The 72,089-nt window shown below is 42.0% G+C and overlaps 1 long non-coding RNA gene across 2 annotated transcripts; it reads left to right on the top strand.

The window, feature by feature from the left end:
• Positions 1–22,369: 22,369 nt before the first annotated feature.
• On the top strand, positions 22,370–71,853 carry LOC123572830 (uncharacterized). Of its 2 annotated transcripts, none has more exons than XR_010586124.1 (3): positions 22,370–23,682; positions 66,932–67,091; positions 71,284–71,853. It is a non-coding gene; the product is annotated as an uncharacterized lncRNA (long non-coding RNA). The 2 variants fall into 2 exon arrangements; XR_006697379.1 differs by lacking the exon at positions 22,370–23,682 and adding an exon at positions 61,045–61,167.
• The last annotated feature ends 236 nt before the right edge of the window (positions 71,854–72,089 follow it).

Below are 72,089 nucleotides of genomic sequence, written 5' to 3'. Positions count from 1 at the left end.
GGACAGCTTTCTCTCTTTACACTGATAGCCCAGGTAAGCTTTGATCTCTGAACTCCAGAAACCAGAGAACTCTAGGTGGAATGTGGTGACTTTTGCCAGGGCAGAGGGAACACCTGTTAATGGGTACTTCATTTGCACCACCAGAGATTGGAGTCTTTTTTGATGGGTCCACTGGCTTCGATACTCCCTGTATTCCTGCAAAACACAGCTTGGATGTTGGACTAACCTAGAGCTCCTTCAGGAGAACTCTTGCTGACATTAAGAAAGAGCAACATTTTGTCTTTCCAGGTGAAAATCCAAGGCCCTAAAAGGGAGGTGACTGATCTAAAATCACAGAAGGAACTGTAGCATCTCTGGAGCCTGAACACTTAACTTAAGCATGACTGTTTCAGCCAGAGGGCCCCTGGAGGTCTGCAGAAACAGATGCCCAGGCAAACCTTGCTAGAAGGCTCTGGATACCAAAGGCAAAAATCAGTCTTTATGAAAGCTTTGCCTCCCAGCCTTGTAGACAATCCTTAGCACACCCATCCCCTCAAGAGGAAAGAGAAAAAGAGAAGAAATGTAGGGGAAGAATAAAGGACTAGAAGGAGGCTGACTATCTCATGGCATCGGTAAGTAAATGTCTATAGGATAAAATAGAATATAACTAAGAACTTTTAATTATTATTTTTAGACTTTACTCACCAAAGAATCTATCTGAGTGAAGGGGGAATTCTCTTGGTCAGGTCTTTTTCTTTTTCTTTCTTTTTTTTTCTTTGAGATGGAGTTTTGCTCTTGTTGCCCAGGCTGGAGTGCAATGGTGCAATCTCAGCTCACTGCAACCTCCACCTCCCGGGTTCAAGCGATTCTCCTGCCTCAGCCTCCTGAGTAGCTGGAATTACAGGCATGCACCACCATGCCCGGTTAATTTTGTATTTTTAGTAGAGACGAGGCTTCTCCATGTTGGTCAGGCTGGTCTCGAACTCCTGGCCTCAGGTGATCTGCCCACCTTGGCCTCCCAAAGTCTTGGGATTACAGGAGTGAACCATCACGCCTGGCCCGGTCAGTTCTCTTTTGCTCTACAATGCAAGGCAGTGGTCTGGTGTTTTGTTTTGTTTTGTTTTGTTTTGTTTTGTTTTTTCCTCTGTGTCTAAGGTCTTGAAAATACCTGCTTTCAAATTTAAGTTCTCAATGTGTAAAACACTGCTTTCAAGCCCATGTTCTTAATGGAGTCCCTTCTGCCTTGGCTTTCTCTCACCTTTATTATACTCACAGTTCCTGGGAACCTTGGGTCTGGAGCTCAGAATTTATCTATTGCAAGTGAATATTACACATTTCACAGTAACCTCTTATCTTTGTAGAGAATTTGGTTTCTTGTAGCTTTTCACATCCCTTCTTTCCTTCGACCCCTACCCTCACACAACAATCCTTTTGGGAAATTGGGATCACATCACGTATCCATCTGACAGCCAAGGAAAGAGACATATCGAAAGGGTGAGTGACTCATCCAGAGTCCAACATCAGGCAAATAGCAATACTGGAACCCAGGACCCCTGATCCTTTCTTCTTAAACTCCTCCAGAGCCAAGGGGATACACTGGACCTGCAGGTTTTTGGCTAAGATAGATTATTTCCAGCTTGTGAGTGGAAAGAACTTGTTCTTATTCTCTCAGGAAGATCAAAGCTCCGTATGTACCCTGAGCCCTAGTTTTGAATGTCTCTGTCGTATGATTTTTTGTTTACTGAGTCATTCTTTTTATGACAATGCATGGTTGGCAGAAAACTTGCTAGCATTTACAAAGTTTGCCTCAAATCTGGTGATGAAGCCATGACAACTTCACTGACAACTACTGGCCATCGAGCCAATACATTGGAGGAAACAGTGATGAATGTGATGGCAGCAGCCATCAAATTTCCTCAAATCTTGGGCAGTAATCAGAGAGATCTAGGGCTAGTGCCACTGGCTAGTAAAAAGAGAAGGGCTTAGGCCTTGGAGACAATGGATGATGGAAATGATGGGTCCTAGGGATGACAAGCTGCCCACAGCTCAGAAACGCATCACATCAGGAGTCTGGCATGAAGTTTTGCCCATTTAGAGTCTTCCGAGTTTCGGCACCCTATTCTTATTTTTCACATTCCGAGTCATTCCAGTTCCCTTCTGTGGAAGTTGCTGTGGAAGTATCCAGGGATAATAATCACAATATGAAGCTACCATTGACATGGCATGGGCACTGACCAGTTAGAAAAGGCCGGGACAGAGCTGTGGGGCAGGGGCTCCTGGTGGACTCTGCCTGGGACAGGTGTTCAATCTCCTGATGTTGGCTTGTAGGGGACCTTGTGATCTGGGGCAGGAGCGAGCAGTCAGGGTGGAATTTCCAAGCTTCTTGTTGCTAGGGCTATTTACTAACCAGGGTGAAATCATTTCAGTGTTTTACAAACTGGAGTAGTCTCACTGGGATGTGCTCCTGTGTTTCAGATTTAAAAGTATTGAAACCATTCTCTGCTTGATAAATTATTCTCTTTACAGCTTCGCTGAGTGAGATGACATTATCTTCATGCCCGTGGAGATTTGGCACCAAATCTTTCTGCCCATGCACCTTTGGTGTCCCGCTGCACTGTCATCTCTGGTCAATGCCCCTCTCTCTATATGTTCCCTTCCCTCATGCTCTGGTGCCCTTTGGGAGAAGGAAAAAGACCTTAAGTGTCTTTTATTGAAATAGAAAACGTGTAAAATAAAAAATATTTTACTTTAAATTTTTTTTTATTTTACACGTTTTCTATTTCAATAGCTTTAGTGGTACAAGTGGATTTTAGTTACACGGATGAATTGTACAGTGGTGAAGTCTAGGATTTTAGCACATCTCTTACTCAAGTAGTGTACATTGTACCCAGTAGGTGGTTTTTCAGCCCTTACCCCCTACTATCCTCCCCAACTTCTGGGTCTCCAGTGTTCATTATACCACTCTGTATGCCTTTGTGTACCCATAGCTTAGCTCCTACTTATAAGTGAGAACATGTTGTATTTGATTTTCAACTCCTGAGTTACTTCACTAAGAATAATGACCTCCAGTTCCATCCAAGTTGCTGCAAAAGACATCATTTAGCTCTTTTTTAATGGCTGAAGAGTATTCCATGGTGTATATATACACTACATTTTCTTGGCCTACTCATCAGTTGATGAGCACTTAGGCTGATTCCATATCTTCACAATTGTGAATTGTGCTGTGATAAACACACTCATGCAGGTGTCTTTTTGATGCATTGACTTCTTTTCCTTTGTGTAAATTCCTAGTAGTGGAATCGCTGGATAGAATGGTAGATCTGTTTTTTAGTTCTTTGAGAACTCTCCATACTGTTTTCCACAGAGGGTGTATGAATTTACTTTCTTCTTGGAGATTTTTAGCAGGGCAATTTTATGGTTGCCAAAGTCAAGATCTGCCTTAGACCAGGGGTTCCTAGGGCCCTAGATCTGGAATAGGAAGGAACAAGAGGGATGAGTTGCCTGTAAGATTAAATCTTGCCCTCTTAGATAAATTTGGGACTAGGAAAGGGTGGCCCTATAATTTATTATTTAAACTGGGACATATTTGACAGTACTTGGTGACACTCTTAACAGTTCTCATGGAGCTACACACTGGACTGTTGTGGACAAACTTGGACATATGGTCACCTTAGATCAAAATAAGCCTTGAATCAGTTCAGAACTTCAGAACCACCCCAGCTTCTTGGAAATGCTGGAGCTTGGCACTGTGTAAGCACACTCAATATCTCTATACCTTTAGCTGTGGACCAGGCTGCAGCACAGCACCTCCCCCTTTTCTAGTGCCTACAGCCTCAAGCTCAGAGCTTGGGGCATGATATATCATTCAATAAATGCTTATTCAATGAATGAATAAACACAGAGGTGAGTTCCAGTGTTCAGTAAGAGTGGGGTGAAGGTGATACTCTTCTAGCCAGAATGCGACTAGACAACAGAAGATTTATAAGACCCATTTCCAGGGCTGCCTTTGCAGAATTGATATAGCTGAAATCTTATTTTATTGAGGCTCCACGCTAGTGGTAAATTATTTGACACAATGGGGTATCCTTTCAACTTCTTTCTACTCCAACCCATCCTGCATTTCACCATGATAATAATAACAATAATCTTCTCCAAATGCTTTAGTTATAATTTCAATAAATACAGAGCTAGAAGGAAGTTAAAAATAATTTTTGCTATTACTCCCATCTCAAAAATCTTCCATTGCTACTCTGCCTATACAATAAAAATATGCTATCTACTGAGACAGGCACCAGACTAGGAAGAAAGGTTGGGAAATGTTACAATTTCAGTATTGAGCGTATTAAGTTTTAAATTTGTCACCATGGTGTGAAAGTTGTCAGAATCAAAATGAAATCATCTGTGTTAAAAACTCTGACAAATGGAGCCAGGAACGGTCACAAAAGGAGAATTCTCACGCACAAATGCCTGATAACCAAAGCTATCACAGAATACTTTGCAAAAACCACAATCTTGCACAAAGGCCATCACAACCTTACACAAAAAATACTTCAGTGAAGATATCTGCCCAGCAACTGCTTGTATAGCCTGGGACTGGTGTCACCCTTGTTATTGATCATTGTAGCCAAGGATAATGATCTCAAAACAATGATGTTATCATCCTCATTTTTCCTTTAACGATCTTTGTTTAGCCTTACCTGCTTGAATATGCACATAGTTTACTATGGCATGTGTATTTTCATTGCAATGTCCATCCCTGAATAAATAAAGTTTTATTTTCATTTAGTGATGTATTTGTTTTTTGAAACTGGGTCTGCCTCTGTCACCCAGGCTGGAGTGCAACAGCACAATCACAGCTCACTGTAGCCTTGACCTCCCAGGCTCAAGTGACCCTCCCACCTCAGCCTCCTAAGTAGCTGGGACCACAGGTGTGCAGCACCATGCCCTGCTAATTAAAAAACATTTTTGTAGAGATAGGGTCTCCCTATGTTGCCCAGGCTGGTTTTGAACTCCTGGGCTCGAAAAATCTCGCCTTGGCCTCCCAAAGTGCTGGGATTTCTGGAGCTATTGTGCCCAGCTCAATTTCTTTTAGGGAGTCTCTCTCTGTTATCTAGGTTGACAGTGGTTATCTTCAAATACATCCAACATTTGAGAGAATAGTGTAATAAAGCCAATATACCTAGCATATAGTTTATATAGTTGTTGAGATACGATGGCTGTTGTTTTATCTCTACCTGCATCCTGCCCTCCTTCCTTAAATTACTTTGAAGCCAATCCCAGCTATCATTATTATCTTACCTGTAAATATTTCAGTGTAGACGTAATGAACTTGATATGCTTTGTTCGATCAGGTAAAACGTGAAATAGTCAACTAGATATGTGGGCTAGAGCTTATAGTAGATGAAGAATTCACAATAACAAACGCCTCATGGAACTCACAATAACAGAAGAGACGGTGCATGTTGATAGCTTGTGTTTATGTGGTGCTTACTAATATCCCAGACAGTCTTTTGAGAACTTCCCATGCATCAGCTCCTTTCATTCTTACTAAAACCCAATGAGGTATTTATCCTATGTTGTAGATGAGGAAACTTGAAGACAGAAATTCAGTAGTAACTCATGCAAGGTCAGGCAGCTAGTGAAGAGGTAGGAACCAGGTAACCTCATTCACTATGCTTTTTTGATTAAGAAGAATCCAAAGTGATAAAGGTTACACTATGGGATAATCAAGTCCTATGATGGTATCAAAGTGACAGTGATCAACTCTGCCTGGGGGCAGGGAGGGGAAGTGGTGGTTTCAGGGAAGGTTTCATGTAAAGAAACAGTGAGAAATCAGCCTTGAATTCCTAAGCAGGATACCATTCGAGAAATTTAAAGCTGAATCAAAGGTGTGAAGAAGTCTCAGTAAAATGCTTTGTCGATAGATGACTTGATAAAAAGAACATAACCTAACATGCTCATGTGACTGACTCATAAGAAAAGTGGACAGGTATCTAGACCATTAAAAGATGATTTATCTTGCCATAATTCAATGATGTCGAAAATCTTAAAGCAACACACCAACAATAAGACAGAAATCTCTAATTTTCAAGTGGCAGTGATTGAATTGAAATTTTGGGGTATAACTTTAAAAATAGAAAGAAAGCAACTCTAACAGATTTTGACTGAATTTTCAGAAGTTAACTACATTTGTTAACATTATAATACAATGAAATAATTACACTAAAAATCACAGTACTTACTGAATGTAAGCTTATTTTATAGTTCAAATGTCCTATTGACCTCCTACTCTTTAATGCATGGTCACAAAATTCCTCTCACCATGTCAAGAATTCCCTCTTGATACATGGTTAAGAATAACTTAGGTGTCTTCCTTGTGTTTGAACAACTTGTTCTTTCCATATAACCTCATCGTTTTGCCCTGATCAGTGGCCACAGTACCCCTTGGTTTGGTGAAAGACAAAATGCCCTAGACAATTAAGGAGATGATCTTATTCAGGCTATTAGAATAAGGAAAATGTTCATTAATGAAGACTGTCTCAAGGAAAGGAAGGAAACCTGGGGTTTTATAAAGACAGTAAATGAGGGAGCCACTCTGAATCGCCTGGTAGTCATGAGAGGGATGGAGATGGTCTTTTCTTAACCATGAAGAAAGGTTGGAAAGGAAGAGGTGAGAGCAGGGTGTTTCCTTGCAGTTAGCCATGTCTCAGGACACAAAGAAAGAGGAGATTTGTTGAGGGACACAGGACTCAGATGAAGTTCAACAATACTTGGATACATATTTGACTAAAACAACAGTAAAAAATTTAAAAAGTAAATATAAGAGGTAACATGATTGTAAAGAAGCTTAACTCTTTCCTAAGAAACTCTGTTTTCTTTAATCGACGACATTGTTGTGGTTTGAATGTTTGTATCCCCCAAAAATTCATATGCTGAAATCTAATCACCAAAGTAATGGTATCTGCAGGTGGAGCCTTTGGGAAGTGATTAGGTGATGAGGGCAGAGCCCTCATGAATGGGATTAGTGCCCTTGGAAAAGAGGCCCAAGACAGCTTTCCTGCCCCTTCTACCATGTGAGGACATAGCGAGAAGACATCATGTACGAACCAGGAAGGGGCCCTCATCAGACACTGAATCTCCCAGCGCCTTGGTCTTGGATTTCCCATTTTCCAGAACTGTGGGAAATAAATTTCTATTGTTTGTTAGCCCCCTGGTTTACAGTATTTTGTTACAGTATCCCAAACAGACTAAGACATAAAGTCAGCATAAACCAGGTTATTCTAGTAAGACACAGATACTTTGTTTTCTAGGTAGATTGCACAGAAGATAAAGAATAACCATTTATAATCTTTTATCAAAAGCAAACCAATAATACAAGAAAAAATTCATTTAACAGAAAGAAAACAAAATTTTAGCTTTCTAAAGCTGGTTTTTTTTTTTTTGTTTGTTTGTTTTTTAGACAGAGTCTCACTCTGTTGCCCAGGTTGGAGTGCAGTGGTGTGATCTCAGCTCATTGTCACTGCAACCTCCACCTTCCAGGTTCAAGCGATTCTCATGCCTCAGCCTCCCAAGTAGCTGGGACTACAGGCATCCCCCTCCACACCTGGCTAATTTTTGTAGTTTCAGTAGAGATGGAGTTTCACCATGTTGGCCAGGCTGGTCTCGAACTCCTGACCTCAGGTGATCCACCCACCTCAGCCTCTCAAAATGCTGGGATTACAGGCTTGAGCCACTGTGCCTGGCCTCTAAAGCTGTTTTTGAAAATTTTGTCTGTATATCCATTAAACTTTACCTAACTTTGGCCATGACAAATAAAATTCCTTTTCTGAGACGCTTCTACAGTTTTCTGTGTTCATATGCATCTCTACTAGTGTAACTTCTCAAAGTGCCAGAAATTCATTAATAGATATATACAGATTTTTACCACATAAAATAAGAGACAAATTATATAAACTTAAAGTGATGTTTAGCAATTAATGTTCAGTATTCTACTTTTCTCAGAAATGATCTAGGCAGCTACTGGATATCCATTCATTAACTCAATTTATTATTGGCCCAAGGTTTTATGTTTCCTAAAGACTTTGCAAATTATCTTCAAGCTGACACATTGTATAACTTAATTATTGCTGAAATAAAATTTGTCAAAATAAGTCTTCAAAATTACTTAAACACAAATTTACATTTTTTTCATTTAAACATTTAATAAAAGTGATGCTAGCTTACTCAGTAAATCTGTATAAGTATAACAAAATCTATGCTTATGCAGTATTTAACACTGATAAATTAGAGAAAACTTGGCTGTATTGATTAAATCAAAATATTAAACTAGACTAATTTGCCAAAAACATACCGAAATTACATAAAATTAAATTTCTAAATTCTGAGTTAATTTCTATAAAAATACTTTTGATAGTCTCCACACTAAAAGCATTGGAGGTTCAATTTTCTTAATTTTTCTTAATAAAGGAATATTTAATCTATATAAATGCTGATTCATCTCTAAGTAAGTCAGACTAGAGATTCTTTAAGAGATTTCATAATCTAGCTTATTAATATTATCAGGAGGCAGAAAAATATTACACAATGAGAAGTAAAGGTCTTTCTAAATACAGACATTCTCACAGAGAAAGCTTATAGTTTCATTTCTAAAATTTCAGTCAGATGTCAGACATAAGCCCACAAATACAAAACTTACCAGTCCAGATATTAAATTCCTGGTTGGCATAATATTCTTAATAGATTTGAACTAAAAATAGACAGAAGCAATTCTAGCTAAATTCTGTCACCTTTCACCCAAGAGAGACAATATCTTTACAAACCATCAGCTGCTTACAGAGATCATCAAATGTTTGGACCATGAAACTAAAAGTTGTCACTAGAAATTGAGTAAATGCTCAGGAAAAGTAACAATCAAACCTACTGTGCTACTGATGAATGCAAGTCATATAAGCTGGACTCACCACTGGGTCCCCGAATCTGTAGTCCGGAACACAAAGAGCTCCAGCTGCCTAGATACCCCTGTGGAGTAACAGAGGTCTGAAGTGAGGCCCAATCTATCCAAGTTATTGTACCCAACAGAGGGAGTCCTTGCAAGGAGAATGGGGTAAGAAAGGCAGCCTGCTCAGCACAAATGTATCAGGAAAGTGGCTCAAGTGCAGTAAAATGACTAAGAGTACGGTCATTGTATTCAGATACCCCTGGATTTAAATCATGGGTCCACAGCTTACAAGCCCCTTGGGAAGCTATTTTACCTTCCCAAGTCTTCATCTATTCATCTATAATATGGAGATAATAATACCTACCACACAGTGTGACTGCAGATTACCATTCCATAGGAAACTCTGGAGACCAGCCTTTTATTCATCATACAAACCCTTCGCCATATGACTGTAACTTACTTTTCCTGTTTTTTGTTTGTTTGTTTGAGACAGGGTCCCTCTCTGTTGCCCAGGCTGGACTGCTGTGGCATGAACACAGCTCACTACAGCCTCGACCTTTTGGGCTCAAGCAATCCTCCCACCTCAGCCTCCTGAGTAGCTGGGACTACAGGTGCCCACCACCATGCCCAGCTAATTTTTTTATTTTTTGTAGAGATGGGTCTCACTTTGTTACCCAGGCTGGTCTCAAACTCCTGGCCTCAAATACTCCTTCCGCTTCAGCCTCCCAAAGTGCTGGGATTACAGGTGAGAGTCACCACGCCCAGCCTTCCTGTTTTATCTTCCCCCTACCTGGGCACTGCCGTAGGGGAACATTTCTCAAATTTTGTGTGCAACATAGTTAACCTGAAAAGATTGGCAAAATGAAGATTCCCAGGTCACGAACCCCAGAAATTATGATCCAGTAAATGATAGAACCTAGAAATCTTTGTTTCAGCAAGAACTCGGGTGGTTCAGGTATAGGTGTCTTTAAATTATGTTTCATTTTAAAAATATACCATGTTAGTAGCTGGGCACAGTGGCTCACGCCTGTAATCCCAGCACTTTGGGAGGCTGAGGTAGGTGGATCACAAGGTCAGGAGATAGAGATCATTCTGGCCAAATGTAAAACAATTTTTTTTTTCCAGTAATGAAATGAGCTGCATGTGGAAACCTGAGTTACCAGGCACCATTTTTCTGATTTATTATAATGATGTGTTAGCACCATTTCTTAGAAACTGATATTCCAGAGAGGTGCCCAGTCTTTTATCATGTTTTCATGATGAAACTCCGTCGCTACTAAATATACAAAAATTAGTTGGGCGTGGCAGCGTGCACCTGTAGTCTCAGCTACTCAGGAGGCTGAGGCAGGAGAATCTCTTGAACCAGGGAGATGGAAGTTGCAGAGCCGAGATCGCCCTACTGTACTCCAGCCTGGTGCCAGAGTGAGACTCCATCTCAAATATAGATATATATATACACACATATATATACACATCTATCTATAGATATATATGTATATATAATGTTAGCTGTTCCTCACCCTGGCTGTGAACTTTCTCTCCACCTGGGCTTTTGAAATGCTACTTTCTCAGAGAAGAATGGCTTTTCTTCAAGGTTCTGCTGGTGAACTTTTTTAAAAAATGTGTTTTCTTCTGTGAGGCTTTCTTGGACTTCTCAAGGCAAAAAGGCTGTGTGGTCTCTACTGCGGTGTTTGTTCACAAGTCTGATTCCCCACCTGACAGAGAGTTCTTGTAGGGGAGGAACAGCATCTTTTTTTTTTTTTATCTCTGTGTTCTCAGCATCCAGAGAAGGCACGCTTTGAATGTCTGTTAATTGAAATGACAATCCCAATCCTATATTGCAGGGAGAATGATTGGAATCTCTTCCATACTTGGCTTTAAAGTCATCTACAAGCCTGAACTGAGAGTCTTAGAGAGTTTCAGGCCAGAAGGTACTAAGGGGTTTGTCAAGTCACAGACTGAAGAAAGTATTTGCAATACATATATCTGATAAAAGACTGGGCACCTCTCTGGAATGTCAGTTTCTAAGAAATGGTGCTAACACATCATTATAATAAATCAGAAAAATGGTGCCTGGTAACTCAGACACCTGCTAACTCAGGTTTCCACATGCAACTCCTTTCATTATGGAAAAAAAAAAATTGTTTTACTTTGACCAAAGTAGATGATGCCTTCCAGTATTAAAAAGACATTCCTTCCCAGCATCAACCTATCTCTGTTATTTTTGTACATAAATATGTTACTAGCAGCAACGACAGGCGGCTACCATCTGAGTCCAGCCACTCGACAATCATTTGAAGTCAGCAGGAACAGACGTGCTGAAATCAAAAAAGTCAAGATGAATTGCTCTACCTAGGGAACAACACTTTGCATTACATACGTGTCACCGACCTCTACTTAGGAATATGAGTAAAAATTGTCCTCTGGCTATGGGCAATAACATAAGCCATGAAATCAAAGAGCTCCAAATAAATTAAAATGATAAATTTAGCGATTTAGTGTGAACATAAAGAACTTTACAACTTCATGAACTAAAAAACAGTTTCAATGTTAGAAGTCAAGAGAGCAGCTCCCTTTAGGGGGTTGGGTGGTAGTGGGTAGAGGAGAGCCTGGGGGACTTCTGATCTTCCGTTTCTTGGTCTGAGTGCTAAGAACATGGGTGTGTTCGTTTTGGAGGAATGCTCCATGCTGCACATCATGATATATGCTCTTTCCCATATGTGTTATGCTTCAAAAAAGCTTACCCCCTCCTCCTCTCAAAAAGCATTTTTTCCTTTGTTGTTTTATGTCTTCTTTTTTTTTTTAAACTAAATACACACTGAACAAACAAAATATGCAAAGAATAATAGCTTGAAGGGGTGCCAGCATGCTAGCGTGCCTCCGGGAGGATACATGCCTTGGTCTGGACTGGGCATCAGATGTGCATTTTCACTGGATGCAATTCATTTCCTTGTTCCATGACCCAGCTTTCCTCTTTGGGGTAAAGGCCTCTCCAGCATTTTTCTTGGACAAGGTCGCCACCTTTGCTGCATCCAGGGAAACTCCTTCAGTGCCACGGTCCTGCCTCAGGTTAGTTTCCTTGTACGTGTTGCCTCTCTTTGTCAGGTCTTAATGCCATCCTGAAGCTGGTAAAATGAGCCAAGTGACTTCATCTTTCATGGCACACCTTAAGGACATTACTTGGGCATGAGCCAATTTACTGCTAACAGCTCGAGAGACATTTTTTTCCCACGAGCTAGCTCCTCTCCTCCTCTCTCACAAATAACTTCCTCTATGGGAAAGGACACATCAGAGAACACGGAGCATTGTAAGGAGTGAGAAATATGCTTGACATGGGGAAGGAGATGCCGTCCTCACTCCCTCCTTCACCCTCCCACACTGATGTGTCAACTGTAATTTCTCACTAACGCTTGGGTTTCACTCTAAGCTCCCTTTGCTTGCTCATGCCCATCAACAGAAACATCCAGGAAAAGAAAGAGCATCAGGAATGACTGGCCTGTGTGCAAGCAATCCCTCGTTACTGCTGACTGCCTTCTGCAGCTTGGCGAATTTGACTCTTGGAATGCACAGACAGAAGTAGTATTTTTCTCTCCACCAGAAGTCTGACACTGACTGTGTCAATGAGCGTCAATTGGCTGTACCTGTGTGTTGGTTGACCCTTGACATCAAGACGAAGCTAAGCATTTGCTTTCCTTTGATCAGTTCCACTGTTCCTTCCATTTGGTTGATCCCATCACTCTCTGACCCAGGGCCAGAGGAACATAGTATTTCTCCTAACTTGGACAACATTGCAACACCAAAAAGGCTTGTACTGAAGTACGGAGGAGGTAGTTGTGAAGAGCCATTCTTCTGCCAGATTGCAAAGGTGTTGCAGCCCATTAGTTTCAGGATGTTTTTATTTTGTTCCCTTCCAGTAAATGTTTTCAGAGATTTTGCCTCGGGTTTTTCAAGAGGTTTTATAAGTTATGGGTCTCTTTAAAATTGAGAATCATCTTAATGAGGTATAATTTATATACAATAAAATGCCTAGAAAATGATCCCATTTGATGGATTTTACAATTATATATACTCATCCAAACCAAGATATAAAACATCTCCTTCACCCAGAAAAACCCTCATTTCCTTTTCTAGTCAATTCTCACACACACTCACTCCTGCCCTGCCCCCAGCCCCACTAGCGCCTAGAGGAAGTCACTGTTCTGATTTCTTTCATCATAAATTAGTTTTGCTTCTATAAAATGTAGTACCTCAGTATATATTCTTTTAGGTCTTGCTAATTTTGCTCAACATAATGTTTTTGAGATTTGTTCATGTGATTGCCTTTGTCAGCAATTTGTTCTACTTTATTGCTGAGTAATATTCCATTGTACGAATATATCATATTATATTTATCAGTTCTCCTGTATGAGTACAATGCAATTGTTTCTGTTTGGAGTTGTTACTAAGACTGCTATGAGCACTCTTGTAAAAGTCTTTTTTATGTTCTTTTTTTCCATTTCTTTTGCATAAATACCCTAGAGTAGAATTGCAGGACCATAAGTAGGTTTGTGGTTAACTTTATATGAAAGTTCCAGAATTTTTCCAAAGTGGTTATACCAGTCTTATAGTCTCACCAGCGGTGCCTGGGATATCCAATTGCTTCATGCTTGGTATTGTTAATATTTTTATTTTACCTAGTCCAACATTTGGTATTATCACATTTTATTTACTTCAGCCGTGATGATTTGTGTGAAATGCCATTTCACTGTGACGTTAGTTGACATTTCCCTGATGATCTATGGTGTTGAGCTTACTGGCCATTCATTCTTCCTATGTGATAGGCACATTCATGTATTTTGCCTGTTTTTACAAATTAACTTGTTTGTGTTTTTATTGTTGGTTTTTAAGAGTTCTCTATACATCCTGGATATGAGTCCTTTATTAGACATATGCATTGCATATGTATTTTCCAGTTTGTGACTTGAGAATTCATTTTTTAATGATGAACAGAAATTGTTAATATTTATGAAGTCTTACATCAATTTTTTAGGAAATTACTCCTTTTAATGTCCTGTTTAAGACATCTTGTCTTCCCAAAGGTTGTGCTGTATTCTCAAGGTTCCTCTTAGAGACTTTAGGTTTGCAGTCTTTGTGTTTTGGTCTATGAGCCATATCAAATTAATTTTTGTGCATGGTATAAGGTGGGAGGTGGTCAAGACTCATTTTTTCCCCAAATATCCAGGTGTTCTAGCACTATTTGTCTAAGTCTTTCATTTCCCCGTTGGAATGAGTTGGTGCTTTTGTTAAAAAGCCATTAGTACATATGTGTGTGTGTCTATTTCTGGGTTCTCTATTTTGTTCCATTGATCTATTTCTGGACCCCTTTCATTTCAATAGATTACTATCACAATATCTGTAGCTGTAGAGTATGTTTTCAAATTGATTAGTGTAAGATCTCTAACTTTGTTTTTTTTATCAAGATTGTTTGGCTATTTTAGGCCCTCTGGGTTTCTATATTTATTTTAGAAATGACTTGGCACTTGCTTTAAAAAATTATGCTTGAATTTTGATCGAATTTGGTTAAATTTATCCTCAATTTAGGAAGGATGGATATCTTAATAACATTCAGTCTTATAAAAACAGTATGCCTTTTTGCCAGGCACAGCGGCTCATGCCTGCAATCCCAACACTTTGGGAGGTTGAGGTGGACAGAACACAAGAGGCCAGCAGTTTGAGACCAGCCTGGTCAACATGGTGAAACCCCATCTCTACCAAAAATACAAAAATTAACCAGATGTGATGGTGCATGCCTGTAATCCCAGCTACTTGGGAGGCTGAGGCATGAGAATCGCTAGCACCAGCGGGGTGGAGGTTGCAGTGAGCCAAGATCATGCCACTGCACTCCAGCCTGGGTGACAGAGCAAGACCCTGTTTCAAAATAAATAAATAAGTAAATAAATAAAATTAGATTAAATAAAAGAAACCAGTATGGCTTTTTATTTAGTTAGGTCTTCAGTGTCTTTTAACAATGTTTTGTAGTTTCAGTGTAGAGATCTTGCATATTTCATTATATGTATTCCTAGCCTTTTAATTATGTGGTCATATTTTAAAAATTTTATTTGCCAGTTTTTATTGTTAGTAGAATGTATACTGACTTTTACCCTGAAGCTTCACTGCACTCTTTTATTACTTTTAATAATATTTGTGCGCATTCCATGGAGTTTTCTATGTCACATATTCTTTGAATAACAATGGTTTGATTTTTTCCTTTAGAATCTTTATGCTTTTTATTGCATTGACTTACTCTATAAAATTACTATATTTTCTAGAATACTGCAAATAAAAGTGTTGATTGGATGTTCTTGCCTTGCTCCTAATCCTAGTGGAAAAAGATTTAATGTTACTAGTTTAAAGAATAATCTGTTATTTGATTGAGAAAGTTTCTTCTATTTCTAGTTTGCTGAGAGTTTTTATCATGAATCAGTGTTGAATTTCATCAAGTTCATTTTCTGCATCTATTGAGATGATTTTTTTCTCCTTTATTCTCTTAATGTGGCAATTTGCACTGATTTATTTTCACACATTGAACCAATCTTACATTTCTGAATATATCCCACTTGGTCATGACTTTTTTTTTTTTTTTTTTTTTTGAGACGGAGTCTCGCTCTGTCACCCAAGCTGGAGTGCAGTGGCTGGATCTCGGCTCACTGCAAGCTCCGCCTCCCAGGTTCACGCCATTCTCCTGCCTCAGCCTCCCGAGTAGCTGGGACTACAGGCGCCCGCCACCTCGCCCGGCTAGTTTTTTGTATTTTTTAGTAGAGATGGGGTTTCACCGTGTTAGCCAGGATGGTCTCGATCTCCTGACCTCGTGATCCACCCGTCTTGGCCTCCCAAAGTGCTGGGATTGACTTATTTTTTTATTATGGCTTTTTGTGTGTTGCCAGATTTGATTTACCAATATTTCCTTAAGGCATGTATATGTGTGTGTGTATATATATATACATATATATATATTATTTTAAAGGTTATTTCTGAAAATATAGGCTGAGTATCCCTTACCCAAAATGTTTGAGACCCAAGGTGTTTTGGAATTTGGACTTTTTTTGGATTTTGAATAGTTAGATAAATATAATAAGACATCTTGGGGATGGGACCCAAGTCTAAACACAAAATGCACTTACATTTTATATACACCTTACATACATAGCCTGAAAGTAATTTTACGTAATATTTTAAATAATTTTGTGCATGAAACAAAGTTTTGACTGTGTTTTGACTATGACCTGTCACGTGAAGTCAGGTGAGGAATTTTCTACTTGTGGTATCATGTTGGCACTCAAAATGTTTCAGGTTTTGGATCATTCTGGATAAGATATTCAACCTATACCAACGTTTTTGCCATCTTAGGGCCTGGTTTTATTGACTTTTTTTTCTTTTTTGCTTGTTTATCTTCTTGCTTTTTCTGTGTTTGTTTTTAAATTTCAGATGGAATGCCAGACATTAAGTATTTTTGGAAAAACAGTAGAGACTGAGACAACACTTATTTACCCTCAGAAAAGGGCATGCCCCATCTTCCATCCAGTTACTCATACAGGGGTTTGCTGGATGAAGCCTGTCATTGAGGTGGGCCTGAACTTTGTTGTTGCTTTAGTTATGGTAATACAACCCAAGTTTGAAATGAAACTACATTCTGATGCCTTTTATGTAGTATAAGCACGGGGTGCCAGAGAGCATCCCTCAAGTCTCCCGTTATGACTACAGACTTCAGGAGGCTCTGTGCCCCTGCAGCCCCTGCACCTCAGGAGAGATCTCTCCCAGCATTCCTGCCCCTTGGCCAGTGCCCAACTGCTATTTCCTGGCACTTGGTGTAAAGCTGGGGTGTGGGAGGGTTTCTCTGAGTTCTCCTGATCCACCGTTAGACTAAGGCAGCCCTTCTGCGCCTGTGGCTCCTCAGCTCCTCTGCCCTCCCCCAGATGTTGACAAGGGTGCCTCATGCTTAGCACACAGTTCTGAATGCTGGACCCATTTCCTTGGCTTTCCTGCTCCACCCTCAACCTGAGACAGGCCCAGTGCCACTATGCTCAGGGAGGTCTCTCTCAGGCCTCCTGACCCTTCCTGGTGTCAGGCTGTTCTGCCTAATAGGCTGTGTAAGGTCTGGAGCACAGCAAGATTACTTTTGGTTTTCCTGCTTTGCCTTCACTCTTAGGTTGATCACGTTTGCCTGAATTTCCCTGGATTTCTGACCCTTTCCCATTTGTGAACTGTCACTCTCTGCTACTTAGTATAAGGCCTGGAGGGTGAGAAAGTTTTCTCTCTTCTTCTGCCACTCCTGATGCTGCCCATATTCTCGTTCGGTGTGGACCTGGCACTTCTTTTGTGAAGCAGTAGCTAAGGAGACTTTAGAATTCACCATGGCCAAGGAAAAGCCCAAGGGTTTGTCAATGAGACAGATCCGATTCTGATTGATAGGCAACCAATCAATGAAACAGACACACCCGCACAGTTGGAAATGGAGGATGAAGATACAATTGCTGTGCTCCAGCAGCACGCAGGAGGTGTCTACTGAAAGGGGCACCTGTTGCTTTTCTCCAGAATGCTGTTCTTACAGACCAGTGTTAAATTCTCAGTCAGAAAACTGCAATTTGGTTCCACCACATCTTGACTAATATAGTACAGTTTTCTCTATTCTTTCATTTTCCTTTTCCTCATTCCTTTACAAAGTTACATGGAGTAACCAGTGTATTACATTTTTAAACTTTCTTATATTAAGTGGCCAGTGGTATGTTTTAATTGACATCAAGTGGAGATGGGATGGGGAAAAACACTGATTCTGTGAAAATACCCCATATCTCCACTACCAGCATGCTCATTCAGCTCTTATCTTTATGTTTCAGTAAGTTATTTTGCTCTCACTGTTTTAACAATAACCACCGCAACAGAAAAAACATAAAAATCTTTGCATACTTTGTTCAACTGAATAATTTTAATGATTTCTTATTTATTATTGTAAAACCAAGGACAATTCTATAACTTTTTTGTACGTAGCTGTTACATGTAAGGCAATCTGTCTTTAAGTAGGGTTGAATTACTCTTAAGAAGAATCCTGGATAGTTTTCTCTTCAAGCATGTTGTTGTTTAAGCTTCTTATTTAAAAATAAATTAAAGTTTTCTTGATTCCTCTGCTCTCTTTCTAGTGTAGTCAGCTGGCATACTGTGTTACAGTCTGTTCACCACTGGTTTCAAATCTTTTTTTTTTTTTTTTTTTTTTGAGATGGAGTTTTACTCCTATCACTCCAGCTGGAGTGCAATGGCGTGATCTTCCTCACTGAAACCTCTGCCTCCTGGGTTCCAGTGATTCTCCTGCCTCAGCCTCCCGAGTAATTGGGATTACAGGCACCTGCCACCATGCCAGGCTAATATTTGTATTTTTAGTAGAGACATGGTTTCACCATGTTGGCCAGGCTGGTCTTGAACTCCTGACCTCAGGTGATCTGCCTGCAGTCAGGATCAGGACTTTCCTTCAGCTGGGCTTGAGATCTAAATATCAATGAGATCTCAGAGATCTCTTTATGGTTTAAAACTTGACTTTCTGAACCTGGGTGTATGTCTCTCCCTCTGTGTTTGACCATCTGGCAGTTGGATTTTTATATTAGATTTTTCTCTTCAGTCACTCCTCTAGTTTTCTGGCTCTGGTGAGGTCTTTCTCCTTCCTTTTGTCCTGTAAGTGTCCCATTAGCACTTACTGCTTACCCTTGGTGAAAGCCTAGTATTCCTTGAAAAGACTTCTCTCTTGGTTCTTCTGCCCTTGTTCCAGCCTTCAGCAGGCCACTGCTGGTGAGAACTTGGAGTATCTCAGGGCACATTTCCTAGTTCTCCTGCCCTGCTTCCAGTGAAGATCCTGAGTGCTTTATTGGGGTTCAATGAGCTCTCCTGCCCTGTCTCCAGCCTTTGGCTGCCTCTGCCTTGAACTTGTTGAAGCCGCCATGTATCTCATGGTGGATATCTCTCAGATCTTCTGCTCTGCTCTCAGCCTTCTATGTACTATCTCTGTGTACTCAGCAAAGGCCCATAAAAAACCAGGAGAGTGGCTGTAAACTCAATTGGTGACTAGAGCTTCTTGAGACTCCAATCCATCATCTCAACCAACCAACAGGCATCAAAAGTTCATCAAGGACAGGCATGGTGGCTGATGCTTATAATCCCAGCACTTTGGGAGGCTGAAGTGGGTGTATCACTTGAGCTCAGGGGTTTGAGACCAGCTTGGGCAACATGGCAAAACCTTGCCTCTACAAAACAAACAAACATTGGTCTAATGTGGTGGCACATGCCAGTAGGCCTAGCTACTCAGGAGACTGAGATGGGAGGATCACTTGAGCCCGGAAGGTTGAGGTTGCAGTGAGCCCTGATCATGCCACTGTATTCCAGCCTGGGTAACAGAGTGAGACCCTGTGTCAAAACAAAAAAAAATGTTCATTAACAGTTCAGCTGAATTCTCACTCCATTCACAGCAGATTCCTCCTTTCTCCACCCTAATTTGAGGTTCAAAGCAGCTATGGTTTTCTCTCTGCTGAAATTCATTTCATTTAGATTGTCTTGCATCCTCAGTTCTTTGGTAGGTTTATTTATTTATTTATTTATTTTTGAGACAGGGTCTTGCTCTGTCACCCAGGCTGGAGTACAGTGGCACAATCACAGCTCTCTGCAGCCTCAACCTCCTGGGCTCAAGCAATCTTCCCACCTTGGCCCCTGGAGTAGCTTCAAAGCTGGGACCACAGACATGTGACACCATGCCCAGCTGATTTTTATTTATTTATTTATTTATTTATTTACTGAGAGATGGTGGTCTTGCTATGTTGCTCTGGCTAGTCTTGAACTCATGAGCTCAAGCAATCCTCCCACCTTGGCCTCCCAAAGTGCTGGGATTATAGACATGAGCCACCATGCCTTGGCCTCTAGTGAGTTTCTTTAAACTATCATTATATAGCTTGTCTAGATGTATCTTGCTGTAAAGGTAGAAGTAATGGTCTCTTGCTACTTTTCATATCTTTTTATATCCTAATGAGAAGCCAGTGTCTAAAAGTGGTCTTAAAAATTATTAGGCAGCTGAAATCACACACCATTAAGTACACATACAAACACACACACGCTCACACATAAACACACACAAACTCTCACACATACATACACTACATTTCCTAATTTCTCTTTTTTTCCTACTCAGTCATCCATAGCACTTTCTTTTGTCCACCTGTGGTTCTCAATTGCAAATGATTTTTCTTTCCAGGGGACAGTTGGCAATGTCTGGAGACATTTTTGATTGTTACAACTGGGGAAATGGTGCTATTGGAGTCCAGTGGTGTAGAGATCGGGGATGCTACTAAACATCCTATGGTAACTTGGACCACTCTCAACAACAGAAAAATTATCTAGTCCAAAATGTCAATGGTTCTGAGGTTAAGAAATTCTGTTCTAAGGGAATATGAACAACTACCTGTAGCAGATACAGTCATTGTTTTTCTACCAACAAATTCTGGTGGCTACCAAGAAAATCAAAAAGCAATAGAAGAGAAAAGAATAATGTGTGTATTATCTTTCTGATTTCAGGAAGGCAGTGAGTGGATCTTACACATTGTCACATCTCCTGTCACAGTGACTTGTCATGGTAAGGTCATTAATAAATGTTTGCTGATTGAATACATGCATGAGTGAGTGAATGATTCAATGAGTCAATTGAAGATGCCACCTGCTCTCTGGCAGGCCTCATCTATGAAGCCTTTTCCTGAGCACTCCACTACTTGTGAAAAAACTAGAGCGTTTGAAATATGTGTCCCATGAGTTAATACACTCATACTTTGCTTTTTGAAATTAACTAGTTGAAGTATCTCCTCACTTAGTCTGAGTGTGCTTTCAAAACTATCCATTCGTTTCTACATTTGTTACTGGCCAGCTACTATGAGACATAGTGTTGAGCCCTGAGATAATATATTGACTACAGCATGGACTTTGCCTTTGAAAAACTTATTTCCTGGGGCACGCTAAAAAATGTGTATACCTCGAATTATTAAATACGGATCAATGTTTGTGATTATGGTTATTCTGAAAGCAAAGGCTCAAACACTGTTTGAAATTTGGAAAAGGAAAAAGATACACAAGCAAGTCTGCTATAATCTTGATTAATAAATTTCGCTCATGTACTGAAACTCAGTATTTTAATTTGACCAATTATCAATAGAAATTTATAGTTTCCAGAATCATTTTGGGGACAAGATGCAAATCTTAACAATTTACTCAGAAAGAAATGGACTATGAGTTAGGCTGATGTGAGTTGCTGGCTTTTATTTTTGCCCTGGTTGTCTGATGCAGATATCCTAGTGGATGATTTATTATGATGTTTGAGTCCCGAGGCTTTTACGCTGAGGCTTGAATAATTAGTGAGGAAATGTTTTTCAAATATGTTCTGATTCAGACAATTTAAATTAACTATATGTGTCTTTGTCGGCATATATATTTGTGCCCTGAGTTGTATGAGAAAGTTCCAGCAGTTTTCCCTTTTCTTTAAAAAGCTTTTTAGACAAATAAATATTGAAAACCACAAAAATGGATGAAATGTATTTTCTTCATCTTTTCACTAATCTTTCTAACACAGGATTATGTTAGAATACTCACGCCCCTTTTTTCTCCATCAGGTTTTCCCCTGGCTTCATGAGATTTAGAACTCTTTCTTAAGATTACTGTAGTGTTAAGAGTTCTGGCTGAGGGGAAAGGTGAATATTCAGAGCCTGTTCCCATCAAACACATCCTGCAGTAATAGCCCAGCTAGCTTCATCTGCTACAGTGATGCTCCTCCTATTTGCCTCTGATTTAGGTTTCTGTGAGTGAGGTCCTCTTAGTGACCATATAAGTCAAAGGGGAAAATCTCAATATCCGGTGAAGTCAGTCTGTGCAAGTACAACAGAGTGAAGACACACACACAGTGCCTAGCGTCTGGTTTCTCTGCAGCTCAGGGACTAGGTGTGTCCCAGCTGTGACTCATGAACATGGCATTTGTTAAATTAACATAACGAGACTACAGACTTTATTTGCTGTCCTTGTAGCACCTTTATTCAGCAGAAAATTCAGCTTGGCAAAGAGAACTGTATGACCCTGAGTTTGAAGGAGGCAATCTCTAAATCAAAAGGCCAGAATCTATGTTCATCTTGGTGTACCTGCTCTGTTGTAAAACAGAAGGAATAATTTTCTATTTATTACTCATAAGACCTGGACTTAGGGATACTGAGCTCATCAATAGAGAATGAAGCCCAAATCAATAATTGTCTTCTATTGCAAAGTATTATTTCCTCCACACTGGTCTTTTTTTCTCTGGTGAAGGATTCAGTGAGTATTTGCCCTTTGAGCTGTTACTACATAATTATCATACAGATAAGGTCAGTAGATAAAAGCAGAGTACTTCAAATAACTAATTGAGGCTTCAACTCTCTCCTTTGTGCCTCCAACCGAGGATGTGGTTAGAAAACACAGGGAAGGAAGTCCTCCCCACAGGCTGGTAGGTTATCTCATTGCTCTGAGGGGGCCCTGCCTTCTGTTGCCTTCTTAGTTTGCATTACCCCTAGGGGCAAGGCCTGTTGGTTTATCACTTTCTGGGTGGTAGGAGTCCTGCCAGCTCAAGGTGGGAGACTCACAGATGAGGAGGGACCTTGTCAACACCCTGGGGGTGGAACAAGACCTCACTCATTAAGCCTTTGTTTCAGAAGCTAAGCATCTAATTAGGATTTTTCTGGTGGAATTACAGCATTTCTTTTTTAAGTGGTTAAAGACAAAGGTCTGGGAATGGGGTAACAATATGACAATTTTTAAACATATAGTAGCTGATGAGACTCAGAAGAGAGGAATAGCCTCCCAGCAGGAAGAATTACTAAGCCCCGGATGTTAAGACTAAAGAAAATTGTGAGATTTTTATTCCCTGGCTGTCTAAAAGAATATGATACGTCATAATTTCTCTGCAATTTGCAAGATAAAGCCAGCCTGGCAGGAAACGCACAAGGATAGTTTCTTCATTCACTCAGAAGGCACCTGCCATGAGATAAGGCAGTGTGCAAGATTGGTCTGCGGAATGCAAAGATAAATTGGACCCAGCCCTTACCCCTCACATAGCTTCTCTTCTACCTACCAGGGAATCCAATGACCATTTATTGAGGTTCCTTGGTATTATTTTTAAAAATACAGGGTAATATCAACAAACTCGAATTTAATGCTTGGCATTATATATGTCAAGATGAAGCTAGACACAAGAGATCTGCTGTGCTTTGCAATGTCCCTTTTTAAAGGCCTCTCTTACCGACAACATGAGATAAGTGCTGTCTGTGCTGCTGCCTTGTGGCTGCCCTCCATCCCCAATTCTCTGTCAAAGAGATGTTGACAGGGAGATGGTGACAGTAGAACATATAACAGCCAATCAACACCTTCCATACAAAGCTCTGTAACCAGATACTGCAGTCAAAGGAACCTATCAAATTATATATTTCATCCACTTTATGCTCAGCACAATTAGACAAATTGCTACGGGAAGCATATATCCTGGAGTGACACCAAAAGCAACGTGTCCCAGGTGCTGAACAGAACATGGAGAGACGAGCTCCCCACCCTCAAGAAGTTTCCATTCTCCATGGAACACTGATAACTCCCTCCTGAGACTGTTGCAGGCAATTTAATTGACAAAACAAGAGGAGGCTCAATGAGTGGTGCAAACTACCCAAGGATGAACGGGAAGAAGGAGGAGAAGGAGAAAGGTGAGTGTTTATTATCATCTCAATCAAGACCTATTGATAGTCAAGTTTCTATGCTCTACTTAGAAATCCTGAGTTCTTAATGATACAGGGGCTAGAAAGAAACAATTTAGGCAGTTAGTGAAGGAAAGAGAGTCCTCAGCAAAGTTTCCCTTTTAATAAAAAGCAGCACCCAAATGATTTCTTTTCTAACAAAGAGCAGCCTGAAAAATCAAGCTGCAGACACAGATAAGCAAGCTAGAAGCTTGCACAGGTTAATGCCTGCAGCTGTGCCAATAGAAAATGGCTACCTAGGAGCCAGGCGTATCCAACATGGAGGCTTCATCTTCCCTTTCCTTTGTCACCACTTGTGCAATAAGGGAATAGGTAACGTGGCACTGGTCAGGTAGAGAAGACGCTTGCAAAATAAAAGATTAGGGTGGGATGGCCAGTTTCTTTGCGTGTTATGTAAATGGCACACCTGGTCCAACCAATCTCTCGCATGCTATGTAAGTCAGACACCACCTCCTCAAGCTCATGTATAAAACCAACCGCATCTTGCTGTGAACCTGGACCCCTTCCTCTGCACAAGGGAGCTTTCCTCTTTCTTTCGCCTATTAAACTTCCTGTCTTAAACTCACTCCTTGTGTGTCCACATCCTCGATTTCCTTGGTGTAAGATGATGAACCTCGGGTATTTACCTCAGACAATGCCGCCGCTTCACTAGTTTGTGTGCAATTTTACAAAGCTCTGCAAAAAAAAAAAAAAAAAAAATTCAACTGATTAGAACCAAATCTAGGAATTGTAGTTCATCAGACAATAGTAAGAAAAAGATTTCTGTCTGTTTGGTTCTATTCTACCAAGATTGATTAAGTGACAGATTCTGTACCAATGTTGAAGGTATGGAAATAAATGAGACTGCCTATTTTTAGGAAGTTTAAGTCTATTGGAGAACATTATCATGAACAAACAGAATTACTAACAGACTAAAAGAGATACATGCTAAATATAGGTATGATGAGATAAAAATTTCAACCAGCAGAATTCTTTTTGGAAAAATACTTTTGTAAAGCAAAATATAAAAAATATCAGGATCGGTTGGGCACGGTGGCTCACGCCTATAATCCCAGCACTTTGGGAGGCTGAGGCAGGTGGATCACGAGGTCAGGAGTTCAAGACCAGTCTGGCCAATATGGTGAAACCCTGTCTCTATTAAAAATACAAAAATTAGCCTGGCGTGGTGGCGTGTGCCTGTAGTCCCAGCTACTCAGGAGGCTGAGGCAGGAGAATCGTTTGAACCCGGGAGGCAGAGGTTGTGGTGAGCCAAGATCATGCCATTACACTCCAGCCTGGGCAACAAGAGTGGGAAAAAAAAAAAAAGAAAATCTCAGGATCTCCAAACTCCTTAAGCAAAAGGAAGGTTTAGCCTGGAGGTTGAGTCATACAAGAGTTCAAATAAATAGCTGTTACCAGCATTCCTCATTAGCCAGGTCTCTGACATCTGCAAAGGACTGCCCCTGCAGATCATTCATAGGAAGATTCTTTTCTGCCCTCCCATAAACAAGGGCATGCCAATTGTAACTTTAGGTCTGCAATCTAAGTCTAGCTCCTAAAACTAACATATGATAATATAGAATACAGGCCTGTCTTCCCAGGTGCAGAACAAAGACAAGACAAGAAACCTCCTGATTCCTCCTTTACTCCCTTTTTTCTCTGCAAACATTCACCTTATCTTACACAAAATGTAGATTTATTGGGCACTAACTAAAATCTCCATAGAATGTAATCATTCCCCTTACTGCCTGCTTGCCCCCACTTCCTACATGCCTTCTTCCCTTTGAAAAAAAAAATGTATAAATACTATACCTCCTAAAAACCCCTTTGGAAAAATAGCCACAGATGTGTCTGTGGCCTGAGTTTTTTTCCAGATGTGCTATAAAGTTGGCTTAATAAACCTCATCTGATTGAGACTTTTGCCTCAGTCTCACTGAGGTTCTCACCTTGTTCAGATGAATGGTGTGAAGCAGGAAGGGAGAAGGCAAAACCACACTCAAGTAACAATGGATGTCTCCTACATTGCCTTAAGGAGAGAATAGATCTTGTTAATGAAAGGGAACTTCATTTTCTGAATACGATGGGGGATTTGATGCCGTGCTTTTTGAAAGCAGAAGCTGGGGCAGAGATGAACATCTTTGCATAGCCGAGAGGAAAGCAATCTTAAGTTGATAAGAAGCAGGCATGCAGGAAGAAGAGAGATGTCTACCAAAGAGAGGATAAGGAGAGCATGACGGTCAAATGATGCCTCCGACAAGGTGTGCTGCCCTGATTGTGATATAGTCTCTCCCTCCTGTCCACATGAAGACATCTTCATAAAATAGGCAATGGTTGCTGTGGCTTTTGCTATCTTTTTGAGGAATTTGAAGTTCTCTCTGGGTTGGTGGGAGGAGAGATTGAGCAAAACAGCCTGCATGGACTCCACACCACTAATTATTGCCAACATCATCAACTGTGTGCTGTGCAAATAAGCTCCTAGCAGGACTCTGCTCTTTCGCCCTGCTTCTCCAATGGTCTTTTCTCCACTGAGTAGCCTAAACAAGTTAAACCCTAAGTTGAATTGCATACACCTGCTCAAAACTCTTCAGTAGCGCTCCTTTCATTAAAAAAAAATTCACTTTCCTAGCCATGGTCAATAAGTCCCTACTTGATAGGTCCCTGGCTTCCTCTCTGAGCTCATCCCCTGCCACTCCCCTATTTCTTACTCTGCTGCAATCTCATTTTTCTCCTCTTTGTTGTTGAACACTTGAAGCCGTTTCTCACGACAGACATTTGCTTGCATTTACCGTTTGCTCTGCTGGGATGCTTTTCCTCCGGACGCCCACCTGACTCACTTTTCTTTCTAGCAAGTCTCTTCTCGAGTGGCATCTTCTTGGTGATCACATACCTGCTTCCCTCTTTCTTAAAGAGCACCCTCCACTCTCACTCTCTACTCCCTGACCGGTCCCTTTTCACAGCATTCATATGTTTGTTCGTCATCTGATTTTCCCATGCTGGAATGTAAATCCCACTGGAGCATGGGCTTTGCCAGTTGTGTCATGTTATATCTCCAGAGCCTACATTGGTCCCTGACACAAGGTAGGTAATTAATAAACACATATTGAATGAATGAGGTTGCCTAGGGAGTCTCACTCTTGTCGCCCAGGCTGGAGTGCAGTGGCATGATCTCGGCCCACTGCAACCTCCGCCTCCCGGGTTCAAGCTTTTCTCCTGCCTCAGCCTCCCAAGTAGCTGGGATTACAGGCGCCTGCCACTACGCCCAGGCTAATATTTTGTATTTTTAGTAGGGACAGGGTTTCACCATGTTGGACAGACTGGCCTCGAACTCCTAACCTCAGGTGATCCACCTACCTCGGCCTCCCAAAGTGCTGGGATTACAGGCATGAGCCACTGCCCCCAGCCTGATGTGTTTTGTTTTATTCAAGAATTCTTCATAAGGGAGGCAGTATGGAGAGAGTGGTTCTGGCCACTTCCCTGGGTCTGTATAATTGGACTCTGGAAAATGGAATTCCAAGTCAAGGGCATCCTGGGAAGGCTTGTGTGTGCACAGTCACCCATGAGGCCTGCCCGTCCTCCTGTGCTGTGGTGCTCAGATGGCTTCCTGTGCAGGTGACTGATTCAGGGCTCTTTTCGCTGGGGACCTAGAGAACAAATTGTTCTTGTGACAACTTAGGGAGCAGAGCAGAGAAGAGAGTGAGAAGACAGAGGAGAAAAGTAGTAGAGCTAAGAAAGGAGTACGAAATACATAAGTTTTTTTTTTGTTTTTTTGTTTTTTTGTTTTTTTTAAGCAGCCAGATGGAATAGAAATGGGGGAGGGTGGTGGGTGCAATGGCTCACGCCTGTAATCCCAGCACTTTGGGAGGCTGAGGAGGGCGGATCACCAGGTCAGGAGTTCAAGACCAGCCTGGTCAACATGGTGAAATCTGGTCTCTGCTAAAAAATAGGAAATATTAGCCAGGTGTGGTGGTGGACGCCTGTAATCTCGGCCACTCAGGAGGCTGAATCAGGAGAATTGCTTGAACCTAGGAGGCGGAGGTTGCAGTGAACCAAGATCACACCACTGCACTCCAGCCTGGGTGACAGAGCGAGACTCCATCCCAAAAATAAAAAAAGAAAATGGGAGTTGGGGTAATTTTCACTCACTCCTCCACTAGAGGGATCCCCCTAACCCCCTTCTCTCTTGTTTCTTTTACTTGTGTCACCAATTATGAGAAGAAACAGAGCAGTTGCTTGGACCTTCTTGCTGGGTCAGAGATGCTTGGGCCACAACTTTAAATGTAGACATTGATGTATGTGACAATGATAATGCACATAGCTACTAACTGTTGAGTGCCTCCACTTCTAAAGCTCAGCCGAATGCCCTTATGTTATCTCCAGTCCTTACAACAGTGTCAGAAGTGGGGGATTATCCCATGTTACGTATAAATAAATTGAGTCTTGGGAAGCACTAAATGAATCTGGATCTCTGTTGCTTGGAAACATTCATCTTTGGTATTTTCCCTCTCCCAGAAGCTCACGTACAGCCTTGAGCAGAGTCAATAGTTACTGTAAGCGATGAAGAATTGAAGGGAAGGTAGAAAAGCTTCAAGGACAAGATTTGAATTATCTTTGCCAATGTAGTAGTGCGCGACCCTGTACTTTAATCTGCTTGGCAGATTGAAGTTGAGGAAGAGGTGTCAGATAGCAACAAGATGGAGTCGTAGACATACATCATCCCCTACCTCACCTCGACCCCCATGTTAGAAGCACAATACTATGTGGTTAAAATGTGTGAACTATCAGACACAAGAGGACTTATTTCTCTGGGGGAATGAGGTTGGGGTGTTAGAGCTACATAGGAGGCCATGCAGCCAGCGCTGACGTCAGTTGATGGGAAACAAAGAGGGTTGAAGAAAATATCTCAAAATAAGGGGTTGGCAAGAAGCAAAGATCTGTTCTAAAACCAATTATTGATTATTCATCATGCTGTGGCCCAGAACAAAAAAAGGCAGGGGCTATAAAACTGCAAAAGAAATCTTAAAATCTCATTTTAATTTTGAATTTCCTCCAGAAAATGTGCTTGGATGGTTACTAAAAAGCAGCTACATGCATAAGTTCTATTTCACCCTCCTGCATTTTTCCTTTCCCTTCCTTAATGCAAAAATGGACAATCCTCACCACAACACTTTTTTCCCCATCAACTGACTAGAGGGAGCTGAGATTATTCTGAGCTTTATCTGTAGAATAATCAAGGATTGGTTGCAGTTTGGGGTGAGGGGAGCAGCCTACTCTCCAGTGTTTTGTGCAAGGCTGAAGGTGGTCTGCTAACAGGTGAGCACATAAAGAGCTTGCTAATTTGTCCATTAAAAGATTTGTCAACCAAACAGCCGCCACACAAGAACTGCCCTAGGCTTCAGAACCAAGAAGTCAAAACAAACATCGGCGGGGCCCATGGATTTGGGTCACTGAGATAAAAGGGAAAAAATTTATTTTGGTACTTGGCTTGTGTTATCCCATCCCAGGCTGTGGCTGTTGGCTTTGACTGCTAGGAAACCAAGCAGCCAGTCACAGTTCCTGGGCAAGTGGACCCAATCGTTTACTCGTCCCTTACTTCTTTTAAATCTCTGAACCATTCATTCATTCGCCCCAACTGATTTCCTCTGTAACTCTGAAAGTTGGGTCTGAAGGGAGTTTAGAGTGACGCTGAAGAATCTCAGGTGCACTAGATTACCACTGACTTTGCTCTTACTTTGAATGTAAAAGAAATGCTGTTGTTAATGCAGCTGATAAACCCCTGGCAGGCTGGACTGAATAACCCAGAAACTCCTAACATCTAAGGTCTAACACTTTCACCTACTTGGGCTCTTATCTTACTGTCCCCACCTATTTATCCTCCATTCAGCAACAAGCTCCTTGAGACCTGGTATTCCAGCATCTAGCACAGTTCTTGGCAAACAGCAGGAGCTCAACAAATATTTAGTGAGTAAATGGAATGAGATTGGGTAGATTCCCATGATGTCACCCCATGAGGTTGCTCAAGTAGGCAGATCCTCTGAAGCATTCTAGAAGGGCGAATGAGAACCTTGGTGCAGGGACTGTATCTCATTCATCCCTGTATCCTGGAGCACACCGTTTGCTTAAGAATGAATGAAGGCCTGTCATTGCTCAAGGGATGGGAGTGGGTGGGTGATATCTTTTGGGATAGTCCCACCCCATCCTCAGTTGGCAAGGTACTCAGGATATCCTGCATCGGAATGTGTCAGAGAGGCCCAGCTGTTGCTAAAATCCTCCAGAGGGATCCGAATGGGGGCACTTTCCACAGACCATGCTCTTATTTCTAAGCTGCTGGCAACACAAGCAGACTTGAGGAGGTAGCCAGTGGGGCAAAAGTCCTAGGCTGTGTTAGCCAGTTGGGGGACAGAAATAACAGGAACAGGAGGAATGGCTTTAACAATCATACTTTATTATGACTGCAAGAAAACCACCCAGGAAACACATGCCCGACTGTTCGTAACTCAAAAATAGGAAATGGACAAAACTTCCGGTAAGAGGAAGGATAAACGATTGGCTTAAAGGGAAACATAGGCCCAAGGCTCATAAACGTGCCACGAGTTTACCTTACGTAAGATCATTTTATTTTATTTTTTTCGAGACAGAGTTTTGCTCTTGTCGCCCAGGCTGGAGTGCAATGGCACGATCTTGGCTCACTGCAACCTCTGCCTCCCGGGTTCAAGCGATTCTCCTGCCTCAGCCTCCAGAGTAACTGGGATTACAGGCTTGTGCCACCACGCCCGGCTTATTTTGTATTTTTGGTAGAGATGGGGTTTCTCCACGTTGATCAGGCTGGTCTCAAACTCCCGACCTCAGGTGATCCATTCATTAAAAACAAAATCAGTATGGACTTGAGAGTTAGATATGAAAACTAAAAACATATAAGAATTACAACAAAATATAAGATAATCTTTTCTTTCTGATCTCTTCGATGAGAAACCATTTGGAAGCACAAAAGCAAAAGCAGAAAGCTAATTAAAAACAGCATCTCCTATGTTTTATGTATAAAATATACAGAGAAAGTTTCATTTCCTTCTTTAAGCCTCCATCTCCATATTTTGAATCATAACATGTATGCCTCTTGAAATCAAGAATACAACAAAAACATCCTTTTAATAATTAAACCAAAGTGGAAAAAAAAGGTGTGTACCTATTCCATAACATCTCACATCATCACCCAGGCAATCATTGGAGTCACTAGGGTGCCGCTTTAGGTGCACTTTTTTTTTTTTTAACATTGTTGTTTTTGCTTGCTATGAAATTTGCACCCTACCTTCAGAAGCTTACACACAGGACAGGGCATGGTGGCTTACGCCTGTGATCCCAGCACTTTGGGAGGCAAAGGCGGGTGGATCATGAGGTCAGGAGATCGAGACCATCCTGGCCAACATGATAAAACCCCGTCTCTACTAAAAATACAAAAATTAGCCGGGCGTGGTGGCACGCGCCTGTAATCCTAGCTACTCAGGAGGCTGATGCAGGAGAATTGCTTGAATCCAGGAGGCAGAGGTTGCAGTGAGCTGAGATCACGCCACTGCATTCCAGCCTGGGTGACAGAGCGAGACTCCGTCTCAAAAAAAAAAAAAAAAAGTTTGCACACAGCTGTAGGTAGAGGACTAAGGAAGGCCGAGCAGGTACACAGCACAATTTATTACCAATTTACCACAATCTACCCCAGTTTGTCTGGTCCTGGGGTTCATCAAGGAATGATCTGCATTCTGAGATACTCCTTCTCCTCATGTTCACGTATTTGTGTCTTGAAAGAAATTCCTGCCTTTGTTGGACTCATCTGCCTCTTACATTTTACACTTGTGTATTTCTCTTTTTTCATTTGTTCTAAACTCGCAATGGATTCTGTCTACCCATATTCTCAACCCTGTGCCCCACTTGGTGTGTGTGCGCGCACACACACACACACACACACAATGCTTCATCTACCATTGTTACACCTGGTCCACCTATTGTACTTTTATACCTTCATTCTGTTTTCTCTGCTTGGATTTTTAATTTTTTTTTCTCTTTTCTTTATAGCAAACTCTGTTCCTTCTTTAAGCACCAACTCAAAAGCTCTTTTGTGCATGATCAAGCCTTTCCTGATGCCCTTGGTGAGAGGGGAGCTCCCCTCCCCTCAGCTCTGGCCACAGTGTATCCAGACACCCACTGTCCCATTGCAACATATGGGCTTGTTAGCTGTGCTGGCTCCTGGAGGGTTGAGGCCACGTCCAATGGCATGTCTAACTCAGCTTTGTATCCCCAACATCTTACACAGTACATAAAACAGAATAAACACTTTTTAAAATAAATGACTCAATGAATGACATTGTGAATGGTGAAACAAAAATCGGTTACTACATTTTTCCGTGAAATAGTCTTTAACTCTTCGAGGCAGAGTATTAAAACATCATTCCTTAGCAATTCTGTCTTTGAGAGAAATAATCCCCGCCCCAAATCATATTTGTTTTATGTCTCATTTTTCAACTTGTTGAATACTAGAATCTGATATGCTTAGCATCTGAAGCATAAGATTTACCATAGGAAAGGTCAGGGAAAATTCTAGCCTGTGGATTCTACTTCTTGTTTTTGTATATTTAAAGTTGCAGGTACATCAAGTTATTTGGAAGTGAATAATAAAACTTGAGAGGTTTCACTTATTTGCCTGAATTAGTGTATTTATTCCTATGATAATTATTATATTACTCCTTCAATTCCAAACAGCAACCAGAAAGCCCCCAGGCAAATATTATGCTTTTAGTAACTTATTTACTTCACCACAGAAATTGGCCCACTGTACGCCAATAGGCTGCTAGGTTTGCTTCCTTTCTAGAAGGCCCCATGTGAAGTCCCAACCAAGAATTTTTTGCAAGTTGAGGGCCATCGGAGGTGAAGGGCCAGTCTGAAAGGGTCAGTTTACCAGCTGGTGATCAATGTGTAACTTTGATCAAGGGTTATCCTGGACCACTCTGCTGAGTATATGTCATCTATTATCTCAGATTCATTTTTCACAGTAGCCTTGTAATACACTTATTATTATTTTTAATACATTAGTATTATTTCCAGGTAATGAATGAGAGCCTAAGAGAAGTTAAATCATGTGCTGTAGCCCACCTAAACTAGTACATGCAGAGACGGAACCAAAGCTTTGCGGAGTCCAAAGCCCTCGTTCTCTTCATTAGACCCTCTTATCTCATGAAAGTAGAAATTTGACAAGCCACAGGGAGTGATACTGGGTTTTCATCAGACCTTCAAGGCTCTTTAAAACACTGTACTTTACAATGAGAAAGCAAATCTTCTGGACTTCCAGGGTTTCCCTTTGGTAGACTGCTCAACTGAGCTTCTTAAGGGTTCCTCATTCTGACACCTGTCGGTAGGGACACATCTCAAAGGCTGGCCGAGCACATGAAGGAAGAGGTTTGAGCTGGTGCCCGTCTCATCCAAGGTCGCCTGCACTGGGAGGGGGGTGCAGACCTGTCCTATTCTCAGGGCTTTTGTTTCCTTTTCAACAGCCCAGATTTTTCAACCGACCCATTTTCAGAGCAGCAAAGACGGGAAGGCCAATTCTTCCTGTCTTTGCTGCTCTGAAAAGTACCTTATTTGTAGGTTTCTTTTTTTGTTTGCTTATCTGAGATGGAATAAAGAAAGGCCTCAGTTCAGACTTACCACCCAGTGAGTCAAAGGAGGTAAAGTGACCCCTTTTCTTGCAGAGCCTGGCTGAGGGCTGACTTCATCTCACATACCTACTGACAAACAAATAAACAAAGGAGGAGTTTTAAACTAGTAGCCATAACAAAAGTGCAAATAGAGAATTAGCTGGAAGCCAAGAAATCACTGGAAGCTGCTTCTGCTGTCACGCAACACTGCTGGCCTTAAACCTAGAAGACTCTAGAAACAGTCCTTGAAGCCACAGCAGGCAACTAAATCCCATCCACTCAGCACCAGGCCTGAAAGATGACCCTCAAAACAGTGGGGAAGACGTCAGGGTTTACCTCCACACCTTCATCCCACGCCACTCACCTAAGCAGTGTTTTGGTATCAGTTGCCAGCTGATAAGGGCTTTCCCTTATTTCATTCCTCAAGGAAAATTGGCCTTTTGACAGGTGAAATAGGGAACTCCCCCAGTACCAATTTACTGCTGAATGTTTATTTCCTCTTGTGTAGTTCTATTTCATATTTTTTCTCCTCTCAATTATAATTGATGAATTACGTAAGCAAGCACTGATGAGGTGCTTTGCGTTCCAGACACTCAAATGGCAACTCTGGCTAACCATGCTGGTTTCACTTAACTTCTTCACCCAGGTAGCTCCTGGTTTGAGTCAAACAACACTCAGAGATTTGTAGGCTATTCAAGCTCAAAGAAACAGTAAAGAATTACAATATTAATAATAACCAACATTTATCAGATGCTTGCTATGGGCCAAGACTTTTGCTACGATTTTGTATTTTATGATTTTATTTAAACCTCATAATATTCCTGATTATTTCTATTTAATGATGGAGTGGGCTGGAACTAAAGGAGTTAAAAACTCTCCCAAGCCCGTTCTTCCAACCCATTGTGGCAGAACCATTGCTTGACACTTCTTTACCCTCTCAATGTAATAGAAGCATAGGGAAGATGGATGACTGCCTAAGGTCACATAGGGAGTTACCACCACTTGCTTCTGGTGCTAACTGACTGACTGAGGTCTGAAATCTCTGAGTTGAAAGCAATGGAAGTACATAGATTCATGTGTCACTTAAGGATAAAGACAGGTTCTGAGAAATTTGTCCAGGGGTGATTTCATTGTCATGCAGTCAACATAGAATGTACCTACTATTTACATTTACATTACTACGTATATAGGCAATACTGTAGGCAATTAGAACACAATGTTAAGGATTTGCGTATCTAGACACAGAAAATGTACGGTAAAAATACAGTATTAGGATCTTACAGGACTCTCGCGTATGCGGTTCCTTGACTGAAATGTCATGTGGCATCTGACAGTATTTAGAATAATGGATCTTAGGTTGATAGTAAGAGGCCGTGGACACTGTATAACTCCTGAAATCAGATCACCTAGGTGACTGCTTCAAAACTGTGGATGTGTGGGAAACTGGCCTGCAAAGCTGATGATGCAGACAGCATTCCAATATGCATTCATGCACGCAGCACTTACTCATGATAGGGTTAATAAATAGGGCTTCGTTCTCTTTCCTCTTGTGGTGTTCCTCCCTTTAGCCATGGTCTGCTGAGAACAATTTTGTCTTTGCTCCTACTTCCCATGCCTGTGAGGGAAATATAGTCTTTTGCTGGTTCACACCTGGCTTTTGTGACATAAAATTGGGAAAAGTAAGTTGAGAATGGATGTTTAAAGGGTAAGAGGTTCCTGAACAGCAGGCGGAAGATAGCTGGAGAAAAGAGGGCAGGGATTTTAAGAAGGGCTTCTGAGGCATGTACATATTCCTTAGAAGTTTCTCAAGACACACCATAATAATTGCAATGAGGTTTAGATATTTGTTTGTGGATACCCAGTGTTTCTCTGAATAAGAGAGCAAGTCAGGAATAGGACAAATGAAGCCCTGGTTTTCATATGATTTGCACTTTAATGTTACAAGAATTTACTGAACACCTATTTTGTCCTAACGATGCAAAGATACATAAGGAAAGAGCTCTACCATTAAGAATCTTACAAACAGGCATCTGCCTTCCTACCTGGAATGATTGCTAGATCTTTGCCCATCTCGGCTGTATGCCCAGTGGATCTGCCTCCAATAGGAAATAAAATATATCAAAACAAATGCAAGATTCTTGGTTTGGGAGGGGTAGACTGCAACCCATAATGTTGGGAGTGAACTGAAAGACAACTTAATTTGACCCCTGCATTTTACAAATGAGGAAACCAAAGCCCAGAGATTAAAGTGGCTTAGCCAGACTCCTGGGGGCAGCAGAATTCCAACAGAATCGAGAGAGGGTCCCTAATGCTCTTGAGACTTCATCTGCCTCCTCTCCCATGAGCCCCTCAGGCATTATTGGGGCAAATCTGGGGACCCCTGCATGGAATCCCATCTCACTAATTCATATTAGGAGTGACAGACATTGTCAGGGGCTGTGAGAGCAGCCAGGTAGAGGCTTGAGGCTGATGGACCCCTGCATGTTGCCATGGTAGATACCTGTCATTCAAGCCATAGCCCTCACCTGGGGCAGGGGGAAGGTCCTCTTGCCTGCTCTGAAGTCCTGTCTTCCCTTGGATTCTGGTGTTGATGTCCTTCTAAGCTGGCCAGTGGGCTCTGGTCATCCAATGCTGTCTCCTGTGGAGGGGACAGGGACAGAGGGCTAAAGAGACTCCACGCTTTTCTGAACACACTGACTTTCTGCCTCACGCTGCAGCCTCCTCAACGGGAGCCTCACACATTGGCTGGACATTGACACTCGGGTTCAACCAGTGTGTGAGGTTCATCAGGTTCACACACTGATCAAAGGTTCATCAGGACAGCAGCTCATTCTGATAATTTATCAACTGTTTGGGTTTGTCTGGGTGGGGAAAGAAAGGACAGTTCTGCTTGAGGTGCCACCAAAACACTGCTTGAATGGCAGTGGAGCCGGGGAGGCTGGGCGGCTGGATGCGGTCCCACCTGGACTGTTCGCCAGTAGTGTCGCTCTGATGCCTGATTTATTTGTGCATTTGGCAGATGGGAAGGAGGAATTCCACTGAGTGATAAATCGTCTGCACTGACCTATCTCTGTCAGTGGTAAGCCTGCCTGCCACCCACCCCGCCGACACCAACCAAAGCAGTTCAGTCTCTTAGAGTACGTTGTCAAGAGGAGAAGAATTAGGACAGGGCAGATTATAATGTCACCAGTGAATCCTCAGGGCTGTGGGTCTGTGGAGGCCTGAACACTGGAGGGGATAAGCAGTGCTTTCCTTTCTTGCTTTCCATCAGATGCAGAGTCCCTTCCCTATGCGGCCTCCAGAACTGTCCAGCAGGACGAGGTGAGGGAGGCAGCTGAGGCCTGGGTCTGGCCCTGGGTTCTGGTCACCTCTACTAACAACTCAGGGGCAAATAGTTTTCTGGGCTGTCGTGGATGACTGTGATCCCAGCCTTTCCTACTGCCCTCCCAGAAATGCAAGCCACACCATGAATTTCCTGTGTGGCCTTGAACAAGCCACTATACTTCTCTGGCACTCCATTTCCCCATCCATCAGTGATTATCTCTGTCCAGTCGTAACAGATTCTTTTGGTCTCCACACCAGCAGTGCGGTTGGTGTCACCCCCTGCCCCTACTCCACATTGGCATTCCTGGGGACTTTTATTGAAAATATGTATTCCTGGATGCCATGCCAAGAAATTCTGACTTAATGGTACTGGGGTGGGCTCACGTATCCAAATTTTTAACAACACCCCAGATGACATTTTAATGCATTTCTTTTCTCTAAATCCATGTCATCGTGGTAAAACATTTAGTACTGGATCAAGTAATTTATTGTATTGATTTATAATGATTTCACTCACATAAGGCCAGTCTGCTTTGACCAGTATGCAAACAACATAGCAGCCAACACTTCGATTTTTAACTTTTACAAAATTATCTTACAGTGGAGATAGGGAGGGGGCACGAGGGAACTTTCTGGGGTGACAGATATATTAGGGGTGTAAGTTGACACTGGTGTATGCATTTGTCAAAATGCGTTGAATTATAACACTAAGATCTGTGCATTTCATAGTATCTAACTTATGCCTTAATTAAATCAACTAAATTTAAAAAGAAAAATGGCAAAAACACCAACTCAAAATTCCCCTACAGATAACACAAAGAACACACGCATTCAGCATGAAGAAGAAATGCTTCATTTGAGGGACGCTGTCAGCGGCGTTAGAAAAGGCTCTGTCACTAACAACCTGTTTCTAAACTGAAATCTTTCCCACCCTTTCTGCCAAGGTGGAGGGCAAAGCCAGTTGTAGGGTTAGCAAGTGGAGCGGGACAGGCAGAGATGCTGGAAAGACGGGGGAGCCGGCCTGGTGAAGCTGTATCTGCCCTGTTTTAGTGCAGCAGGCACTGAAAAAGCCTGAGGCTTAAACATGTGGTCTGTAAACAAGCAGCCCAGAGCACCTCTCTCCCCTTCGCCCCTCCCTCCACTGTCACTGGGATGAAGCTGTGAAGACTGCTTGTCTTCATTCCAGACCTTTCCCTAAGTCTGCTTTCATAAATTAAAATGTGCATTCATTCATTCATTCATTCATTCATTTATTCCACATTAATTAAGCGTCTCTGTAGCAGGCACTGCAATGGCTGAGATGAACGACCTGCCATTTCTGTCCCCAGACCCTCACAGTCAAATAAGGGGCCAGCTAAATCCATGTACGATCTCGGGACAGGATGCGAATCGTCTCTCCCAGGTCCAGTGAGCCTGTGACCCGGAAGAGGAACACATCACTCCCTGCGGGGTGTGGGAGGGGTACCTGAGATACGGAGGAGAGGCAGTTGATGGGGAAGGAGAACATTCCAGGAAGAGGGAGTGGCATTGTTTTATTTGGGGAAGTGGTGAAAAGAGAAGCTTGGAAATGGGCTAGACCAGGAATTATATTACATGTTGAGGAGTTTGGACTTTATCCTAAAATAAAATGTCCCGGGTTTTTGTGTGTGTGTGTGTGTGTGTGTGTGCGCGTGCGCGTGTGTGTGTGTGTGCGTGTGTGTGTGTGTGTTTTCTTTTTCTTTTTTTAAATACAGGAGTGACAAGCTTTGTATTTTGTCTTCTCTTTTTTTTTTTTTTTGACCTAAGGAAGTGCATGGCAATTTCTACCATCCCTGTCCCCACCCCACAGTGCAGATGGCCCCAAGTCTGGGGCTGGACATCCCTGGGTGCCACCTCCTTCTCCACTCCTCCTCCAGCAATGGGGAAGCTGGAGGCTCTGCATGTGGACCTCAGATTCTTCAAGGGTCAGCTGAATATCTGAGTCCTTATCTTCCTAATTATACCTGGAACTCTTAAACTTCTCACCACTCCTAATGACTTCCATGCAGCCTTGTAAAATAACAGGTTCTGCCTATTAACCAGCTGCAAAGCACAGTAGCCTCGCACCCATCCTGAGGTGGTTTGTCTCTCAGCTGCACCGAAGAGAGCTGAGAATAAGAATATTCCCAAATGTATAAAGGCAATGTTACTAAATTAATGCACTAAACAGTGCTGTGATGTACTCAGTTATTCAATCCTTTACTTGAAGGCTGAGTAAAACTTATGTGAAACACAATTTATTTATTTATTTATTTATTTATTTATTTATTTATTTATTTTTGAGACGGAGTCTCGCTCTGTCACCCAGGCTGGAGTGCAGTGGCCAGATCTCAGCTCACTGCAAGCTCCGCCTCCCGGGTTCACGCCATTCTCCTGCCTCAGCCTCCCGAGTAGCTCTGACTACAGGCGCCCACCACCTCGTCCGGCTAGTTTTTTTTTTTTTGTATTTTTTAGCAGAGACGGGGTTTCACTGTGTTAGCCAGGATGGTCTCGATCTCCTGACTTCATGATCCGCCTGTCTCGGCCTCCCAAATTGTTGGGATTACAGGCTTGAGTCACCGCGCCCGGCCCCATGAAACACAATCTGAACAAGTATTTTCCATTTTCCATTTTCCACTCATTCAGGAGGATTAGAAGTGACAGCTGAAAGTGAGGGAAAGAGCCACTCCAAGTGAGCAGGCAGGCAAATGCAGAAGGCACAGCACCTGCAGCCAACGAAGACAGAGACAAAGGTCTCAGTACCTCCCTTTGGCCCTGGGGGCATTTCTCCCCAGTGGACCAAAAGTTTTCATTGTTCCAATGAAATAACCATTTTAATAGTCATCATGTAAAGGCTACACATATTTGGTTCTCTGTTTAGTTAATAAGGGAGGAACCCATGCAATACTGCTCAGAGAAACAAATATCGAAATGATTATAATGAAAACATGTTCGTGCTTTGCGGGGTACATGGCAGTTGTCTGGAAATTTTATTTTCAATGAACAAAACATATTTGCTTGTAAATTACACTGTATGAGGTGATGTAGCCAGAATGATCTCTCCAGCTAGCTACTTAGGATAACCAAAGGCAATTTTAAACCTTTCCATTTCTACACTATCAACTTTCCTCCATGGATAACAAAGTGTTTAGAGACAGCTCCTTTTTAAACCCTTTGGACACTAAGGGTGAGTGACGGTCAATAAGGTTGAAACTCACAGGTCTCTCCCAAGACCTGAAAGAAGACACCCGTTTCCTCCCTGCCCTTCAGGACTGCATTAGGAATGATTGTGTCTCTGGGTTGGTTGTCCAGTAACTATTCTTAAATCCAGGGTATATGACCAATGAATCCTGTATGCATTAGCATCCGGGGAAGTGAGACAGCCAGCTATTTCTCATGGGAATTCCTGTGCAGATTGTTGCAATCAGTCCCGTTGTGTAAAAAATATATGGTTAGTTACAGTTCTTGCTGGTGTGCAAATTTGTAGGGCTAACGCATTTCCAAGGGGAGAAAGCAAGACCGCAGGAATGTCCGTGACATGAATGCAATGCTCCTGGCATGCGCAACCTCAGCAGTCTGCAAATTGGGGTGGATGCTTTACTTTGCCCTACTTGCCATTCACCTGCTTTGCTAACCTCCCAGCCAGCTGGCATTTCCACAGCCTCCCTGTTGTCACCTGGAACTGGGGATGTGTTTGGCTTATAACCGATCGTAACTAATTATTAACTCTGCAGGGTAGATTATGGTTTTATGTTAATAGCATTGCAGGAGGCTTTGAGATACCGCAGCTTGATAGGACCTTCTGAGGCTGTTCTGTAGACTCCCAGGAATGCAAGACCTGCACGGTGGCCCCAGACTGGGACTGACGCGATTTCCTGTGGAGGAAAGACCTTTGCAATGGAGGGCAGGGAGGGCACCCTGCCCCCAGTCTGGCTCCTGATCTAACACCAGGAACCTCAAGCAGCCACAATCCTTTAGGCGACAAGGTTCAGGTTTCACATAGGCTGTCCTGTTTAGAGCAAACAAGCAGCCCATTCGTGTATATTTTGGACCACGCCTCTGGACTGCCCGGGGGCACCTTGCCACCTGTTGTGTAACCTGCTTGTTGTGGAGAATTAGGGAAGAACAATTCTAGAAAGGTGTCCAAAGTCAGTTAGCTGAGACTGGGGATTGAGAGTCCTTTTGGGATGCACTCCACAAGGGCTCCGGGAGGTAGGCAGGAGGCTGGGGATAGAAGGTAGGGAGAGATGTGGACGAGAGGGCCTAAAGTAAGACAGCTGCCTGCTTTTTGCCCTTGAGCAATGAGTATTCCAGCACAGGGGACAGTACCCAGGCCCATGGCACCTCTCTAGAGGTCTAAAGGACATGCTTCATCCTTAACTGTTGCCATCAGAAACAGCCTGAGTGAGGCAAGCAGGATTGAACTGTTTCCTAGGAAGCTGGATGCCCTTGAGTGCACATGCCACTTGGGGCATGCAGCAAAGGTCACTGTCTAGGAATTTTCAACTCGTTCAAAATTTCTGTGCATCCCATGTTAATTAATATGAAAGGCCCCACGTTGGTGGTAAGCATTATCGTGAAACTGGTGCGTCTTTCAGTAGCCTCGGCCCCAGGTTTTGTCCATCTGTCTACCCTCCTGACCACTTCTCCATCCCCTGTCTCTGTTGCTCAGGGTTGCTTCTTCATCTCTTCCAGTAATGCCCCACCTCCAATCAGAGCAAAGCCTGCCCACAAGAAAAAAGCCTAAGCTAAATCCACTCGCATTAATAAGGCCAGTATGTTATCCCTTCCAATAATGTGCGCATGATGATTGTATTCATCAAGGGAAAAAACATTTTTTGTTGTTGAGACAGGGTCTCACTCTGTTACCCAGACTGGAGTGCGGTGGTGCCATCATGGCTCCTGCAGCTTTCACCTCCCAGGCCCAGGTGATCCTCCTGCCTCAGCCTCCAGAGTAGCTGGAACCATGCCCGGCTAATTTTTAGATTTATTGTATTAGAGACCGGATCCCACTATGTTGCCCAGGCTGATCTCCAACTCCTGGACTCAAGCGATCCTTCTGCCTCAGCTTCCCAAAGTGCTGGGATCGCGTGAGTGAGTCAGCACTCCCAGCTGGAAAGCAGTTTTAAGTCAATGTTATGAGGGAAGTGAAAAAATGATTGAGCACCTCTTATGTCCCAGGTATTATGCTGAGCACATGATCCAATCTAACCTTCAAAAACAACTGCACAAGGAGGCAGTTTTATATTCATCTTACCGAGGAGGAAAATGAGAGTAACCTCTCTCAGGGTACATGATGGCTTCAGCCTGAAATGGCTTCTGGAGTGGATGGTAGGCCCTATGGGTCACCAGAATCCAGGATTATATGGAGGTATCTCAAAGCTAGTACCAGCAAACAGGGCTTGCTGAGCAAGCAAGAGTCGATAAAGAACCCAGGCATTTCCCCTCAGCTTTGGCCAGAACAGGGCTGCTTGTGTACATTTTCAACATTGGATTCCAGGAAAGCTTCTGTATTAAGAGTTCAACTTGGCCGGGCGTGGTGTCTCATGCCTGTAATCCCAGCACTTTGGGAGGCTGAGGGGGAGGAGATCACTTTAGCCCGGGAGTTTGAGACCAGTCTGGACAGCCTAGGGAAATCCCCCTCTCTATTATTATTATTATTATTGTTATCTTTATTGTTATTATTGTTTTCAAGTTCAGCTTAAAAAAATAAAAATATTTTGTTTCAAAATAACTTCCTTGGCAAACAGGATCCTTGGAAGGGATTTAAGCAGGGTATAACACATCATACTCACTTTTTGAAATATTGCCCAGAGACTGCATAGAAAATAGATTGAGCCTGGAAACAATTCTCCAGAGGAGAGTCGTAGAGGACCTGAACTAGGCAGTAGCAGAGGGATGGAGACAAGAAGACAGCTGTGAGACACGCTGGGGAAGACGGCCTTCTAGACCCCAGTGACTCTAAGCATGGTCTCCGGGCCAACACCCTCAGCATCTCTCGGGAGATTGTGAGAAATGCAAATTCTCAGGCTCCAACCCAGATCTACTGAATAAAAATCTGTGCTTGGACAAGATCCCCAAGGGATCCATATGCTCCTTAAGCTTCAGAAGCACTGCTTTCAGACCGCTTGCCTGGGAGAGGGATGGAGGAAGGAATGGACGATGACTCTGAGCCTGTGTTCAAGCATAATAAAATGGGTGAGACCTTCTAGAACAACATGGATGAGACCTTTCTTTGAGAAGAGCGCTTTCCCTTCAACAGCTCAGTGGGTATGGCGAGGGCATCCTGGTGCCATGACCTCTCCCTAAACAGCTGGCAATCATGGCATAGTTTGTTGTTAAAGTGCCATTTGCTATCTCTTATAATACAGCAGGTCTTCAAACAATGTTACAATGTTGATGAGGAAAAGAAAATTCATTCCCAGCCAAGGCCACTATCTGTGTGGAGTTTGCAAGCTCTCCCCACATCTGTGTGGGTTTTCTCCAGGTGATCCGGTTTCCTCCCACTTCCCAAATCTGTGCCTGTTAGGTGAATTGGCATGTCCACACTGCCCCAGTGTGAGTGAGTGTGGGAGTGTGTGTGAGGTGTGAGTGTGCCCTGTGATGGGATGGCGCCTTATCCAGGGCTGGTTCCTGCCTTTTGCTATGAGCTGCTGGCACAGGCCCCAGCCACCTGCAACCCTGAACTGGATGAAGCAGGTAAATAATTATCTTACTTAATTTTATCAATCTTTCTTGAATGTATGTGTAGCCCACACTTATTTCCATGTTTAATATAAAAAGTGTTTTGTTCTAAACATAACTCTGTTTTATAACAATTAGCCTAAGTTCAAATTGGTTTCGTTGTACCTTCTTTGTCATTGTACCTTCTATGTCATTTCACATAGTCACAGTTTCCAAGAACCTATTGTTAAGGGAGGACTTACTGTACTCTCCTTTTCTCTGTTGGTGTGGATTTCTTCAAGGATCCAGGACCACCTTCCCCACTTTTAACTGTCCTAATGAACTGTAAACCTTTTATGCCTGGGCTATTCTTGACTTTGTTTTTCTCTTCCCCAACACTTTCTTGTCTAATGTTGTATTCTTTCTGGATTTTCTAATTTAAGCTAAAATACTGGTGGCTAATAAGGCTTATATATTTTATCTCTTCAAAGAAATATTTTAGTATTAAAAGGGACTGTTCCTGGGCCAGGCGCAGTGGCCCACACCTGTAATCCCAGCACTTTGGAGGCCAAGACAGGCAGATGATTTGAGGTCAGAAGTTCAAGACCAGCCTGGCCTACATGGTGAAACCCTATCTCTACTAAAATACAAAAATTAGCCGGGCGTGATGGTGCATGCCTGTAATCCCAGCTACTCTGGAGGCTGAGGCAGGAGAATTACTTGAACCCGGGAGATGGAGGTTGCAGTGAGCCAAGATTGCACCACTGTACTCCAGCCTGGGCAACAGAGTGAGACTCCAACTCAAAAAAAAGAAAAAAAAAAAAAAAAGAGAGAGACTGTTCCTTAACTCAAGGACATCAGGGATGGGACTGTTTTAAGCATCCAGTCAATGAGGAAACATTCAGAGGCACAGGGTCTTTAAGATCCTCTCAACTAGATGACATTTTCTCCTGTTCTCTTCTGCATCAGAAACGATGTTCACTCCTATCTGCTTGTGTTTTCTTTCTTTCTGTTTTTCTTTCTTTCTCTTTCTTTCTTTCTTTCTTTCTTTCTTTCTTTCTTTCTTTCTTTCTTTCTTTCTTTCTTTCTTTTCTTTTCTCTCTCTCTCTCTTTTTTTTTTTTCTGAGATAGAGTTTCACTTTGTTACCCAGGCTGGAGTGCAGTGGTGCAATCTAAGCTCACTGCAAACTTTGCCTCCATGGGGCTCAAGCAATTCTCCTGCCTTAGCTTCCTGAGTAGCTTGGACTACAGACATGAGACACCAAGCTCAGCTAATTTTTGTTCTGTTTTGTTTTGTTTTTGGTAGAGATGAAGTCTCGCTATTTGCCCAGGCTGGTCTAGAACTCCTGGGCTCAGGCAATCAGCCTACCTTGGCTCCCCAAAGAGCTGGGATTATAGGCATGAACCACCACACCCAGCCCTGCTTGTGTTTTTGCCTCTAGTGCTCTCTCTCTGCCTGGAATGCAATTCCCCAGCTCTCCTGCCACCTCAGGCTGAGTTAGGTACCCCCACCTGTGTGGTCTCCTTGGGCTTTCCCCCATAGCCTGTTATCATGCTGCACTCTAGTTGTTGGTTTACATGCCCCTCCTACACTTGATTCAGTGTCTTTTCATCTTTACACCCTCAAAGTATATCAGAGTGCCTTGCTCATACCAGAGGCATAATAAATATTTGTTAAATGAGTCAATGAAAGACTGTGGGACTGTGGATGAGGCTGGCTTTGAGTGTAGGCTGGGATGGGGGAGTTGGAACAGTAGTGTCAGTAGCAGTAAGAGGTGGAATTAGAACTCATGAACATCTAGATATATAATGAGGTCAGGAGCTACTCTGCATTCTGCATGGGTCTTTGCATATCTCTGAATTACTTAAAATACACTACCGGGCCCTTCTGATGAAGTGTAAGCTAGAAAATTCCTCCCCACCTTAACTTTATGGGCAAGCATTGAAACTTGCCCAGTGTTATTCTCACTGAAAGGCTCATACAGCAGTGACTGTAAAGTGGGTTTGGTGACTTATTTTTACTTTTATGAGTGTTTTAGTTTCACTTGTAATGGTAGTCTTAGTAAGCTTTTACTTAGTGTACACTAAGAGCCCAAGGAACAATAGACTTGCCCTTAGCCTATGTCCACTCCCCAACCTCTGTTTGCTGAGGGATTCTCAGCCTTAAGAAAGGATGCACTCCTACACAGTCTACCTATCCTCTAATAAATGCCAAGAGAATACAAGGGATGTCCAAAATACCAAAGTGAGAAATTACTGCTATTGTAGCTTGAAGCTTAGAGGGTACATTCCTCCCTGCCTTAACTTAAATACTCTTTCTACAGAAGCGAGAAACAAAGACAGATCCCTGCAAACCAAGAGTAGTAGAGAAAGTGTTTACATGAATGGACACAGGGGCACGTTTTGTTCTTTCTCAGCAATCCTTTGTTGTTGCAAACAGAGACTATATACGATCCTGATGGGCAAGAGGGCCTAGTGATTTGTCTTTTCATTCTCCTCTGCTAATGATCCTCTGAACAGTCTACTGATCACATTTCCTTGCCCTTCATTCTTTTTAAAATGACCTTCGAAATTTAGAAAGGTCTTTTTAAATTTCCATACTCTCCATACTCTCCACCACTCTCCATACTCTCAATCTACCCATGGCCATTGTTCTTCCTTACATCAGCTCTCGCTTTCCCACATCACCATCTAAAAGGCCATTTCTATATTTTGTCCTGAGAAAGCTATACTTGTATCTAATAGTTATGAAGTTGTGTGTAATTATACTTTTATCTTTTCTGGTCATTATCACCTATATATACCATATAAGAACATTGAGAGAAGCCACTCTGAAAATGAACCTCAAATTTATTTCCATGCCATGGAAACCAACATTTCCAGAAATCATAAGTAAGTCACCCATATGGATCAGGATTATGTTTTTTACTCCCCCACAGAAGGCCTATAGTTGGTCCCTCTTACAACATTGGGGAGTGGTGTCCCAATTTCATGCTCTAATCACCAGAATTTGATAGGATGCACATGGCTAAGACAGAGACAATCTGAAGATACATGGAGATCCTGGAAATGATGCTTGCTAAAAGAAAGGAGGCATCTAGACACGCTTTGCCTCATTCATAACATTTCTTTTTTTTTAAATTAATATTTTAACTTTTATTTTAGGTTCAGGGGTACATGTGCAGGTTTGTTATATGGGTAAACTTGTAACTTGGAGATTTGGTATACAGATTATTTGATCACCTGGGTACTAAGCATAGTACCTAGCAGTTTATTTTTTTCCTTTTCCCTCACCCTCCTCCCACAAGCAGGCCCCAGTGTCTGTTGTTCACCTCATTCTGTCCACGAGTATTAGTTCATTCTTACATTGCTATAAAAAACTACCTGAGACTGGGTAATTTATAAAGAAAAGAGGTTTAATTGGCTCCCAGTTCTGCCGGCTGAACAGGAAGCATGGTTGTGGAGGCCTCAGGAAACTTGTAATCATGGTGGAAGGTGAAGGGGAAGCAGGTGCATCTTACATGGTTGGAGCAGGAGGAAGAGAATGAAGAGGGAGGTCCTCTACACTTTTAAACCACCAGATCTCGTGAGAACGCACTCACTATCATGAAAACAGAAAGTAGGAAATCCACCCCCATGATTCAGTTACCTCCCACCAGGGTCCTCCTCCAACACTGGGGAGTACACTTTGATATGAGATTTGGGCGGAGACAAAAATCCAAAACATATCATTCTGCCTCTACCCCTCCCAAATCTCCTGTTCTTCTCACATTGCAAAATACAATTATTCCTTCTCAACAGTCCCCCAAGTCTTAACTCATTCTAGCATTAACTCAAAAGTCCATAGTCCAAAGTCTCACCTGAAACGAGGCAAGTTCCTTCTGACTATGAGCCTGTAAAATCAAAAGAAAATTAGTTACTTCCAAGACACAATGATGGTACAGCCATTCGGTAAATATACAATTCCAAGAGAGAGAAATCAGGCAAAACAAAGGGGCAACAGGCCCTATGCAAGTCTGAAATTCAGCAGGACAGTCATTAAATCTTAAAGCTCCAAAACAATCTCCTTTTACTCCATGTCTCACATCCAGGCAACTCTGATGCAAGGAGTGGGCTCCCAAGGCCTTGGGCATCTCTGGCCCTGTGGCTCTGCAGGTTACAGCCCCCTTGGCTGCTTTCATGGGCTGGTGTTGTGTGCCTACGGCTCTTCCAGGTACATGGTGCAAGCTGTTGATGGAGCTACCATTCCAGGGTCTGGAAGATGATGACTCTCTTCTCACAGCTCCACTAGGCAGTGCCCTAGTGAGCACTCTGTGTGGGAGCTCCAACCCCACATTTCCCCTCCACACTGCCCTAGTAGAGGTTCTCTATGAGGGCTCTGCCCCTGCAGCAGATGTCTGCCTGAACATCCAGGTTTTTCATACATCCTTTGAAATCTAGGCAGTGGCTACCAAGCCTCAACACTTGTCCTCTGCACACATGCAGCCTTAACACCATGTGGAAGCTGCCAAGGCTTATGGCTTATGTCTTCTGGGGCAGAGACATATATGGGGCCCTTTTAGCCATGGCTGGAGCTGGAGTGGCTGGGACACAGGGAGCAGTGTTCCGAGGTAATGCAGGGCAATTGGGCCCTGGGCCCAACCTGCAAAACCATTCTTCCCTCCTAGGCCTCCAGGCCTGTGATGGGAGGGTCTGCTGTGAAGGTTTCTGAAATGCCTTCAAGGCATTTCCCCATTGTCGTGGCTATTAACATTTGGCTTCTCTTTGCCTATGCAAATTTCTGCAGCTGGCTTGAATTCCTCCCCAGAAAATGGGTTTTTCTTTTCTACCACATGGCTGGGATGCAAATTTACCAAATTTTCATGCTCTGCTTCCCTTTTAAACGTAAGTTCCAGTTTCAGATCATTTCTTTTTTGCTCACAAATAAAAGCATGTGCTGTTAGAAGCAGCCAGGCCACATCTTGAAGGCCACATCTTGAATGCTTTGCTACTTAGAAATTTCTTCTACCAGATACCCTAAATCATCATTCTCAAGTTCAAAGTTCCACAGCTCTCTAGGGCAGGGGCGCAATGTCTCCAGTCTCTGCTAAAGCATAGCAAGAGTGACCTTTACTCCAGTTCCCAATACAATCCTCATCTCCATCTGAGACCACCTCAGCCTAGACTTCATTGTTCATATCACTATCAGCATTTTGGTCACAGTAATTTAACAAGTCTCTAGGAATTCCAAACTTTCCCTCATCTTCTTGTCTTTTTCTGAGCCCCTCAAACAGTTCCAATCTCTGCTCACTACCCAGTTTCAAAGCTGCGTCTACATTTTCAGGTATCTTTATGGCAATATCCCACTCCCAGCACCATTTTTCTGTATTATTCCATTCTCTCATTGTTATAAAGAACCACATGAGACTGGGTAATTTATAAAGAAAAAAGGTTTAATTGGCTCATGTTTCTGCAAACTGTACAGGAAGTATGGCTAGAGAGGCCTCAGGAAACTTACAATCATGGTGGGTGGTGAAGGATGAAAGGGAAGCCACCATGTCCTACATGGCTGGAGCAGGAGGAAGAGAGTGAAGGAGGAAGTGCTACATACTTTTAAATGATGAGATCTTGTGAGACCTCACTCACTACTCACTACCATGAGAACAGCAAGGGGGAATCACCCCCACAGTTCAATTGCCTCTCATCAGGCCCCTCCTCCAATACTAGAGATTAAAATTCAACATTAGATTTGGGTGGGGATGCAAATCCAAACCATAGCACCATATGTTCTTATTATTTAGTTCCCACTTGTAAGTGAGAATATTTGGTGTTTGATTTTCAGTTCCTGTGTTAGATTGCTAAGGATAATGGCCTCCAGCTTCATCCATGTTCCTGCAAAGGACATGATTTCATTCTTTTTTGTGGCTGCATAGTATTCCATGGTGTATATGTACCATATTTTTGTTATCCAGCATACCATGGATGGGCATTTAGGTTGATTCCATGTATTTGCTATTGTAAATAGTACTGTGATGAACATATGAGTGTATGTGTCTTTATGTTAGAATGACTTATATTCCTTTGGGTATATACCCAGTAATGGGATTTCTGGGTTGAATGGTGTTTTGTTTTTGGTTTTTGAGGAATTGCCACACTGTTTCCCACAACACTGAACTAATTTAAACTACCACCAGCAATGTATAAGGGTTCCCTTTTCTCTGCAACCTTGTCAGCATCTGTTGTTGTTTGACTTTTTAGTAATAGCCATTCTGATTGGTGTTAGATGGTATTTCATTGTGGTTGATTTGCATTTTTCTAATTATTAGTGATGAACATTTTTCCATATGCTTGTTGGCTGCATGTATGTCTTCTTTTGAAAAGTGTCTGTTCGCATTCTTTGTCCACTTTGTTTGTTTTTGTTTTCATTTTTGGTTTTTTTTTGGTCTTGCTCTGATACCCAGGTTGGAGTACAGCGATGTGATCTTGGCTCACTGTAACCTCCTGGGTTGAAGTGATTCTCCTGCCTCATCCTCCCGAGTAGCTGGCATTACAGGTGTGCCACATGCCTGGCTAATTTTTTGTATTTTTAGCAGAGACAGGGTTTTACCATGTTGCCCAGGCTGGTCTCAAACTCCTGGCCTCATGTGATCCACCTGCCTCAGCCTCTCAAAGTGCTGGGATTACAGGTGTGAGCCATTGTGCTTGACCCTTTGTCCACTTTTTAATGTGGTTGTGCAACATTTCTTAGGGCCAGTTCCAACTACAGTTATGCAACCTTTGACTCAAGAGCCTTCACAGGATTTCCTTTAGTGTTTGCTGCATTTTTGCCAATTCCCACAATATTGTTTGAACTGTAACAGTTTTTCCTTCTTTCTTCTTTTCTTTTTTTTCACCAACTGGAATCTAAGATTGACTTACAGAAGCAAAGTATGTCTGAAATGATTAATATTCCTCTGAGTCTCTATGCGCATCAAGGTTTGTAACCTATTGTGAACTTGTGTGACTATGATTTAATCAGTGCAATTGATCTAAATAGTTTCCACACAAAAGCAGTTGACTGACTATAATGTAATCATGAAAAAGCAACAACTCTGGATTTTATTATATTATATTTATGTGCTCCATTTATTATGGTGGTGTCCTCCACCTCCAAAATGAAATGGCATACCCAAATTAAAAATGCACTAAGATATTTTAGTGACAAGAAAACATTTTTATTTTTTAATATCTGCAGAAGGGGCACAAATATATTATACTGGGAATATTTCGTTTCATTTTTAAAAAATCATAGTGGCAACATTATGCATTTAGAGTCATACTGCAGAGAGCATTATTACTTGCTCTATTTTGACTCCTTCATATTTTCCTTTCTTTTTAAAAGAATATGTGTGTGTGTATGTGTTGTTTTACTGTCTGGAAGATGACAAATTATGTACTTTAGTGACATAAATTACCTGAACAATTTACTGTAGATGCTCCTGGCAGAAAAGGCCACGTCATTCTTGTGTTTCCTTCTTTGCTGCTGTGAGAACACTATGTTCCCTGGAGAGCCTGGTGAGGCCTGGCTGAGCTAAATTCTTTTCACATACATGGTTCACTGCTTGAATACCCAAGAGGCAGAGCTTACTCTCTCACTCTCTCTCTGAGAATGGGTTTACCATTCTTGTGATGGCCCCTTGCATTCTGCTTTTCTGCCTCCAGTAATGTTTGGTATTTGATAATTTGGGAAAAAGGGACCACCAGCTATGCATTTGGATAATTATGAAATAAATGCTGTTTAGGGCAGGCAAAGGTTTCATAAATTCTAGCCTGTGATCAACTCCCAACCCAAAGAATGCATTTCAATTGTGTTTATCTTTGCTTGCATATCTACAAATAAGACATAAACATAGTTATCAATCATTTGGCACCTTTTAAATGGACACAATCATCCACTGTCTAACTTGCAGTGCTATAAAAGTTTGATGTGCAGTTGTAAGAAGCTCTTTTGTTTTCCTTTAATGGCACCAAATCAGGGATAGTCAAGTGTTTGCAGTCACGATGTCAGTCAAACCTTCAAGTTGCAAAGGTTCAATCTACCTGACCAGAAAGTGGTGGTCCCACGTGTTTCTCTATAAGCATCCTAATTGTCTCTTTCATTAGTCTCCTGGAGGGCATGTGTATGAATACATTAAACATGTCTAGAAGATAATAAATGGCATTTAAATAGTCTCAACTTTAGGCTTTTTGATTCAAAATATCCCAGGCCTGGCAATGGAGTGAGCAGGATTATCTGCCTTTTTGTCTCACTGCAGTACAGTCATTCTGAATGTTACCTTTGGTGTTGCTCAAACACCAGGCAGTTCACGTGCCCTCAGCTAAGAGAATAGCTGAGAATGACTGTCAGTTTCTCCCTTAGGTGGCCACTCAGTCCCAAATTTCCCATTTCTATGACTAATACCAGCATCTTTAATGTGACATTGAACACCTCGACCTCCTTCATCTTCTCTTTCTCATGTTCATTACTACCATTACTAATTGTACCTGCTTACTGCCACCCACAATTGGGTACATGTCTGGATTGGGAAAGCAGCCTCCTAATCATTTACCTACATCCAGTCTTCCTCTCTGCTTTCTGCACAGCTGCCAGAAAAAGCTCCGGCATATGCTGTTTGCAGCACATCCAGCGATTCATCACCAAAAACTAAAGCCTATTACTTAAGGTCTCCAACAACTGGCTTACTTTTTAACTTCTCTCTTTCCCCTGTTATTTTCACCTTTCTGTATCCAACTCAATATGCTTTCATCTCACTTGGTAAGTGTTGCTAGATGTTTGCCCTTACATTTTTGCACGAATCTTTGCACCTATCTGGAATGTTCTCTTCCCTTTTCTCTCTGCATCTCTCAAGACCTGAACTCATGATCCATGAAACCATTCTCCTTTAATTAGGCTACCATTCTGATTACTTCTTCATTTTGCTTTCCCTGTCCCCAGTACGTTTTTAGTCTATTGAAATTTGAGTCAAAATTAAGTAATTTTGAGCCCAACGATGTTTTGTTTTATAATTATTCACAACATGCTTCCAGTGCATTTGGAATGTACCTCAATCAAACTTTACAATGTACCTCCATCATCTACATGATAAAGAAACCTCTTAAAGTCAGAGAATATGTCATCTACTGTTTTTTTACACTACCCATATACCATTCTTCTATTCAGCCTTCATTCAACAAATGTTCATGAGCACATAGGGGCTGCAGATACAGCAGGAGTGAGAAAGATAGGCCCAGTTCTTGCCCTCAAGAGCCAGTGTGGAGCGGGCACATCCAATCAATATCCCTGAGGCCCAAAGGGAATATTCGGCACATGATTTTCAAAGGAACAAAAAGAGTATGTGTGATAACTTCACAAGTAGGAGCCAAAACAAATTCTGAATCATACCTAATGGCAAGAGAAATGAGAAAATTGCATCCAATTATTTATTTTGAAAAGCTATGGGATGCAACAATACAATTAGAAAATCACATGTCAGTCACTGGACACAGGCATCTGCCAGATTCTGCTGACCTCCTATAGCCTCACAAAATAGTAGGACCAGTGTCCGAGGGGTGTGGGGGCTGAAAATACTCTACATTTGATCTGGGTTATGGCTACGTGGGTGTGTATATATGCAAAAATTCAAGCCAGGTGCCATGGCATGCACCTGTAGTTCCAGCTATGTTGCCCAGGCTGGTCTTGAACTCTTAGGCTCAAGGATCCTCGAGGATCGCTTGAACCCAAGAGTTCAAGACCAATCAAGACCAGCCTGGGCAGTATAGTAAGATCTCATCTCAAAAACCAGCAAACCAACAAATTCATCAAATTGTACCAATGTTATACCTCAACAAATACTTTTTTTAATTGAAAAATAAATGGTAAGAAGGGGAAAAAAGCACACACTTGGCTTTGGCCAAGTCTTCTTATTTATTGTTATTTTTATTTTGTGGGCATGAAGTGAGCATGAAGCCATCTGAATGAATTCTTCCTTCCTCCTGGGCATGTGAGCCTTGGGGTGAGTCAGCGAGTCTTAGAATGCTGAAGGGTTGGTATAAAGCAACCTTCAACCTGAAGATCAATAAACTCTGGCTATACCGTAGAACCACTTGGATGGAGCATCTCAAAAGAAATACCAATGCATGAGCCCCCACCCTCAGAGATCAGATTAACTGGTCTGGGATGGGGCCCTGTATCAGTATTTAGAAAAGATACCACCACACCTGGCTTTTTTTCTTTTAAGATACAGTCTCACTCTGTCACTCAGGCTGAAGTGCAGTGGTACAATGTCAGCTCACTGCAACCTCCAACTCCCGGTTCAAGTGGTTCTCATGCCTCAGCCTCCTGAGTAGCTGGGATTACAGGCATGTATCACCACACCCAACTAATTTTTTCTATTTTTAGTAGAGACAGGGTTTCACTATGTTGGCCAGGCTCGTCTCAAACTCCTGTCCTCAAGTAATCTGCCCACCTTGGTCCCTCAAAGTGCTGAGATTGCAAGTGTGAACCACTGCACCTGGCCTCACACCTGGCTTAAAAAAAAATCTGTAGAGACGAGATCTCACTATATTGCCCAGGCTGGTCTCAAACTCCTGAGCTCAAGTGGTCCTCCCACTTTGGTTTCCCAAATTGTTGGGATTATGGACATTAGCCACTGCCCCTGGCCAGTTTTTTCTTGATATGAATAAACAATGTTGATGACCCTCCTGGGCCCCATTCCCTATTCCCTATTCTCCTCTTCCCCGGTGTGTCCCTATCTCCCCGTAGAGAAGATCTGTCACTTGCGTTAATACTTCTGACTCAACCGACTTCACTCTGGCACACTTCCACATTAAAATATAATAATTCAAGACTCCAGAAAAATGAGAAAAAAAATAGTCAGAAAAAGACTATTGAAGAAACTGATTGTATCTTGAAGCATCCATTTGAGAAAAGGCATTCATCAGATCTTTGAAAGCTGGCTTAAGACTTTAAGACTACTAAGCAATATATGCACTGTCCAATTGACTTGCCCTTAGGCGTCTCTATAATGGTAACTTGAAACCTACGTGAAACTTGTAAGACATTGAATAAATGTCTGTTTTAATGGCTTCTTTTCTGTCCACAGGAAATTTATTAGTGAGATCACCATTTAAAAGCAAGTGTGAATGACCTTCTCAGAAATCTATCACTCAGATGCACTGACCATCGTTCTTTGCTTACTATTTTTTATCATTTTCTTTTCTTTCTTCTTCTTCTTTTTTTTTTTTAAGTAATCAGGGACATTCCTGCATTCATGTGTGATGACTTTTTAAAACATACCACTTTCAGTCTGGAGAGTCATATAAGTTTTAGCTGGATGATCATGCTGTTTTTAAAAAGAGTACACAGCTTATTCACATAAAAAAAGAAGGTACATCTATAAGGCTCTGTGCCAATATGGTTGGATAAGAGTACGTAGATGAGAGATTCATTTAGATTAGACCAACCTTATTTCAGGGTTGGCCAACATGGAAATTAAGTTACAGTAGAGCCCTGGTGCTGAGTAATACTCCAAATACAGCTCTGTTCTGTTGTGGAGAAGGGATAGCATGGAGAATATTTCTCTATATGCCCTAATCCTTCCTTTCTGACTTAGAGGAACAGTTGTTTCACTTACCTTTCCAAAGCTAGACTCCTTATTTTTATTCTCTGCCTTCTGCCATCTTACCTCCTCCAGGAACTTGCTGTCTCATTCAGCCCTTTCTTTATCCTCTTCAATTTTTTTTACCTCCATTGAGACTTTAATCTCTGCTGAAGACCTGAACAATCTACTTTTCTTTGAAGAAAAAGAAAACAAACACAAACACATACCAAACAGATAAGCTGATGACTGATCATGGGGACCCTTCAAGCTTTCATTTATTTAATCCCTTTCATTTGGTACCAAACATCTGAACCAACTTGTCCAAGCTCTCTGAGTTCTCCACATCATTTCCTATCAGTGACTGCTCTTTTATTAAAATTCTCTTTTCTCTTAGTCTCTGGATCATGTCGCAATTCTGGTTCTTATCTTTCCCTTGACTACTTTCACATTTTCTTTATTGGCATTTTCTTCTCTTCCCACCTCCTAAATGCAAGGATCACTCTTTTGTCTCTTTTAATAGAGATGAGATCTCATTCTGTCACCCAGGCTGCAATGCAATGGCACAATCAGAGTTCATTGCAGCCTTGGACTCCTGGGCTCAACTTATCCTCTTGCCTCAGCGTCTGGAGTAGCTGGGACTATAGGCACATGCCACATGCTAGCTAAGTTTTCTTTTAATTTGTAGAGATGAGATCTCACTCTGTTGCCCAGTCTGGTCTCAAACTCTTGGCCTCAAGTAATCCTCCTGCCTTGGCTTCCCAAAATGCTGGGATAACAGCTGTGAGCCACCACCTCTGGCCAAGGAATCTAGATTTCACTTTTACTTTTGTCTTTTTACATACTCTTCACCCAAGAGCTCATTCATTCTCATAATTTCTACTGTCCTCTCTTAGTGGAATTACTTTCAAGACTGTCTCTAGTCCTGACAGCCCTTTGCAAGAGCTAATCTCACTTCTTCAATCATCTTTTAAATAGCTTTATTTAAATGATCCTCTGCTTCCTACCAGAATTCACAAACTCCTGCCTCATACAGTAGCTCCTTAAAGTCTTCATTTTGGCAAATGGTGCTATCTGTCTTCCCGGCAGCCAGGTTCAGAACCTTTGAGGCAACTTGCTCTCTAGTCTTGCTTGACTTCTGTGACCAATTAATTGCGTGTCAATTACTCATTTTTCTAAAACCTTGCTCTCATTTTCCTTTTATTTCAACTTTCGTTGTGCGACCAAATTCTGACCCTTATCACATCTGGTCATTACTATTGCAGTGACCTCCTTGCTGATCCTATCGTCTACTGCTCTTACCTATTCATACATTTTAGACAACACAGCTGAGTTGTTCTTGAACATTGTCATTTGTATACTGTCCCTTAAGTTGAATTGTGAACACAGTAAAGCTTTAAACCAAATGCACACATTTTAGATATTCAACAAATGTTTGTTCATCCACTTATTCATTCATCCAAGCAATATTTGTAAAGTTGCCAACTGTTTGACAAGCTCTGTTAGGTGACGGAGTATACATGTGAATAAAATGTGGTCCATAAGCATAAATGTTCTTGTGTTTTCCTTGCTGAATAAATGAACATAAGGAGGAAGGCAAAGCAAGTGTCCAGGGATATGGTACTATTTGAGTAGTGTTGGGAAAGCATGAGTTTTGCATGCTTTCCCAACACCATGAGGTATTAGTTTGAATCTAAGGATTGTATTGTACCAGTTCCATGACTGCAGTCTACCAAGCAGGAATGTTTATTAGCTGGGGTTGTTTAAGAAGCAGAAGCCAAGATAACAGATTTATTGGAAGAAACACCCATGAAGTTTAAAGGAAAAAGGAGTAAGTAGGGAGCCCCTTAGGCCATGATGTTGGTCTGACCCCTATGAAGGGAAGAAGGAAGGAAGAAGTGCTGGTTAGGGGAACTCTAAGATTCCAGAGCAGTTGCAGGAAAGTTTTGGCCAGGTTGATGGGAGTCCTCTAGCCAAAGTGGCAAGAAGACCTGCATCTCACAAAAATAGCATCTGTGCTCAGCCACTGGGTAAGAGCAGTTTGGAGGAAGTGTGGTTCTGAGAATGAGGTTGGGGATCCAGAAGTCAGTGACTGGGCCAGCATTCAGGTGAGCTCCCTGCAGCAGGACACCTGAGAAGCACACCATGCATTTGACTGATACCAACAGAAACTTCAGCTGACACTTGCCACAATAAAGAGTTAACAAAGTTTCTCTGTAAAGGTACAGATAGTAAATCTTTTAGGCTTTCTGGGCTGTATAACTCTTGCAGCCCAAGAGCTGCCATTGACATGAATGAATAGGCCTGACTGTATTCCAATAAAACTTTATTTACAAAACCAGGCAGGGTGCCAGAATTTGTCTGTGGGGCATAGTTTGCTGACACCTAGTTTAAGAAAATAAGGTGCTGTTTTCCTTACACAGTGGGATGTCTGGAGGTAAGAGAATGCAGGTGAAACTTCAGTGGCTCTATATGACATAAGACTTCCTTCTATACTTTTGCTCATGTATTCTCATCCTTTTTAAAGACAGGAATTACTCCTCTGATGCCTGTCTCTTATTTAAGAAGCCAAATTATTTCCCTCAAATCTCCTAACATTAAATAACTAATTAATTAATTAGTGAAATATTTATTGAGAAGCTACTACAGGCCAGGTATTTTTCTAAGTGCTCTGGCAGTTAACAGAACAGAACAAAATCTTTGCTGAAATGAAAGTGACACTCTAGTGGGAAGTGGAGAAAGACAGTAAACAAGATAAATTGTGAAATATGTAGTAGTAGATGATGATAGATGCTATAGACAAAATAAATCCAGGAAGAAGGGAGGCTGTTCCAGGTGGTGGTAGTGGGGAGAGGTTGCATTTTTAATAGAATGAAAAGCTGTTACCGAGAAGGTGACATTGGAATAAAGACAAGAAGGTGTTAAGAGTAAACCATGCAAATAAATTGGGCAAATATTTTCCTGGGAGGAGGACAGTGTATCAAATGCAAAGGTCTGATGCAAGGAGATTAGCGTAGCTGAAGCAGAGGGAGTTGGGGGCATGGGGGAGGAGAAAGTGAGGGGGCCATGTCCTGTAGAGCCTTCTGAGCTTCTGAATGACTTTGGCTTCTACTCTGAGTGAGATAAGAAGCCATGAGACTGTTGTGAGCAGAGGAGGGACACCATCTGATTTACATTTAACAGACTCACTCTGGGTACTGTGTTGAGACCACATGGGAGGGAGTGGCAGGATGGAAACGTGGAGACCCATTAGGAGGCTTCTAAGCTAGAAATGCTGGTGACTTGGACCAGTATGGCAGCAGTAGAGCTAGCAGAGACCAAGGATTGATTGATGATATAGGACAAGCTGTTGCTTGGTCTCAAACAGTGGCCCACAGGCTGCATGTGGCCCAGGATGACTTTGAATACAGCCCAACACAAATTAATAAGCTTTCTTAAAATATTATGAGATGTTTTTGTGATTTTTTAAAACTCATCAGCCATTGTTAGTGTATTTATGAGTGACCGAAGGCAATGCTTCTTCCATTGTGGCCCAGGGAAGCCAAAAGATTGGTTACTCTTGATGTAGAGTGTGACAGAAAGAGGGGCAAGGGTGGCTGAGTTTGCAGTCCTGTGCACCTGGAACAATGAGTTGCCCTTTACTTGCATGACAAGAACAAACAGAGGCAGCTATAGCCAGGAAGTACAGGAGAACAGAAGTGGATATGTTAGGCTGAGATTCTTAGTAGCTACCCAAATAGGGATGTTGAGTAAGCAGTTGGATACTTAAGTTCTGATATAGACTAGAAGTCCAGGCCATAGATGTAAATTTAGCAGTCTTCTGCATACATATATATGTCATGAGTTAGAATTTTGTCATGTAGTCAGGCCATCTATAGCTGCAAAGAAGGCAGAGAAGGTGAATATGCACCATCTCCAACTTCCATTGAGAAAGGCAGCAGAGAGAAAAGGATGGGAAGGTCTGCTGGGTCATTCAACCAACAATGTCTGTATTACCTAACATCTCAGCTCTTCCTGTACAAAATAAGAATAATAAAGTCTACTTTTTATGATTATGGTCAAAATGACATGAGATAAACTATAGAAACAGGCCAGGAGCCATGGCTCACGCCTGTAATCCCAACACTTTGGGAGGCCGAGGCAGGCAGATCACCTGAGGTTAGGAGTTCGAGACCAGTCTGACCAACATGGTGAAACCCCATCTCTACTAAAAATACAAAATTAGCTGGGCATGGAGGCGCATGCCTGTAATCCCAGCTACTCTGGAGGCTGAGGCAGGAGAATTGCTTGAACCCAGGAGGTGGAGGTCGCAGTGAATGGAGATCATGCCATTGCACTCCAGCCTGGGCAACAAGAGTGAAACTCCATCTCAAAAAAAAAAAAAAAAAAGAAACATAGCTCCTGGCATAATAGGACCTTTAAATATAGAAGTTCCCCTTTCTTTCTTTTCTGTGACCTGAGATATGTCATGGAAAGTCCTTCGTTAGCTTGCCCCAAATACTTATTTTTGGACTTCCTCATTGAACGAAGTGGTGACATTGTTATTTTTATAATCACTACTGTCACAAAAAACAGGAACTTTTTCTTGTTCCCCAAAACCACAGCTTTTCCAGAGCCTCACTGATCAAACTGGGCTCTTGCCTCTCAGTCCCACTTTCTTTTTATCTCAGGGGTTTTGTTTTTAATTTGACGTTTCAGTTTCTGTGCATAACCATGGTAGAAGGATTTCCAGATTCTTGGTAATCATTAACCAACCCAAGACAGGCATGGCCCTGCCCTGCCTCCCCCTCAGCTGAGGCCTTGCTGGAGAATGTCTGGGAAGGGCATTCACAGAGCACGGAGACGTCCAAAGCCACATGGAGGGCACCTGGTGAGAGGCCAAGTGAGGGCAGATTGTGGCCACGCCATGGGACAAGGTTGAAGAGAGCCTAATGCCATCTGAGGAAAAGGAACTGTAAAGAAGCTATTCTCGGAGAAATGGAACGTTCACCCCCAAATCTGGCTGAGCACTGTGCAGTAGCCTTCTTAGGCTCCTTCTCAGCCTTATCGGTTAACTTGATATTTACTTTACCCTCCCTCCTCCCTGTGCAGGGAGAAGGCCAAGAAGTTAATGCCTGTAGAGGTGGCCATAAAATCTTAACTCTTAGATAATATCATTTTAACATGCTTTGTAGTGGGAAAACAATAAATATTTTAAAATGTGTTTGTCTGTGTTTCCAGACTTAGTGGCCAACCCGCGTGGGTGGTGTGTGTGTGTGTGTGTGTGTGCATTTGTGTGTGAAAGAGAGAGAGAGAGAGTCTGCTAGGCCTGCTATAACAAAATACCAGACTGGGTGTCCTATATAACAGAAATTTATCTTATAGTTCTGGAGGCTGGAAGTTCAAGATCAAGGTGTTGGCAGGTTTGGTTTTTCCTGAGACCTCTCTCCTTGGCTTGTAGATGCCATCTTCTCCTGTGTCCTCACAAGGTCTTCCCTCTGTGTATGTCTGTGTCTTACATCTCCCGTTTGTATAAGGAGACCAGTTGTCATGGATTTGGACCCACACATATAGCCTCATTTTACCTTAATTACCTCTTAACAGGTTCTGTCTCCAAATACAGTCACCTTCTGAGGTACTGAGCATTAGAACTTTAATATATGAATCTTAGAGGGACACAGTTTAGCCCACAACAGTGTATGTAACAGTATATATACACACACATACATATACACATAACATATACACAGACATATATACAGACACACATGTATGCAGACACACACACACTGTTATGTGTATGTATGCATACTGTCATATATAATATGTAAAATACATATTATATATAATAAACATATAATATATATTATGTAGATTTTTATGTTTACTTCTTATACACACACATCCACACAATTCTGAGATGCTGTCCAATTGTGCTTGAAACTTCCTCCTGTCTATAGAAATATCAAGCCCCTTCCTGGCTTGGGTAGCTTTCCCCATAAAGTAGACCTCACATTTCTCTGCTCTTCCAGAGGCTTGTTGTCTGCATTAGTTAATCTTTGCAAAATTCTCTGAAGGGCAGGCTCCCTTAACTTTCTAACCTCGCCATGCCTGTTAAGTAGGAACGGAATGGAGGCGCTCTGCTCTGGGGAAACTTCACCCGTGGAGCCTGTAGGTGGAATCTCAAAGCAAAAATGCCTCCCGGGTGGGGGCTGGAAGGGGTGAGCGGACTCCCTGCTTTTGTTTCTCTGGAATTCCTTTAGCAGAAAGCAGGAAAAGTGCCCACAGCAGGGGACTCTCACAGGGTAGACTTCTGTTTAGGCTGAGGAAGCAGGGATCCAGCCAAAGACCAGGAAAACACCATGCTTCTGGGTTAAAGATAAACCAAGAAGGTATTTTAAAAGCGAGCTGCTAGTCCAGTGGGAACAATAGATAAGTTAAAGGCCTGGGGATGAAGCCAATTTCATCTCTGACTACTGTTGTTAGAAAACTATAAATGACATAAAAATTGGCCACAGTGGTCCACTTGAAAAGTTTTTCCAGACAATCTTAACTTTTCCCTTGGTTTATGGTCAAAATGGACAGAGAGAACTTATCTTTCCCAACAGTCCACTCTTCACTCATTTGAGGTGACTTCTCTACTTGTCGTTTACAAACTGGTCAACGTGTGTGTGTGTGTGTGTGTGTGTGTGTGTGTGTGTGAGAGAGAGAGTGTCTGTGTGTGTGTGTTTTGAGACGGAGTCTCATTCTGTCATCCAGGCTAGAGTGCAGTGGCACAATCTTGACTCACTGCAACCTCTGTCTCCCAGGCTTGAGAGATCCTCCTGCCTCAGCCTCCTGAGTAGCTGGGACCACAGCCACGTGGCTCCACATCCTGATAATTTTTGTATTTTTGATAAAGACAGGGTTTCACCATGTTGCCCAGGCTGGTCTCAAACTCCTGAGCTCAAGTGATCCACCCGCCTTGGCCTCTCCAAGTGCTGGGATTATAGGCATGAGACACCACACCCGTCCTATTTTTTTACTCAGATGTGGGTACTAATTTGTTTGTGTTCTTGCTACTCAGGGTAGCAAGCATGGGCCTCTAGCAGAAGCACCTCCTGGGAGTTTGTGACAAATGCAGAATCTCAGGTCCTACTCAGACCTAATCTGCATTTTATCAGGACTCCTATTTTTATTAAACATTGAGAATCAGTGTTGTAAGGCCCTAATGCCCCGATAGCAACTCTTCTGAAAAGGGGAGACCACCTCCAAAAGTGCAATACTCTTACTATATGGGATTGTTTTCATATGGTACCCGATGTTGAGTACATGATAAGCAAATAAATGCGCTTTGATCATTGATAGGTCCACTTTCTTCCTGCTTTTCAGTCTGCACACTTGTGGTTTTAGTATTTATCTAATTACATTTTTTTAATGTGCTGCTATCATGGGTCACTAACTTGAGTTTCTGTGCTTTAATTTTGTCTTCTATAAAATGGAATTTAAAATAATATGTGTCTCATAATATTCTTGAAAGCTGTGTATGAGTTAATACCTGTGAAGCCCTTCATGTCCTGCCTGGCACATTACAAGAGTTCAATAAATGTTAGCTAAAAGCACACAACAGGACCTCCATAAATGCTTATGCTATAATACTCCTATCAGCTGAGAATTGCTATGTTTTCCTTGAATGTGTTATCTCATTTCTCCCCACCCATTTGCATGTTACCTTCCTTATTGCTGTTTAGTTTTCTTGAAGAAACCGTAAAAGACAACCATTGTTTTCTCGTTACATTGCATAACACAATGCTTAGCATATAGGGGATTCTTGGTCAGTATTGTGGAATTATCTTTGTTCATGCACACAACTGCTTTGATAGCAAAGACTGATTTTACTTGTTTGATATTTTTTCCACTGCTGCAATGACTAAATTGGCTATACTTCTTCATTCACTCATTTGACAAATTTTGAGGTGCATACTACATGACAAATTCTGTTCTAGGTGCTATAAATATGGCAAGAAGAAATCAAAATCTCTGCTCTTAAACAGATAATTTCTAATGAAAGGAGGCAGATAGTAAGGAAGTTCATATGATATATAATGTGATCACGTGCTACAGGTATAAAATCAAGCATGATAAAGGGGAAAGGAGATGCTGGATGGAAATTGATATTTTACAAAAAGTGATTGGGAAGGTTTTGCTGATCAGGGAGCACTTGAGAAGACACCACTAGGCAAGAGGTAGCAAACTATTTAGCTAACGGCAGGGTAAGAGCTTGCTTGGCATGTCTAGGAGTCGCTAGGAGGCCGCTGTGGCTGAAGCAGAATGAGAAAATAGAAGCATGGCAGTAGGTGGGGGAGGGGATGGAGTTACACAGGTACAGGGTGGGGCATGGCTGCCAAGGTTGTGTGGGAACTTGTTGGTCATTAAAAGGCTTTGGCCACTAGAAGATTTTAAGCAGAGGAGGGACGTATATTTTAAAATGATCACTCTTATTGTCCTATGGAGAAATAAGGGGGCAAATATTGAAGCAAGTAGATCACATTGGATGTGACTAAAATAATCAAGGGGAGAGATGTTGATGGCTTGACATAGGACAGCAGAGGTAAAAGTGCCAATAAATCATCAGTTACATTCAGGATATATTTTAAAGATAGAGCCTATGAAGTTTACTGCTTAATTAAATGTTGTGATGTTGGGGAATAAGGAAAAGAGAGGAGCCAAAGATGATTCTAAGGTCTTTGGCCCAAGCCACTGCAAAAATTGAGTTGTTGTTTAATGGGATTGGGGAAAAGAAAAGAGTAGGTTTGAGAGGAAAATTGAGCATCTGGATTTGGACACAGTAAGTTCAATTTGCTCAGTTGACATCCAAGTGGAGATGTCAAGTAAGGAGGAGGATGTACAGGTTAAAGTTCAGAGGAGATGGTTAGAGCCATGAAATTGTATGAGATCACCTAGGGGGTGAGGGTAGGCAGAGAGAGAAGAGTGTGGGGGTATTTGCAAATTGAAAGTTAGAGCTGATGAAGAGGAAGCAGCAAAAGAGATGGGGAAGCTGTCCAAAATTTAGAAGAAGACCTAAGAGTCCAATAAGCCAAATAGTGTTTTGACTTTTGCTAGTTTGCACATGATGAATATTGAGAATTGATCATTAGATTTAGTGATGAAGAAGTCTCTTGTAACCTTGATACACATAGTTAACATGAGTGGTGGGGACAAAAACCAGATTAGATTTGGGTCAAAAAGGAATAAAGAAGAAAAGTAGAGATAAGGTGAATAAACAAATCTTTTGAAAGTCCTTTGAAAAGTTTTGCTCTAAAGAGAAGCAGAGAAATTAGGTGGTCATGGAGAGAGATGAGGAGGGCAAAGGAGCATTAAAAAGATGGGAGGCTTTATAATGTGTTGACATATTGATGGGAATTCTCTAACAAGGAGGAGAGACAATGATGCAGGAGAGAGGGCTCACTCCTCGAGATGACAGGAGGGGGTGGGATCTAACGCCTAAGTGTCATCGTTGCTGTTGGTTAGCAGTAATGACAGCGTATCTGTGGCAAAACAGAAAAAAAGCAGAATGTATGGATTGGCACAGATATCAGTTGTTGGGTAAAGGTGATGGTGGCAGAATGGGGGGTTTCTCTTTAATTTCTACTTAAGAAAATTGAAATAGGGAGATAAGGAAGAGAGATGAGGCGTTTTAGAAGAAAGAAGATGGGAAATAAACATCAAAGATGGTGGGAGAGAGTGGGGTGTGAACACACGGTAACTCTGATGGGCAGTATTCAGGTCCATGTGAGGCTTGTGGTCATGAATTTAAAGTGGAACCAGGGAGCATCTTAGTGTGTTTTTCTTTGGTCTCTTGCCCCAGTCCACGTGCAGGTGTGGAACTCATCAAGAGTTGTAACTTACACAGCTGTACTCATGGGTGGGCACCATGTACACACAACCATTGCAGGGACCGCATTTCCAGCTCTTTAGGAAGCCCACAGAAGAAGTACACTAAATACAAGTTATTGAGGAAAATCATTTACCCCCAAAGAATATGCTGTTTCCTTGATATTCAGTTATTCAGTTCACATTGAATTTTGACATTCTTATTTTCAAAGACATTTATATGTGAGAAAGTGATATGTATTTGTGCGTTCTTCAGCCCATGTAATTCTTCAGTTCTGCTTAGGCGCATTTAGCCAAGCCATCTTCGTGACCCTTAAAACACGATAACTTTGTTTAGTGCCTACACTTCAGAATGGGCAGCTTCCAACTAGAAAGTTGTTCATTCTACTGAGTCGGTAGTGTGTTGAAGAGCCAGAAAGGGTTAATGCAGCTATTTTTGGGGTTCATGGTATCTCTCCCATGCCAGGATATTGCTTATTTTATTACGAAAAATAAAAATCTTTTGTTTTTCCCACAAGGTTGAGGAAGCCCTTAAAGATTGATTTGTGTCATCCAAATTTCCCTTCTTGCCCCTTCCTCCAGTGTCAATTTACGTTATTACCCAACTTGCATGACTGTTTCTTACCTTGTATAGCAGTATTTCGAAGAGGCCTTGAAAGCTGAGGGCCCTGGCAAGGAGGAAATGAATGAACCTTATTCTCCTAAAAATCTTTTGCAACCTCCTGTGGTGAGTGCAGGGGTTGCTCTGCGCTTCTCCGTTCTCCTCGGGCCACTCTTGGGCAATGGGAAGCTGACTGTGCCCATGGTCACTAATGGTCCTTGACACAGTGTTTGTGTTGAACTCTCCAATGTACGCACGCATTTTTGGCTGTTATTGCTTGCGACGCACAGGTGCAGAAAGTACCCAGGGGCCTTCCCCTCAGATCTGTGCTATGCACATCTTCCATTCGATCACACCCTGTACTCTTTCACACACCCCCCCACCCCACCCCCCAAGTCTTCCCTGATAATGCCAGGGCAGGGACATTCTGTTCTGAGCTCATTAGTCAAGAATGTCACCACACTGTCCTGAAGAGGGTTTTCTCTGGTGTGGGCTCTCTGTGGTTGGGAAAGAAAATCTGAAAATCATGCCATCTTTCCATGAGTCCAACTCAGGGTTGCTTTCCCTCACCTGTGTCCAGTCACTAGCGAGATCTCCTTCCAACTCCAGGGAATTTACAAAAATGCCCAAATTAGTGGCTCCCTGACAGACAGAAGAATTTAATTGGTCCCTGGAATAGTGATCCTTGAATTCATTTCTCCGAATGGTTCATGAATTTGCTTCATTTTTCTGGGAAACGTAGCCCTTCCAGTGCGCTCATTTGGAGGAGGGTAGCATTCGTGCCTGCCTGCAGCCTGTTTGCGGGAATCTCTGGGAAATCTACAGCGTCAAGCGTTTGATTCACAAATACTCATCAAGTGTTTACCCTTTGCCAGGCGCTGTTCTTCAGATAAGTGATTCTCAAATTTTACTGCATTTTAGAATCCCCTGGGAGCTTAACAAAAATCCTGATGTCCAAGTTACATTCCATACCAAATAAGCCTCTGGGGATGGGACCCAGGCATCAGGATTCTTTGAAGCTCTCCGGGTGATTTCAATGTGCACCCACAGTTGGAACCTATGCTTTTTGACAGTGCTCCTCAACTATAATATGAAAACAAGTTACCTGGGGATCTTGTTAAAATGCAAATTTTGATTCATTTGGTCTGGGGTGGGGCCTGGGATTCAGCATTTCTCTAAAGCTCCCAGGGAATCCTGATGTTGCTGCTCTACAGACCACATTTTGAGTAACAAGCAACAAAGTTCCTTTATTCCCATATGTGTCCAACTTTTCCGGCTCAGAGCCTCCACACATGCCATTCCTTTTTCCCAGGAACTACCTCCCTGGAACTCCCAGCCAAGATACCTCTCCATCCTTTGGTCCTCCAGGTTTACCTCGCCACCCAATATAATCTCCACCTTCTTTCTCTGTAATTCTATATCACTGTGTGCTTACTTGTTAGAATTATCACAACTCATAATTATTTATTCATTTTCTTGTTTCCTTGTTTTCTCAATGATCTCTCCACTAGTGCAAGTGTCAAGAAGCCAGGAACCATGTCTATTTTCTTCTCTACGAGTTCTATTCAGTACCTAATTCAATGACTAATGCAGAGCAGGAATTTGACAGATGCCTGTTGAATGGATGACAATAGGGGATTTTGGACAGTTGGATTAATTTTTCCATTTAAGGTAAGACAAGTAAGGTAAGACAATAAATCACCTGGAGAGCTTCAAAAAATCCTGATGCCTGGGTCCCATCCCCAGAGACTTATTTGGTATGGACTGTAATTTGGTAATAAAAGTAACAAAAGTAACAGAAGAGAGAATCTTTGAGCATGTCTTACCGGGCCCTTTTCCTGACATGATTGTTGACAGAAGTATGGTATAGCTCAAGAAGCTCAGATCCCTTTCTAAGAGAGCTTCAAGAAGAACACTAGTAAAATCTACTGCATTGCCTAGGGAAGGTGCCCTGTTCTTACGAAAGGATGAATCATCGGTTTCCCAGTGTTGTCTTTTCAGGTCATTGCAGCTCACTAAAATAGCACCCAAGGTAAATAATCAACAGAGAAGTACCATAAATGTCTCAGCAATTGAGTTAACCTTGGAGCTGCTTCTTTACTAACCTGATACTATATCTGAGGCCTTAGCTCCCAAGGGCAGGATCTTATCGTTTGCCAAATCTGGGACTTAGATGTCAAGCACACCAAGAATCTTGTTTAACACCTCATTTTAAATTTAATTGGTGAAAATACACATGCACAAAAAGTCGTATTGATTTTCCATGGTCGGTGCAGAGGTCAGATGTGATAGTCTAAAGGCTTTGTGCATTACTGGCAAGGGACCACGACGAAGCCAACTGAAGTAATCTAGTGGGATTAAGAGAAGAGATACAACCTTTGTCAAGTCTCACAAAAGCCCAGAATGGAAGACAAGGTGCTATTCATGTGTGCCTTATTTTCGAGAAAACAAAGGCACAGAAGGACAGACCCATTGCCTAAAGTCACCCAGCGAGTTCAGGCTGGGAAACTAGGAAGAAGAATAGCATCAGAGCATCTCTGTCCCCATCAGAGGCTTCAAGCCACTCAGCCATACAGTTTCTCTCTTCCTAAATTCAGAAAGGCATTTATGTATTATATTGTTTTAAATTTTTCTAAATGGGATGTGATAGAATAACAGGTCTGTTTCAAGCATATACATCCTGAAGATAATGAATGTTTGTGCTTGCCTTGTGTATTTATTTAGTTTTCATTTAGAAAAATCAGCTGTTACCATTGACCTTCTCCTTGGTGCTGGGATGCCCACGGGCTGTGGATACTGGTGTGTGCATGTTAGTGACACCTCCCTTTACATGTTGTAGTACAGTAAACAGAAAAATGGCCAGAAGGCACTGGGGTGGTATTTAGGGACAGGACACATGCCATCTATGTGTTTGGAGATTCCATGTGTATTAGTGCCACAGCATTATTTAATATGATCGACACATGTCTAAGGAAACTTTTGGTGAGATTATCCATCTCTCGCTCACATTCCAGGGTCTGGAAGTCTCTATAATGTCTAGGGTGTAGATATTCTGTGTGGTTAAAAACCTCTAAGCAAAAATATACATCAGTAAGAGTAGATGAGCGCTGGAGAAAGTTTCATTTTGGCCAATCAGTTCTAACCCTAAGAAACAGGGATAAAATCCATTCTGTTGTGGGCTCCTGAAGAATCTGTGAGGAACAGGAGTTTCATCAGGGTATAATATCTCACAAAGCTGGCAGAACTGAAGAAGCTGCCTTGAGACATCACAGAAGTCATAGGATCTCAGCTTTGGATACCACACGGGGGTTCTTCTCACCTAACACAGGTGTCCTTGGAGAGCATTCCTGCAGCACTGTGATTGAGGAAGAGCTCAGATCTCTGGGAAGAGTTGTCCTTTGTTGGTTCTAATTTTAAAGTAGGTATTCCTTAATTTAAGCCTATGTCAGTATCACTGTAAGCTCCACACATTTGTCTTAGTTCTCACCTCTAAAGCTATATATATATATATATATATATACACACACACACACACACACATATATATATATGTTATGTAAGAACAATCCTTCTTCTGGCCATTGCATGTCCCTTACAGCAGTAGAGCTGAATTAATAAGTTTAAAAAGAAAAGGCTCCTTCTTCCCAACAACAGTCCTCTGGAAGCTTAGACATAGATATTAAGAATCGGTTTATTTAGTATTCTTTTCAACACTTGGAATATGAACACCACTGCTTGTTTCTTGTATGATATGTTTCTAGACCCCTCATGCTAGCTGTCCTTCATTCATTCACTTATTCATCAGGAATTCACTGATTCACACAAAGCTCAGCGGATTTTCTGAAATACACAGAACATGGGAGGACTGTTACCTCCCTTGTGCCATCAACAAAGCAGGCCCATTGTGAGTGAGCTTCTTCATTAACAGCTGCATCACACAGTCCTGATCTATTTCTAGCTGAGCCTACCTTTTGCTGGCTGTGAGCAGGAAAACATCTGCCAAAAGGTTCATTATAGTTATCTCCAAATACAGTTTAAGACTGTCTTGAAAGAGAGTGGCAGTACATCCAATAGAAGCTGCTGGAAAGAAGCAGAATTAACTCTGAGGAAACAGGCAAGGAGCTAGAGTTTGAAACAGGCAGTGGATTGTGCTGTGAGGTAGCAGGTTTCCCTTCACTGGAATTTTTCAGATGTTCAGGGTCTTCCCCCCACTGGCAGCATGAACTACAAGATTTGATTCAATTCTTAAGAGTTTGTTCAAGACCATCCTGGCTAACACGGTGAAACCCCGTCTCTACTAAAAAGTACACAAAACTAGCCGGGCGAGGTGGCGGGCGCCTGTAGTCCCAGCTACTCAGGAGGCTGAGGCAGGAGAATGGCAGGAACCCGGGAGGCGGAGCTTGCAGTGAGCTGAGATCTGGCCACTGCACCCCAGCCTGGGCGACAGAGCGAGACTCCGTCTCAAAAAAAAAAAAAAAAAAAAAAAGAGTTTGTGATTTTAGTGGTCCTTCTGTCTTTAGACTTGTACATTTTTTTCGCCTGATAATTTGGTCTTGTTTTCACTAGGTGTAGGGAATAAGCCCTCTATCTGCCACACCTCTAGGTAAAGTAAGCAGCCCTTTCTTTGCCCCATGGAGCCATCCATGTATGACTGAGGCAGGGGTTTTACTCGTTACAGGTTCTAAGAGCTTCACATGCTTTTAGTCTTGCTGTTCTTCTAAGAGTTTTAGAGCTTTGTGTCTTACGTTTACTTATTCTTTAAGAGACAAGATCTCACTCTCTCACCCAGACTGCAGTGCAGTGGCATGATGATGGCTCACTGCAGCATCAACCTTCTGAGCTCAAGCAATCCTCCCACTTCAGCCTCCTGAGTAGCTGGGACTGTAGGTGCATTACACCTGGCTTATTTTTGTACGTTTTGTGGAGACGGGGTCCCACTATGTTGCCTAGGCTGGTCTCCAACTCCTGGGCTCAAGGGATCCTCTCACCTTGGCCTCCCAAAGTGCTGGGATTATAGATATGAGCCACTGCATGCAGCCCATCTCTTATATTTAGGTCTTTGGTGCATTTGAGTTAATTTTTGCATTTGGTATAAGGTAAGGGTCTTACTTCATTCTTTTGCACATGGATATCGAGTTTTTCTGATATTAATTGCTAGAGAGACTGTCCTTTACTGAATGGCCTTGGCATCCTTGTCAAAAATCATTCAACCCAACAGGCAAAGGTTTATTTCTGGGCCCTCTATTCCATTCCATTGGTCTATACATCTACCTTTATGCCAGTGACACACTGTTTTTATTACTGTAGCTTTGAGGTAAAATTTGAAATCAGGACGTATGAGATTGCCAGTATTGTTCTTTCTCAACATTGGTTTGGCTACTCAAAGTCTCTTGAGATTCCATATGAATTTTAGAATGAATTTTTCTAATTTTGCAAAAAAAAAAAATGCTATTGGGATTTTGTTAAGGTTTGCACTGAATCTGTAGATTGCTTTGGGTGGTATGGAGACTTTAACAATGTTAAACCTTTCAATCCATGAATATGGTATCTTTCCAATCTGTTTGTGTCTTTAATTTCTTTCAGCATTTTTTAAAAATGTTTTTATTTTTTATAGAGATGGGATCTCACTATGTTGCCTAGGCTGGTCTTGAACTTCTGGCCTCAAGCAATCTTCCCACTTTGGCCTCCCAAAGTGCTAGGATCACAGGAGTGAGCTACTGTGCCCGGCCCTCACCAATATTTTGTAGAGTTCAGTGTCCTAGTCTTTTATCTCCTTGGTTAAGTTTATTCCTATTTTATTATTTTTGATGTTATTGTAATTAGAAAATTTTTCTAATATTGCTATTAATCTTCTGTTTTATAGATGAGCATACTGAGGCACAGTGACATTAAGTAACTACGCTGATTAGTAGTGACAGTGATGTTGCCACCAAACTGGAAAGCCAGGATTTGGACTCAGGCACGTGACCCCACAGTTGTGTTCTTGAGTGCTCCACTGCACCATCACTACAGGAAGTGGACTAGATTCTCATGGGCCTTCAGGATGATGAAGAATTCTCGACGATTTACAGTGGAAAATCAGGATTGCTGTGGTTTTCGCCTGCTCCTCCCTGTTCTTCCTTCTTTGTCGTTTAGACAAATTCTAAACGACAGACCTTCAGCTCTCACATGCTAGAACCTTGACGAAGATTTATAGCCTATTCTCTTTAGAGTGCCCCTTTTCCTTCCTTTCTTAACTGGACTATGAATGGCTCTTATCTACTTTTGTTCTTTTATTTTTTTCACATTTTACTCCAATTTCCTAGAATAATTTCATAAATAATTGGAAGCTGGTTTGGAGACACAGCAATAAATTTTTTTTAAATGATGCTTTGTAGTAGCGACTTAGGCATTTTCCTTATTATGGATATGTCTGGACTGTACAAGGATCCCTTTGTATAACCAACCTCAATAAACTGATGGATGGAACAGAGGCTTCATTTGTCTTTGGCACAGTGGCACTAACCTGCTTCAGAATTTTGACATGAATTTTTAGAATTAAGTAACTTGTCTCTTTCTCATGAGCCCAGTCATCAAAAAGGGACATGGAAATATCCTAATGTTTCACCTGTTTTATTACAGGGTTTTAATAACTTAGAGAACCTCCAAATGAGAGTACTGAAAAAATAT

Source organism: Macaca fascicularis, chromosome 4 (assembly GCF_037993035.2).
Source record: "Macaca fascicularis isolate 582-1 chromosome 4, T2T-MFA8v1.1".
In the NCBI taxonomy this organism is placed as follows: Eukaryota; Metazoa; Chordata; class Mammalia; order Primates; family Cercopithecidae; genus Macaca; species Macaca fascicularis.
The sequence above is the reverse complement of the archived record's forward strand: the minus strand, read 5'-3'. Positions and strand labels throughout refer to the sequence as shown.